This window comes from Carya illinoinensis, chromosome 1 (assembly GCF_018687715.1).
Source record: "Carya illinoinensis cultivar Pawnee chromosome 1, C.illinoinensisPawnee_v1, whole genome shotgun sequence".
Classification (NCBI taxonomy): Eukaryota; Viridiplantae; Streptophyta; class Magnoliopsida; order Fagales; family Juglandaceae; genus Carya; species Carya illinoinensis.
This window is the reverse complement of record NC_056752.1, coordinates 43,158,157-43,230,245: the sequence shown is the minus strand read 5'-3', so window position 1 is coordinate 43,230,245 and position 72,089 is coordinate 43,158,157. Positions and strand designations below refer to the sequence as shown.

Below are 72,089 nucleotides of genomic sequence, written 5' to 3'. Positions count from 1 at the left end.
ATATTGAATTTACAAAATAAAAAATATTGTCCATACTTAAAACAAAAACTAAATAAAAAAAACAACAATAGAAGGTACTAATTAAGACCCAAGTCTTTGCACACTTCCTCGATTGCAGCTATACGTTCCTCTATTTGTGTCAGTCGAGTACAGATGGTGATCTGAGTCGCAGACATGGCATCAATCTGTGTACAAAGCACAGACACAGTAGAATGGATCTCCATACGCACTGCATCAATCACCGCTGATGTCTGTTCGCTGATCGCTGCACGCACAATCTCGTCCATCTCCTCACAAGTAACATTGTTTATTGATGCCTCGGCCTGTGTGGATGTCTCAGTAGCTGATACTCCATGATCTCCTGGCTCTGTATCTCTCTGACGATCAACCTGATCTGAAACATTTCCACGAAGACGTAGTCTCGAGTGTCCCGTGCTGCGTGAGAGGGTGGTGCTGTTTATCGGTCCCATCGGCTCCCATTTACGCTCAGCAACATCAGGCACAACACCAGCAAACAGTAGAAATTAGGTGATCAGGATCCCAAACGGTAGTATATCCATCGAAATGTACTGAGACTCTGATCGAATCCTATCAAATATATACCCCACCAAGTCGATAAGAATGCCATAAGCGACTCGTATCATAAATTTTGTCCGATCAATGCCAACCTCTGTCTTATGCTGCCGAGGGTCAATGTTGTTGGCAATTATCAAATTCAAAATCTTGGAGAAAGAGGATAAATCTGTCTGTTTGATGCTCTTCATCCCGTCATACGGTGGAGCATCTGGACCAACAACCAAATCCCTCACCTCATGATCAGCAAGGGTATCGACCTCATTAATATAAACTGATGCCTCCTCCTCAGTTGTCTCCGCCTCAGCTGAAGGATCAGACTCTCTAGGCACCACATTCGGATATGCATCTGGCAACATAGGAATACTGAGATGCTCAGCAAGTAGTACCCATGAAAATACAACAGGTACTCCTCGGACGGAGATCCTATAGGCCCCTCCATCATCGGGGCTGGCACTACTGAGCTCTCTATAGAACTCAACAACAATATCAATATAGGAAACTGGCTCCCGTGCTTCCTCTCGTGCGTCTAGGATAGGTCCCCAACCACGATCGTTGAAGACTGCTGGCAGTGAATGATCCTCCTAGACAAGACTCTAGAAATCAGAAATCTTCACTTTTTGCTCCAGTGAAATAGTCCTCTCCCTAACTGGACCACTACTAGTCTCACCAAGATTGTGTCGCTTACGTTCCGCCCTAGAAGAAAACATTATAATCAACCTGAAATTTACAATTAAAAATTAGATACACAATATTAACAATAAAAATACATTAAATAACTATTCACAGTATACATCAAGGAATAACAATTTAATAAAGTGAGACATTGTGAACAAAATAACTTTTAATAAATAATATCACTTTATTTAATATTAATGTGATTAATATTAATAGAAATATTAATATTAAATTATATATTTTTAAATTATGACATTAATTGTATTATAATATAGAAATTATTTTTAATTAAAATTGATTGGAACTATAATATGGAAAAAAAACAATTAACAAATATTACTAAAATGAGTTTATACCGTTCGAACTTCTGGAATAGTGATCGAACGGTAAAACTGTACCTTTGAACGTGTAAAACAACGTTCGAATGTTTAACGTTTACCGTTCGAACACCCAACGTATAGGTTGAACGGCCCATCTAATGTTAGAACGTCTAAATGAACGGTCAAACGGGTTACTACTTGGCCCAAACGTTTGAACGTCTCAAACAACGTTCAAACGGTTTGGATTAATGGTCGAACGGTTGGATGAACGTTTGAACGCCCAACCAAACGTTCAACCGGTTAGTAAATATCGTTCGAACGCTTTCTGTAGCGTTCGAATGATATTCGAATCGATTTGGCTTCCAGACCGAGTCGACTCAGCCATTGAAATTCATAGAATCCTTCGATTCCATGGATTTTTCACCCAAATAAATCAAATCTAAAGCTAAATAAGCATTCATACAAAGGATTAAAGCAAATCTACGGTTAGTATTGATGGAAAAATGAGTTTATCCTAATTCAAACAAATAATCTATCAAAACCTAAATCTAAACGGTAAAATGCTTTGAAAAAGAAGAATATCGGTGCCTAGATCGATTGGCTTCGAGTGGGTACTGTTTACGTTGGAGAAGACGACGTTGAACGGCAGAGATCGACGGTTAATGGCGGAGAACCATGTAATGCACACGTTTGGCTTCTGTGAAAATGATGTCTGGGGTAATTTATATATGCAATACCGTTCGAATGGTAAGTTAATACCGTTCGAACGCATTAACTGTAATTTATTGTCAATTACGGTTATTATTAAAAGATTTGTTTATTATAGTAATAATTTTTCATTATTTCTATATTTATTATTTATAATATAGTATATAGTATATTTTCATTTAGTTAATAATATTATATTATATTATATTAACTTATATATAGTATTGGAAATATGATGTAGTATAATATAGTGTACTATATAGAGTTCTCTATATAATAATATTAGGTAATATATAATAGTGTTATATGTTATATGCATGTTATGAGTTGTTTAGTATATTAAGCTAATTATATTTTAGTTATAAGCTAATTAACTAACACTCTCTATTCTAGCACTATAAATGACATTATATTATATGATAGTATATATGTTATATATATTAGGATATATTAACATATTAACATATATAATTATATTTGATTATAATATATAATCAAGCATATATATTATAGCTATTGATGTCAAGTTGTTCATTAAATTAAACTAAACAATCATATGTCAATTGTTCTTTAAATCAAACTAAATAATCGTATAGCAAAAAGACTCTGCAGTGAATAAGATATGTATTTTTTAAAAATAATTCTTAATCGTTGTCTCCGAGATCAGAAGCTTATAAGCATTTTCTCCGTCTTATTTAGCAATTTAACTTCATTATTTTACTTGACATATCGAATTTGTAAACCTAATCAGATAAAAAACAGTTCATTTCGATTACATAGAATGTCTTAAGTTTTGTACTCTCGGAAAGAAATACACTTTAATTTGATTCAGTTTGGCTTGGAACTTTTATAGGACATCAGTAGCTATAATCTAGTGTAAATCCAATTTTTAATCGAATAAAAATTTACACTGAATCTGAGTTTGAGTATCGTTCGAACGCGTACTATTATGCGTTCAAATGTTTTTTACCCGGGATATTAACGTTCGAATGAAATATTTCATGTTCGAACGTTAAAATCACGGGGGAAAACTTTCCCGCAAAATAATTTCATGTTCGAACGGTTAGTAAGTTACTGTTCGAACGCAAATGTTCTAAATTTAGACCACATAACCTCACAATCTCGTGCTCGTCTCACCGCTCCCAAAATCACTCCCAGTTCATTTCCCATATAACCAGCGCCATTATCTCTCAATCCAGCCCCCAAATATTTTTTGCATTCATCTATCTTGTATATTTTCGGATTAAGGGGTTATTTGTACTGTTTTTTGAAGAGTTTTTCAAGGTTTTGGGCATTACATATACTCTTGCAATTTCATCTATCAAAACTAGGTATTTATGCTATCTTTGACTCATTTTGGTTTGAATATAAGTGTTTTCGTTTGCTGCACTGAGTTTGTGATATTGTGTACTTTCATTTGATGTAATGAGTTTAATATATGTTGGGGTTTTCGAAGGTTGAAGACGACTGGAATCTGTTCCAGACCTGTTAGAATAGTACACGTTTACTATTCGAACGTGCGTCATATGTTCGAACGGTCAAGTTAACCATTTGAACGTTATGTTGGTCAGTGTTAAAATGTTAAGTATATGAATTTAGTTTAATTGTCAAATAATTAAGAGTTTATAATTGAACATATACTTAAAATTTAAATTAATCAACTGAATTTTAAAAAATACAAATAATTAAGATTTAATATTACTTAAATACTTAATATTCTCCATTAATGAATTGAAGGTTAATTAAAATACAAATAGTTAAGAATTAATAATACTTAAATACAAATATTCTAGATTTAATAATACTTAAATACTTTAAATTTAAATTAATAAATTTAAAGTTTAGAAATAAAATACAAGTAGTTAATTCCAATATTACTTAAATAGTGACTATTTAAATTAATAAAATTAAAGTCATGAATTAAAATACAAATAGTTAAGATTTAATAATATTTAAATAGTAACTATTTAAATTAGTAAAATTAAAGTTTGGAATTTACTTAAAGTTAGAATATTATAAATGATAATATGTTTGTCTAATTTTTTTTTTTTTTATAGGATGATTTTGAATTAAATTTTGGTCGGAGAGAGGAGCGTAAGACTGTGGAAGAGTTTATGAGTAATGCATTTTGCAAATATAAGACGAGGTGTCATGAGCACTATAATAAGTTCGAGAATATGGAAGATGCACGCCAACATCCTTTTCAAGATGTCAAACCTTCTGATTAGGAAAAACTTTGTGACATGTTTGAGGATCCATCATATAAGGTATAATTATATTAATTATTTTAGTCATCCTGTTTTTAATTTCGCTTTCTAATATTTTCAATTCCTATGTAGGAGCGAAGTTCTATAAACAAAACAAATAAATCGAAACTGAAGATTACTCATCATGCAGGCTCAAGATCTTTCCACCGCCTCTCCAAGAAATTGGTATTGCTATTTTTTTATTTGTATATAGTTAACTGAATATATGAATCCTAATGACTTTATATCTTAACAAATATTTATTATAGCAAGATTCAGATGCCAATTATGATCTGACAAAATTATATGCTGCATCACATACTAATCGTAATGGAGAGTGGAGTCATCCTGATGCCCGTGAGAATTATGGAAGTATTATAAATTATTCTAAATAAATATATTAGAATATTTATGATGATATTAACTATTTATCTTATGTGTAGGATAAAATGGTTGTCATACGTGCTGAATCTGCATCAGATCAAAACTCCTCAACAAATGAAGTTGAGATTTTCACACAAGTTCTGGGTCAACGTTCAGGATATTTGAGGGGTTTAGGTCGCTGTGTCAAACCTTCCCCCTCTTCCTCTTCTTCCGGGTCTGCTTCTGCGGTCTTTATAGCGCAAGAGAATTTGAATCGCAGAATCGAAGAATTGGTTGCAAAGCAGTATGAGTTAGAGACTCAATTGGCAAAATAAGGAGAGATGGAGGCGCGCCTCAAACAACAAGAAGAACAACAAGAACAGTTCAGGAGAGAAATGCAACTCTAAATGCAGCAGCTTATACAACAGTTCAGGCCTCCAAGCAACTGATTGTGTTTTACGTATAGATTATGACATTATCTAATTATGTATGAACAATGTCAGTCTCGTGGTTATTTATTAGTTCGCACTTATTATAAAACTTTCGTGAGTACTAAATTGTTTCTAATGTATGTTTTTCAAATCTTATGAATATCAAATTGGTTTTTTATTATTACTGGATTTTAATAAAATAGCTTTCGTTCGAACGACCATGTAACGTTCGAACATTATTGATATAGTCGTTCGAATGAAACCAGATTGGTCAAAAAACGTTCGAACGCAATTCATTAGCGTACCGTTCGAACATAACTCAACACCGTTCGATCCATTTACCATTCGATCTCTTCTTTTAACGTTCGAACATAAATCTTTTTTGTACCGTTTGAACGTTAAAAAAATTTGGGATCGTTTGAACGTGTTTTCATAACCGTTCAACCAATGTAATTTTGTTTGAACGCCCAATGTATTGCCATTCGAACGTCATTCAGGAATGAAATTGAACTGTGACAAATAACTAGCCCATTCGAACGGTATGGAACGGCCAATTTCAAAATCGTCCTTAAAGATATTTTCTGGGACGAAATGGTGATTTTCATCCCAAAATACCTTCTGGGACAGTGATGTTGGGATGACCTTGGGATGATTTTTTTCGTCCCAAAATATTTTTTGGGACAAAAAAGCTACAATTTGGGATGAAATTTTTCATCCCAAAATAACGTTTCTGTTGTAGTGACAGTATGGGTTATTGGCTTCCAACGGTTGCCATCCGGACCTAGTCCTAGCGGCCCAAGCCACTAGACATTTGTCGATCGACTCACTCATGAAATCATGCATTCTACAAGTATTATATATGCATTATTGATTGGCTAAGAATTAAGCACAAGCAATATATATATATATATATAGTAATTAAGTTATAGAACAGCCAGCGGAGACAAATTAATATTGTAAATGAAAATAGATTTCTTTGGTTAATTTAATCGAATTTCATCAATATTGTATGTACTCCTTTTGTAGTGCTTTCTCCTACTGGTTGAATAATTATATATATGATGATCATATTGGGTTGGAATGATTTGTTGTTTATGATCAATCCATCTTCTTTATAGCTAGCTTATTAATTTGTTGTTATGATCCATGCATGGTGTATGTTTGAGCTTAAACTCTCATGTAAAAAAATTGTAAAAGATTTAATTAGTCATTAAGAGGGTTATGATTTACATGACCTATTAGTTTTTGGTTTTTTTAGAGTACAAAACTGTAGGAGGTAGCACTTAACTAGAGGTGGGGTTTCCCTACAGCCTAGACGTGCCCATAATATATAGCACCTTAGAAGCTGGAGCTTAGACTACGGGTGCAACCTGCTCTACACAGTCGAGTAGCCACCCTTCCCGCATTCCGACCCTGTTTGGATGGGAGCCATTTTTGACCCCCTGCACCTCGTCCCCACCTCTGCATATTCCCTAGCCCCATTTGTTTGATAGGCAGATGGGTGGCTGATCAGTCCACTGGCTGTAGCCCGCCCCGCCCCTACACATCACCATTAATCTAAATCACGCATGGAGAGCTACAATGTATGCTGGGGCGAACTGAAGCCTAAGAAAAATTTTTATTTATTTTTGGATTTTAAAGTAATAATAAGATGCATATTGTATTAAATATATAGTTTGAAGCTTCTTTAAATATTATGATTTTTGGGATGTAAAAAGGTTGTAACAGAAATAAAAATTTGCTAAAGAATGAAAAAGATGAGATAAATTAATTTTATGACGTGAGAGAATGGGGGTGGAGATATATGAAAAGAATAATGATAAATATACATAACTTTTCACAATATTTTATACAACTATATTTTAAAATAAGGGTACGTATTTTATAAAAATACCCCATATTAAAATATATGTTGTGAAATATTTTATCAAATGTGTTATGAATGTATCATTACTCACATGAAAACCTCAAAATTAAAAACAAGGCTACTATAACTAAAAAGTTAAAAGAAATGAAAAAAAAAAAGATAATGAAAGAAATAAATGAAAATGGTTGAGCCAAAGGAAGAAATAAGTTGAATAATGCTTGAGCTGTTGGTAGTGAGAGAGGCAAAATGACTAGAGAGTCGTGATAATTTTTGTTATTGTTTCCACGGTTCTTTCTTTTTTATTTTATTGCTTCCAATATCACTTCTTTTTTTAGAAATACAGTTTGGGTCATTTACTAATTTTTCTTTTCTTTTTATGTAAAGTTTGCACACTTTTCTTTAGTGTCAAATGTAGGCTTTACTGTTTTTCTATCATGTTGCCATTTCTTTCTCTAAAGCAAAAAATATAAAAGACAACCAATTTTTGGGGGGGGGGGGGGGGGGGGGGGGCTTAGGTAATTGTCGAAGTTGCCTACCTCTTGAGCCACTCTTGTGCGCTGGACCTCCATTTGCGGAAACCACCAGATCCATGGCTAGGTCGCTCACAAATTCAAATAAACCAAAATTCAACCAAATCAAAATGAACCAACGAACCAACCTAAATCCATATAGATTAACCAACAGAGATCTAACCAAGCCTAGCCAATTGTGTGGCCATGGTTCTCTAAACTAACCCATGGTTACACCATGACCTGTGGCTCGGAGCAAAGAATCACAGTTGGTCATGGCCATGGGTCTAAGTAGAGAACCACGACCAATTGTGGTTGTAGGTCTATGTAAAGATCTGTGGCCTGGAGGAAGAAGAGGCGATGTGTTCAGTGTTGCATTGATGTGGGGTTGGGGCCAACAATAATTTGCTTTCTCGTACTATCTTTAGTCTTTCTCCATCATTTTTAAGAGAATCGATTTTAGTTTCCTTTTTAAAAAGTGACATACTCGATGCTAACATACGAGCTTTCATTTAAAATAAAATATTAGGGATCTCAAAATCTTATGAAGACTCATCAACTAAAACAAGTTAGTAACTATGGAGCTTTTACCCAATTGGAAGAATGAATTAGAACTAATGAACTAATTACCCAAGAATGGAAAAGAATTGTCTGTGAAGGCCCTTTTTATATCCATTAACATTGCCATCAAACTTCATTGTTGAGTTAATAAAGACAGAAAAACCTTCCATGAAATTGCAACTTGATCAGATAGCATTCTGTTCTCTGGGTCATGATATGAGAGCTTTGCAATTTAATTTTTCATTCTTCTAGCATAGGAGAATTGATTGTACCAATTATTTTTATCTTTTCCTCTTTGATGGAATGATTCTTGATTAATGTTTATTTCTTAGTTGGGACTAGAAATACTAGAATTGAGTCATGTAAGGTCTTTGATCTCGATGAGTGAGACAATGTGATTAAGAATAAGCTTTGGAAAGCTGCTAAAATTGTCATTAATACAACAGCAGTTCCATGTCAGTAAATTGATACCCGGAATGAGAAAAACTAGAAATTGATATTAATCAATCGAGCAACACCAAGTCCTTCAAGTAGGATATTTTCGTCAAAAAGAATATGCAATAGCAAAAGGAATGTTCTTCTACAAGGAGTTCTCAAAGCGGGAATTATTCTCAAGGCGCGAATGATCCTTGATCTTGCTCTATTCTTGGCTTGATCGATCAATTTATATTTTTTGCACTTGGGGGAGGTGTCTTGGTTGCTGTGTGCCTTAATTATGGTTAATAGCTATCATTGCATCTGATGAATGGGGACCTCACAGACTGACAATCAGGAACATTAGGTGGCAAGAGCACTTACCCTCTTTGGTGATGGCATTGAGCTTAATTCCTCCAAGATCAAATATTACTGCCTATTACAACCACGTCTCAATCCAATATTCTTCTTCTTTGAAAATTTCTTGCAAAGACCGACAAAGATCAAAGCTTCTCATATTCACCCTATTCATGTTGTTCTAAAGTATGACCCAGTAAGTAAAGTGGTTGAAGTAGAATCGATGTGATGGGCCGTTTTTCAAGTTTTTGTAACTCTACCTCAAGCAAGATTTGCATAATTTTTGACATCTTCTTAATGTAAGCTCAGTCAAGCAATGTCCTTGATCTCAAGGAGTGAAACAATGTAATCAAGATTAAGCTCTGTAAGGCTGCTGAATCTTTCATCAGTATTGTGCTCAGAGTTCTGCATGTTGCTTGCCAAATACAATGGCGGTTCCATATTAGTAAATTTACACTCGAAATGTTAAATGCTAAAAATTGGTATTCATCAATGATGAGAAACACCAAATATTTCCAAGAAGCTCGTGTTATTAAGAAAAATATCCAATGTCAAAAGGGAAACGTTCTTCTACAATGAGTTCTCAAGGCATGAAGTATTATTGATGTTACTTTGTTCTTGGCTTTCCCTCTTCATATAAGTGCGTACTTGTTAGAGAACTTTCTACTTTTTGTGCTCCTTGATTGTGTTTAATAGCAATCATGATATCTGATGAAGAGAGACCTTAGAGATCTACAATCAAGAACATAAGATGGAAGGGAAAAGAGTTTACCCCTTTGGTGATGATGCTGAGCTCAAGTCCTTCCAGATCGGATTCTATTGCCTGTTGTTGCTGCCACATCTTGATCCAATATTCTTCCTTTTCGACTATTCCTTGCATTAATTCGATAGAGGTCAATGTTGTGTTGAAGCATGAGCTTGTCAACAAAGTTGTTGAACCAAAGTCGATGTGACACACCTTTTTTCAAGTCCTTGTTGCAACCACTCATTCTTCTTATAAATCATTGAAAATCTCTGCTCCGAATCTCTAAGACTTTTCATGGATGGGACATGATGTGGATTATTATTACTGTATGGAGTATTTTTTGAGTCACGAGTTGCTGGTCTCAATTAGTCTTATGCTATCCACTCAATATCAAAAGAATAAAGCTCACAACTTCAAAAGGGCTCTTTGTAGAAATTGAAGTGCCTTATCGCTCAAGCTACGTATTGAGTTCATTGAGGTACAAAATTAAACTAATTCTCTCATTTCCCATATTAATACTTGAAAGTTAGTTAAGATTTAGAATTTTGAGACTCATATTATAATAATTCAACACTATTGAAAGATAAGATAGGAGTCAAATTCTGGATAATCAAGTATTAACCCTCGGACTTGAACATCTTAAATGGAATGTTATACCCTAGGGCAACCCCTCCACACCCTAGGAGGCCCTTTCTCAGAGATTTTCTTAAATGAACGGTCAACTATTATTCCTTGCCTAAATTCATGCATACGACAATTCAATCTTTTGTTTTCCTTTAGAGTTACATTTGCATGTCAAGTTCTTAATATAACACTCTATACTATATCTTCATAATATTTTCTTTCTTCTTGTCTAAACTATCTCAAAATTTTAGTGGACATTTGGTATACATATACTTTTCACAAGGAATTGTCCTGTAAATTTTGCGGGTTTTGCTAAAGCATGGTTGCTTGCCTTTTTTTTTATTTGACAACTTAGAGTACTTAACAAGACTTCTTTAAATGGAAATCAAATCCAAGCATTATCCTCCCATCTCAAGGAACAACTAACCTGAAGTACATCGTCACACTTCGACATCGGGTCATTCCCTTCATTGGTGTAAGTAAAACAACAATTTACTTTTTCAGACTATCTTTAGTACTTCTCCATCAGTTTTAATAGGATTGATTTCAGGCACAGCCTTGTTTCCCCATTAAAATCTGACATACTCAATGCCTTCATACGAGCTTCCATTTAAGACAATATTGGGGATCTCAAAACCTTGTGTGGACTCATCAACTGAAACAAGTAACTATGGAGCTCTTTCCAATTGGTAGAATGAATTAAAAATAATGAAGTAATTACTCAAGAATGAAAAATAATTGCACGTGATAGCCCTTTTATATCCATCAACATTGTCATCAAACTTCGTTGCCAAGTTAATAGAGCACAAAAAAACCTTTCACAAAATTGCGGTGGTTTGATAGCATTCACTACTCTAGGTTATGATTTGAGAGCTTTGCAATGTGATTTTTCATTCTTCTAGCATAGGACAATTGATTGTACCAATTCTTTCTCTCTTGGCCTTTGATGGAATGATTCTTGATTAATGTTTATTTCTTAGTTAGGATGAGAAAGTCTAGAATTGATTCTTGTAAGGTCTACGATTTCGATTAGCGAAACAATGTGATTACGAACAGATTCTGGAAAGCTGCTAAATTTGTCATCAGCAACCTACTCAAAGTTCTGCATAGTGCTTTCCAAATACAATGGCGGTTCCATGTGAGTAAATTGATACTTGGAATGAGAAAAACTAGAAATTGGTATAAATTAATGGAGCAACACCAAGTCCTTCAAGTAGGGTATTGTCTTCAGGAAGAATATCTAACAGTAAAAATGAACGTTCTTCTACAAGAAGTTCTCAAGGCACAAAGGATTCTTCTTGCTATATTCTTGGCTTGACCTATTTATATTTTTTGAACTTGTGGGAGGAGTCTTTGCTTGGTGTGCACCTTAATTGTGGTTAATAGTTATCGTTGCATCTGACGAATTGGGACCCGAGACCTCACAGATTCGCAATCAGGAACATGAGGTAGCAAGGAAAAGCTTTTACCCTATTTGTTGATGACGTTGACCTCAAGTTCTCCAAGATCGAATTTTACTGCCTTTTACAACCACATCTCGATCCAGTATTCTACTTCTTCGACGGTTCCTTACACTGATCGATAGAGATAAAGGCTTCTCGTCTTCACCGCATTCATGTTGTTCTGAAGTATGACCTAGTAAACAAAGTTGTTGAAGCAGAATCGATGTGACAGGCTGTTTCTCAAGTTTTTGTTGCACAAACTCTACCTCAATCAAGATCTGTATAATTCTCAGCATCTTCTTGATGTAAGCTCAGTCAAGCAAAGTCCTTGATCTCCAGGAGTGAAACAATCTGATCAAAATTAGGCTCTGGAAGGTTGCTAAATCTTTCATTGGTATTGTGATTAGAGTTTTGCATATTGCTTGCCAAATACAATGGCGGTTTCATATCAGTAAATTTACACTTAGAATGATAAATACTAAAAATTGGTAATCATCAATGATGAGAAACACCAAGTCCTTCCAAGAGGGTCGTGTCATCAAGAAGAATATCCAGTGGGAAAAGGGAAACGTTCTTCTACAAGGAGTTCTCAAGGCGTGAAGTATTCTTGATGTAACTCTGATCTTTATTTTCCCTATTCACATACATGTGCACTTGTTGGAGGACTCTCTACGTCTTGTGCCCTTGATTGTGTTTAGTAGCTATCGTGATATTTGACGAAGAGGTACCTCAGGGATCCATAATCAAGAATAGAAGGTGGCAAGGTAAAGGGTTTACCCTTTAGTGATGATGTGGAGCTCAAGTCCTTCAAGAATGGATTTCATTGCTTGTTGTTGCAACCACGTCTCGATCCAGTATTCTTCCTTTTCGACTGTTCCTTGCATTGATCGACAGATGTCAATGTTGTGCTGAAGCATGAGCTTGTCAATAAAGTTATTGAAACAAAGTCATTGTGGCAAACCTTTTTTTATGTCTTTGTTGCAACCACTCATTCTTCTTCTAAATCATTGAAAATCTCTACACCTAATCTCTAAGGCTTTCCTGGACGAGACATGATGTGGATTATTATCACTGTATGGAGGATTTCTTGAGTCACAAGTTTTGGGTCTCTATTAGTCTTATGCTATCCACTCAATACAGGAAGAATAAAGCTAACAACATTGATAAGGTTTGTTGCAGCAATTGAAGTGCCTTATCGCTCAAGCTACGTATGGAGTTTGTTGAGGTACAAAGTTATACTAATTCTCTCCTTTCCCATATTGATTCTTGAAAGTTGGTTAGGATTTAGAATTTTGAGCCTCATATTATAAAAATCTGACACTATTGAAAGATAAAATGGACTCAAATTCTAGATAACCAAGTATTAACCCTAACTTCAATATTTATTAAGTTGGATTTAAACATCTTAAATGGAATGTTATACCCTAGGGTATCCCGTCCACCCTAGATGCCCTTCCTCGGAGAGTTTGTTAAATGAATGGTCAACCATTATTCCCTATCAAAATTCATGCATATGACAATTCAATCTTTTGTTTTCCTTCAGACTTAAATATTTACATGTCAAGTTTTTAATATAACACTCTATACTATTTCTTTAAAATATTGTCTTTCTTCTTCTCTAAATAATCTCAAAATTTTAGTTGGCATTTGGGATGAATGTACTTTTCACAAGGACTTGACATGTAAATGTTGCAGGTTTTGCTAAAGCATGGTTGCTTGCCTTTTTTTATTTGATAGCTTAGAGTACTTAATAGGATTGCTTTAAGTGGAAACGAGGTCCAAGCATTATCCTCCCTCCCAAAGAAACAACTAACCTGAAGTACATCGTCATACTTAGACCCTGGGCCATTCCCTTCACTGGTGTAAGTAAAATAACAATTGCTTTCTCATACTATTTTTAGCACTTCTCCATCATTTTTAGCAGGATCAATTTTAGGCACAACTTTGTTTCCTCTTTAAAAGGTGACATACTCCATGCCATCATACGAGCTTCCATTTAAATAGAATATTAGGGATCTCAAAATCTTGTGTAGACTAATCAACTAAAACAAGTAACTATGGAGTTTTTATCTAATTGGGAGAATGAATTAGAACTAATGGAGTAATTACCCAAGAATGGAAAAGAATTGTGTGTGAAGGCTCTTTTATATCCATCAACATTGCCATCAAACTTCATTGTTGAGTTAATACAGACAAAAAACCTTCAAAAATTGTGGCATGGTTAGATAGCATTCAGTTCTCTAGGTTATGATCTGAGAGCTTTGCAATTTTATTTTTCATTGCGGAATGATTCTTGATTATTGTTTATTTCTTAGCCGAGACGAGAAAGACTAGAACTAAGTCGTGAAAAGTCTTTGATCTCGATGAGTGAAACAATGTGATTAAGAACAAGCTTTGGAAATCTGCTAAATTTGTCATCAGTAACTTGCTTAGAGTTCTGCATGATACTTTTCTAATACAACAACGGTTTCATGTCAATAAATTGATACCTAGAATAAGAAAGTCTAGAAATTGGTATTAATCAATGGAGCAACACCATGTCCTTCAAGTGGGGTATTGTCGTCAATAAGAATATCCAATATAAAAAAGAACGTTCTTCTACAAAGAGTTCTCAAGGCATGGAGGATTCTTGATCTTGTTCTATTTTTGGTTTGATCTATTTATATTTTTTGCACTTGTGGGAGGAGTCTCTACTTGGTGTGCGCCTTGATTGTAGTTAATAGTTATTGTTGCATCTGACGAATGGAAACCTCATGGATTCACAATCAGAAACAAGAGGTAGCATGGAAAAATGCTTTCCTTCTTTGGTGATGGTGTTGAGCACATGTCCTCCAATACATAATTTTACTGCCTGTTACAACCACGCCTTGATTTAGTATTCTTTTTCTTTGACGGATCCTTACAATGAATGTGACGCCCCCAAATCCCCACGCCCGAACACGGGGAAATCGAGACGTCCGGATGGAGACAACCCGGGTCACCATCCTATCGATGGGTGCCAAGTGTGTGTAAGGCAACATATGTGCACAAAGAAACACGCAGCGGATAACGAAAGTCATAACTAAGTACCAGAATTTTTCTTAACTTAATACAAGCTGTTTAAAACATACATACATAAAACATTACAAAAACCCAAATATAGTTTTAAACCAAACATAAAGCATAGCATCAGCAACCCGGCGGAGCCGCATCCTCGGGCTCAGCCTCCTCCTCTTCGTCCTCCAACTCTGCACCAAAAGCTACGGAACCAAAAATGGTACCGCAGGTAAGTAAAACCCAAACACTACCAGATAAAAACATATAGAACTCAAACAAAATGCATGAAGCATACCCGATGCACAAAACCCAAAAACATAATTTTCCACACACGCCAAAAACCCATTTGGCCCAAAAAACACATCCTTTCCGAAAAACACGCCAAAAGTCACATTTGGCCTTTATCCGACTCAAACCATTATCCATATTAACTGTATGCACCATGACCTCCCCTAGGGGTCATCCGCACATCCTGGCTCCAGTGCCACATCGTAGAGTACCACCACGCATGTGACACCTAACGAGCGATGCCCAGTTCCGTGCCCCGCACGTTCGTAGCCAAGCATCCTCTAACCCTCACCAGCGAAGGGCCACGGAGTCGGTGCGTAGAGCGATGCTCGGTTCCGCGCCCGGCGCGTTCGTAGCCAAGCAACCCCTAGCCCCCGCTCCCGTCGTCTAGCGACAACTCAGGGGACATCACTCAGTTTATTCCACTCCCAAGTGACCAGAGGAGCTCCACCGGGATAATACCCCATCCCGGCTTGGGGTCGTGATACACACGCACCCGTAAGACCACTCACGCCAATACACAGGCTTTTCACACTTAAACAAAAACACACGTGCATGCACCATGTAATGCCATAACAATGCACAAAAATAACCAACCAACGTAAATTAATAAAACAAGTAACTCCGTCCTCCATCCATCCGACCCCCGAACTCCTCGGACTCAGTCCGGAATCAACTAACCAACAGCAGATAAAATAAATTGAATGAGCAATATATATTTAAATCTGAAAATGGGGTTTGGAAAATACTTACGGCGCTATATGGTATTTTTAGAAAACTTGCGGCGTTGCAAACGGCGGAAGAAAAGCAACGTAACAGTGTAATTTACACTGTTGTCGTGGGTAATAAATTACCCATTTTCGAACGGGGACAAACCAAGGCACGGAATTGATAGGGAATGGTCTTGAGATATTTAAGAAGCTATAGGAAATGAGTTTTGGCCATGGGTGGTGGTGGAAATGGCGGTCGAAGGCCAAAAAGGGGCTGAACGGAGTTGAGCTCGTGGGAGCTGCTCCGGCAACGGATCGAGGCCGGAAATGAGTGGTTTAGGTCGGCAAGAGGTAGGGAAAGAAGCTGTGAAAAGATGGTGGCCGGAGGTGGTGCGACGGCGCCGGAATCGGTGAAAAACCGTATGGCTTGGAGGAGCTCGTGGTGGCTAACGGTGGCTCGGATGGAGGTGAAACTTGGTGGAGATGTTCACCGGTGAGAGGGGAAGAAAACTGGGTGGGTGGTGTAGGCCACGCCGCCGGCGAGCGGCGGTTCTGGGCTGCGAAAGCAACCGGCGGCAAGGGCAAAAACAGAGCAGGTGCAGCGACTTCCGGCGGCTCTCGAAAGCTAACGGCTGGTCCGATGGCTCTGAAAATTGGTGGGGATGATCTCTGGTGGAAGGGGAAGAGAATGGTGGTGACGGCGCACCAAACGGTGGCCGAACGGCGGAGAACTGGCCGGTCAAAGTGGTGGCGACGGGAATGAGAAAAAGGGGCAGCTGGGCGAACGTGGGAGAGAAAGGAGAAGAAAGAAGAAGAAAAGAAAGAAAAAGAAAGAAAAAGAAGGAAAAAGAAAAGGAAAAAGGGAAAAAGAAAAAGAGGAAAGAAAAGAAATGAGGTCCAATCCTCACTCCGAAGACCAAAAACCGATCCGCCGAAAACGATATTAAAAACCGTAAAACGACTAAAATAAATTAAACACATCAAATAAATTAAAACCAATTTAAAATACATTAATTTAAAATAAATAAACCAATATATTAATTAAATTAAAAATCACCCTTCAGTGAAAATACACGTAAAAACGGGTCATCACATCCTCCCCCCCTTAAAAAACAAATTTCGTCCTCGAAATTTGCAAGATCAACCACCAGCGCCAAAAAGATACAGGATACAACTCTGAATATAACTGAGAGATACATATCATCGACAACTCCCAATAAATCCAATGGTTATTATCTTCACACCATAAATTACTAATATCCACGACGTCTCTGCTTTACCTTCCAAACTTTATCCCATTCCAACTTTGGTAACTTAATAGCTACTTCCAAAGTTAACCATCCATAAACCATATTGCACAATTAAAAGATTAATCTCCCATTAAAACTTCGAATCACTACTAATCCTTCAAAATCAACACAAAATATTGAACTTCTAAGAATCTCCAAAAATCATGCTTTCGCGCGCACTCTGATAACTCACCAACATACATAAAGACTATATCCTCAAAAATTAATATCATGAAGTACAAGCTCAATCCACACCTAAACACAAGAAAACGTTTACCACATTTTAATAGAAAATCATATACTTCCAAAAACCACAAATCTCCACTCATTCCTCAGTTGGCCATCGCTGCCCTAAACGAAAACCAACATTCTGCAAAAATACATCCATTGATTGATGATGGAAACCAGTACTAATCAACCTCCAGGCCCCAATTTGCAAACACATAACATCATCCCAAAATACACCTGTCTCTTCTAAAGATAAGGAACATCTCCAAAAAGCCTAAATCCTTCCCAGCCAACCAACGAGAGCGCCTATAACCTCTATCCGATATCCCACACTTCAAGTTCATTTCCTATATTTTGAATAACATCTAATCTTGCAATAACTAACTCACCATAAACTACCATTGACTTCACCTAGACATAATCGAAACGCTCTTGGTAACTCACCCACCTACTTGTACTCTCAAAAACTCTAGTTTTAGCACAACTAATTTCTTCATAGCACTTCACAAATAAATCTCAAGACAGGCCATACTGTTTAAATCTTCAATCCATCAAAAACTATTAAACAACACTCATGGATCCTACTGCTTTATTACTTCATACACCACACATGGTGACCTAACGATCTCTTTCAAGTTAAATAACCATATCCCCAATTCTCCCAATTGAATACTTGATCTCCAAAGAAAAGTATAGCCTCACCAATTTAAATTCCTATGACTTCAAGTCGCAATTAATTCTCAAGATGAATACAACAGTCGTTTCAAACCATCATTCCAATGGGTAACCCGATTCGACTGTACATTCCGTTCAACTTACCAAACGACTCAGAGCCAAAATCTCTTGAATTTAATATTATCACACAGATTCCTCTTCAACTCCTACCAAGCCAAAAATTGCTGAAACTAGGACCAGCACTCCCCGAAATCCATACGCACTTACCATTACTACTCATCGATCTCATGCACTCTTAGCCAACACCAAAAATCATTCAAACGTACAAGTGATCCATTATCACATTTCCATCACCTAGACTTATATCCTCAACTCAACAAGAATCATTCCTGAATCTACTCAACTTATATCCTTAAATCAGCAACTAGCCATTGCTTAAAGTTTGGTACCGAGAATGACCTTAAACTTGTTAAGAATCCATTCCCAAAAGTCTACGGATCGTATAGCCTCAAATTCAATCGTATTCAATACCAACACAAAATCTACTATTTCCAACACCCTGATGGACCTATATCTTTCGAATCAATAGAATCATTTCCTAAAATCTGCCACTACAACCTCGAGTTAACAATAATTATTTTCTAAACTAGCTCGATATCTTCAATCCTCAAAGAAATACACGAAATAGATCATTACCGCTAATCCTCAAAGAAATCTACTCTAGAAAAATTTTCATATCAATAACTCAACTCTAATCAACCCCATTTTAATGGTTACAAACTAATCACTCACTAGAGTAGATCAAGCTACAGCACTAAGTCTGTAAAACTAAGAACTCAATTCCAATTATAAATCAGTCCTTCAATTCTGCAATTCTAAAACCTTAAATCAAACAAGAATTATCTTTCCGGAACCTCTAAGATCAAAGAACTTACATCCCATAAAAGACAAATCGACTCTCAAATCCTTCAAATTCTAAAACATTAATAGATAATAAATCATTTTTTTGAAATTCTCAAGATTGGTAGCTTTAATAAAAAACATTCGCCTTAAAAGCTTGTAAAATCTAACGCCCCAATTGTCACCAAATTATTCATCCGAATCACGAAATCTAAAACTCGAAATTTAATTATTTCCCCCCCAAAGCTTGTCGAACCTAACACCTTAACTACCATAAACTTATTTTCCTAAAATCTATAAGGCCCCAAACTTTAAAACTTTAATGAAATTTCATAAAATCTATCATTGAAATTTGTTGAACTTTCAAACTACTACGCTATAGACCATTTCATAAACTCCTCGGAACTAAAGAACTCAATTATTCTACTTCCCTAAAAGATCACCCAGATCATGCCATGACTCTAGCATTCTGAGTCTCCGTAACCTCGCCTCCAACAGTACCAAGAGTCACTGCATACATTCGAGCCCGAGCTAAATGCCTCTGGTTAGTTCTACCACTGCGACGAGCTCCACGGCTTTCTTGAACTCGACTAGGGCACTCACAAGCAAAATGCCCCATCTGACCGCATTCAAAACATTGGTTACTACCCAGACGACACTCACTTCCATGAGCTCTATTACATCTTCCACAAACTTGCACTCGTCCTCCCATACGCACTCCCGAGGCTGCTAATGGTCGAATCCCAGTCTGCTGAACAAACTTCTGAGGCAAACCCGAACTACTTCCTTCACCGAAAAAAAAAAAAAAAAACTTCGCCTCTTATGTCCTGGAGAGGAGCCCATTCTCAAGTTATTCTCTCGCTCCACAAGAGTGGCCACATCCACTAAATCCTGAAAAGTGGATATCCGGTGGCTGACCACCATACGGCGTATATCAGGACGTAGACCCTCCTAGAAACGCTCGGCTCACATGTCTTCTGTGGCGATGGGGTGGGGAGCAAATTGCCCAAGTTCTATAAATTTTCGGGCGTACTGTTTCACGGTCATGCTCCCTTGGACTAAGTTTGAGAACTCTCTTGCTTTTTGCTTCCTTACCGATGCGGGAAAGAAGCGGTCATTAAACTCTTTCTTGAAGCGCTTCCAAGTTACAGCGGCAAAAGACCCCAATCCTTAAACAAAATTCCCTTAACACATCCTTAAAGTTCGCTGAACCTACACTCTCCTATCCTATAGCCTTGTTACATAAATTCTACAAAACCTTGACCTCAATCATCTTAAGCGACTTACAGCTAATCCCTCTCCTCATTGCTACGTAAGTTCCTGCCTTACAAAGATCGCCTAAACCATGACATTCCCTTCAGACCTCAACATCATACAAGCAAACCACATCGCTAAAAATTTAAGCCTACTTCACTAAATGTTCTTGCCTAATAATAGTATCCTCGATTATACCGTCTTCCTGCCACAACACAACATTTGACCCCCTTTAAGAAAAACAAATAAAACCAACAACATAAAACCAAAAACCTAAACCAAACCACATAACAAGAAAACATAAAAAAAGAAACCAGCATGCAATAACACAACTAAATAAATACATACAAGCAAACGAGCCCAAACAAATAAAACAATTAAAACATATCAAACAGCAACTTTACTTAAAATAAATTTTAAAACACAACTTTAAAAATATTCTGGTACTACTTACGGGACATGTAGTTTTACCCAGAGCCAAACTGCTCTAATACCACCTGTGACGCCCCCGAATCCCCACGCCCGAACACGGGGAAATCGAGACGTCTGGATGGTGACAACCCGGGTCACCATCCTATCGACGGGTGCCAAGTGTGTGCAAGGCAACATATGTGCACAAAGAAACACACAGCGGATAACGAAAGTCATAACTAAGTACCAGAATTTTTCTTAACTTAATACAAGCTGTTTAAAACATACATACATAAAACATTACAAAAACCCAAATACAGTTTTAAACCAAACATAAAGCATAGCATCAGCAACCCGACGGAGCCGCATCCTCGGGCTCAGCCTCCTCCTCTTCGTCCTCCAACTCTGCACCAAAAGCTACGGAACCAAAAATGGTACCGCAGGTAAGTAAAACCCAAACACTACGAGATAAAAACATATAGAACTCAAACAAAATGCATGAAGCATGCCCGATGCACAAAACCCAAAAACATAATTTTCCACACACGCCAAAAACCCATTTGGCCCAAAAAACACATCCTTTCCGAAAAACACGTCAAAAGTCACATTTGGCCTTTATCCGACTCAAACCATTATCCATATTAACCGTATGCACCATGACCTCCCCTAGGGGTCATCCGCACACCCTGGCTCCAGTGCCACACCGCAGAGTACCACCACGCATGTGACACCTAACGAGCGATGCCCAGTTCCGTGCCCCGCACGTTCGTAGCCAAGCATCCTCTAGCCCTCACCAGCGAAGGGCCACGGAGTCGGTGCGTAGAGCGATGCTCGGTTCCGCGCCCGGCGCGTTCGTAGCCAAGCAACCCCTAGCCCCCGCTCCCGTCGTCTAGCGACAACTCAGGGGACATCACTCAGTTTATTCCGCTCCCGAGTGACCAGAGGAGCTCCACCGGGATAATACCTCATCCTGGCTTGGGGTCGTGATACACACGCACCCGTAAGACCACATAAAGGAATTCACCATAATTGTTCTGAGAAGATGGGAAGAAGAAAATAAACACTGAAAAATCCTCCTTGCAGCCTCAACTCGTCGTCAAAAGCTCAAGGGAACGATTCAACGCTTTTCTCCCGTCTGTGCTCGTGTATGAATCCAACGTACGTGCAATAAATTGGAATTCCGTCTCCAAAACAAATGATTTGAATCCCTCTAGCTATGTTTTTCTCTCCCAAAGAGTGTTCTCCAGTCAAAACTCGCTGCTCTAGAGTGAAAAATGGCTTTTATATGGTCCCACGGCGGAAAACCTAAAATCTGTCAAAATACGATGTTCGCTCGAGCGGGGTGTCGAGCGCGCTCGAGCGTTCGACTCTGCCTGATTTCGCTCGAGCGTCCTATCGAGCGCACATCGAGCGTTCGACTCTGCCTGATTTCGCTCGAGCGGCCAATGTCTCTGCTCGAGCGATCTTCGTTTTTCAGCAACCCGCTTGAGCTCCCTGTCGAGCGGCAGTCGAGCGTTTGAATCTGCCTGAATTCGCTCGAGTGGCCAAAAGCCTCCGCTCAAGCGAACTTGTAAAATCTACAATATGAAATTTTGCAAGCCATCAAATACCCCCAAACTTACAACTTTGTTTGTCCTCAAACAAAAAGAAAAACAAATGATAGTTTAGGCAATATCAACTCGACCCCAAAGGGAAGTATCATCACTCACCAAGCTTTTATAAATTTAGATTTCATCTCTAGTATCTTACTCTTTTAACATCAAAGATAGCAAGAAAATCAATAAAAAATTTTGCAATTTGTCAAGCAAGAGTTAAGCGTTTACTTCAACCTAAAGCTAAGACCTTGAGTGTGTGTGTGATATAGTCAATTTAACCTCAAACCACCTTCAAACTCAGATAAAAGTAGAACAACCAAAATCAAAAGAATTCTCTTAAAACTTAACCCCATAAGTCCAATTTTCAGAAATCCTCTCCACTAATGTAGTCAACACCAAAATCAAAGATCAAAAGGTCTTTATTAAGGTTGTAATGATAGGCCACAGGGTGAGGGTTAAGAAAGAACTGGATATGGGAAATTAAATCAAACTGGGAAAATACTTAGTGAAAAGAACATTAAAAGAGAAACTCACATGATTCAAATCATAGCTCTTTCTTGGCAATTTGCTCATACTTGTGGCATTATTGTTGCTGTAATCACTGATGTAATACCAACACTTCCCTTAACAAAATTTGAGGTAATTCACTTTCCGCTTGGCGACTTCTTTTTCTTTTATTTTCTTTTTTCTTTTTCTTTTTCTCTTTTTCTCTTTTTTTTTTTTTTTTTTTTTTTTAAACACTTCCTTTCTTCTTCTTCTTTTTCTTTGATCAAATAGAGCAAACATAATACGTTTCATCATGAAACCAATTTTCTCTTTTAAATGTAACTCTCCACCAAAGTATTTTCTCAAACTATCAACGGTAGATTCATTGTTTTTCAGGCTTAGAACGGGCATGGTTTATGTAGTTTAAAGAATCAATAAAGGCTCATGAAGGCTCAAGGGGGTTGACTATGGAAACACACCATGTAATGATGGCATGACATTTAGGACGGCTGGGAAAGCTTTTTGGTTATGCCAAAGAAATGCCTAGATCATTTCTCTAATATTTGGTCTCAACTAGGATTTCGCCTCAAGGACCCATCAACGGATTCTAGAGCAAAGCAAAATCGAACCTCCCTCTTTCAATTAATTCAACTTCTTCTCTTCATAAGCAAAATGGAATAAGAGAAAAATGACTATGTGCTCAATTGTGTTCAAGGTCAAAGATTTAAACTAAAGTACCCACAAAACTTCACTTGACATAAAAGAAATTTTTGAAAATTTTTCTCAAAACCATCTTCAATCACAAATTTCAGAGTCATAGAGAATTCAATCTTACTCCAATGCATGCTTGGTAAGAGACTCAAACAACCCATCAACAACCCAAGACTTAGAAAACAAGAGGATCAAATGATTATAGGAGTTTACACCCCCAAACTTAAACTAAACAATGTCCTCATTGTGATGCAAAAGTAAAAAGGATTGAAGAAATAAAGGAACTTCCCTGGTTTCATGGTGAACCTTCCGAGGTTTTAAAATTTTCCAGCTCTTTATTCTTGCTAAATAAACCTGCATCAAAAACCAATTTATTAAAACTTAAATAAATAAAGATAATAAAATAAATGAAAGAAATAAAGATAGATCTATGGGTTGCCTCCCATAAGCGCTTGTTTTAAAGTCTACAGCCAGACTTTTCAATCCTCATCACTTAGGATCTCCAAGAGGAATATATGCATAGTTCCTCTCCATTTGCTCTCCATAGTAGTGCTTCAATCTTTGACCATTAACTCTGAAAATATTCCCAGTCTTGTCCTTCAAATCTACTGCTCCAAAAGAGGAAACTTCATGAATTGTATAAGGACCCGTCCATCTTGATTTCAACTTTCCCGGAAAGAGTTTGAGTCGTGAATTGAAGAGTAAAACTTGTTGTCCTGGAGCAAACTCTCGCCTAAGAATCTGTTTGTCATGCCACTTCTTCGTCCTTTCTTTATAGATCTTTGCATTTTCATATGCATCATTCCGGAACTCTTCCATCTCATTCAATTGAAGAAGTCGCTTTTCACCTGCTGCCTTCAAATCAAAGTTAAACTTTTTCACAGCCCAATAAGCTCTATGCTCCAACTCTACAGGAAGATGACATGCCTTTCCAAACACTAATCGGTATGGAGACATCCCGATAGGTGTTTTAAAGGCTGTACGGTATGCCCACAAAGCATCATCAAGCTTCTTCGCCCAATCCTTTCTATTGATTTTGACCGTCTTCTCAAGGATGTTCTTGATCTCTCTATTTGAAATTTCAGCTTGACCATTAGTTTGAGGATGGTAAGCAAGTGCTATCTTGTGCTTCACACCATATTTAGAAAGAAGATTCTCAAATAACTTGTTGCAAAAGTGAGTCCCTTCATCACTAATAATAGCTCGTGGAGTGCCAAATCTTGTGAATATGTTCTTGTGCAGAAATTTGAGCACTACCTTTGCATCATTTGTTGTTGTAGCAATTGCTTCCACCCATTTTGACACATAGTCAACTGCTAGCAAGATATAAGCAAAACCAAAAGAAGGAGGAAAAGGCCCCATAAAATCTATTCCCCAAACATCAAACAACTCAACTTCTAAGATACCTTTCAATGGTAACTCATGACGCCTTGAAATATTTCCCATACGTTGGCACCGGTCACAAGTTTTCACCAAAGTGTAACTATCACGAAAAATGGAAGGCCAAAAGAACCCACTTTGAAGTACCTTAGCTGCTGTACGGGTGGCTCCAAAGTGTCCTCCATATGATGAGGAATGGCAATGATGGAGGATGTCTTGCATCTCTTCTTCCGGCACACATCTTCTAATGATTTGATCAGGGCATCTTTTGAACAACAAAGGCTCATCCCAAAGATAGTGATTCACATCATGCAAAAATTTCTTACGTTGATGGTAAGTAAGATCAGGTGGTAAAACTTTACAAGCTAGATAATTAACAATATCAGCATACCACGGAAGCTTGATCTCACATGCAAACAACTGCTCATCAGGGAATGCCTCTTGGACCACTGAATCTAGTCTTTCTTCCTCTTGCTCTAACCGAGAGAGATGGTCAGCCACTAAATTTTCACTTCCCTTCTTGTCTCGAATCTCCAAATCAAATTCTTGAAGAAGGAGGATCCAACGAATTAGCTTAGGCTTAGCATCCTTCTTGCCAAACAAATAGCGAAGTGCTGCATGATCAGTGAACACTATCACCTTTGTCCCAATGAGGTAGGACCGAAATTTGTCACAAGCAAACACCACAGCAAGCATCTCCTTCTCAGTTGTTGTATAATTTAACTGAGCTTCATTCAATGTCCGGCTTGCATAATAGATGGCTCTAAATTGCTTGTCTCGCCTTTGCCCCAACACTGCTCCAATTGCAAAGTCACTTTCATCGCACATAACTTCAAAAGGTTGACTCCAATCAGGCACAATCACAATTGGTGCTGAAATTAGCTTCTCCTTGAGTGCATTAAAGGCCTGCAAACAAACAACATCAAAGTCAAATACAGAATTTTTCTCAAGAAGATTACATAAAGGTTTAGAGAGTTTAGAAAAATCCTTGATAAATCTTCTATAAAATCCCGCATGTCCCAGAAAACTTCTGATTCCCTTCACATTCTTTGGAGGTGGTAGTTTCTCTATGGTTGCAATTTTGGCTCGATCCACCTCAATTCCTTTGGATGACACTCTATGGCCAGCACGATCCCTTCTTGAACCATGAAATGACACTTCTCCCAGTTCAGGACCAGATTCTTATCTTCACATCTCTGCAAAACAAGAGCTAAGTTATGCAAACAATGATCAAAAGATGTACCAAAAACTGAAAAGTCATCCATAAATACTTCCATTATATCTTCCACCATGTCAGAAAAGATAGCCATCATGCAACGTTGAAATGTCGCAGGGGCGTTGCACAATCCAAATGGCATCCTCCTAAAAGCAAACGTCCCATAGGGGCATGTGAATGTAGTCTTCTCTTGATCTTCAGGAGCTATAGCAATCTGATTATACCCCGAATAACCATCCAAAAAACAATAGTAGGAGTACCCAGCCAATCGATCCAACATCTGATCAATGAATGGAAGTGGAAAATGATCCTTCCTTGTTGCTTTATTCAACTTGCGGTAATCCATGCATACACGCCATCCCGTGACCGTTCTTGTAGGAATGAATTCATTATTTTCATTTTTCACTACCGTCATTCCGCCCTTCTTTGGTACAACTTGCACTGGACTTACCCATGAACTGTCTGAAATAGCATATATAATTCCAGCATTAAGGAGTTTCAGAATTTCAGCTCTCACTACTTCCTTCATTGCTGGATTTAATCTTCTTTGGTGCTCAATTGTTGGCTTGTAAAGCTCCTCCATTAAAATCTTGTGCATGCAAATGGAGGGACTTATTCCTTTTATGTCAGAAATAGTCCATCCCAAGGCTGTTCTATGCTCCCTCAATACACGCAGCAACTTTTCCTCTTCTTCAGGTGTGAGTGATGTAGCAACAATCACTGGAAATGTATCACTATCACCCAAGAATGCATAGCGAAGATGCTTAGGTAATTGCTTCAACTCCTGAGTATTTTTCTGCATCTTTTCTTTATCAACTCCAGATTCACTCTTTGGTACCACCGGCTCTAGCTTCCCCACTTCATTACTAAGTGATGTAACCTGCTGCAATGCTCCCAAAGCAAAAACATAGTGGAGAAATTCTTCACTAACAAAAGGCAAGTCAGATTCACAAACAACAGAATTTTTAAAATCAAGAGCATGAGATGAAGAGGTGATACAGCGCTCTAGGTGGTCGGATGGCATATCTTCTTGAAAGGCCTCTTCTACACATTGCTTAATGACATCTACCCGAAAGCAAGTACTTGGATCTTCTGGAAATTTCATGGCTTGGTAGATGTTGAACATAACTTCTTCCTTATTAACCCGCAATGTCAATTCACCCTTTTGAACATCAATTAAAGCTCTTCCCGTGGCCAGGAATGGTCGCCCAAGAATTAGTGGGACATCTTCATCTTCTTCCATGTCCAACACCACAAAATCAGCAGGAAAAATGAACTTATCCACCTTTACCAATACATCTTCTATGATCCCATGTGGATACTTGATGGACCGATCCGCTAGTTGCAAGGAAATTGTTGTATGCTTCATCTCTCCAAGTCCCAATTTCCTGCAAACAGAAAATGGCATAAGATTAATGCTAGCACCAAGATCACATAAGACTCTATCAAAAAATGAATCTCCAATAGTGCAAGGCAAAGTGAAACTCCCCGGATCTTTCAATTTTTGAGGCAATTTCTTTTGAAGAATGGCACTGCATTCTTCAGAAAGCTTCACTGTTTCAAACTCCTCCAACCTTCTCTTCTTGGAAATGATGTCTTTCAGGAATTTGACATAGTTTGGCATTTGTTCCAAGGCATCTGCAAAAGGAATATTAATGTGAATTTTCTTAAAAATATCCAAAAACTTAGAAAATTGCTTATCTAGTTTTTGCTTTTGAAAACGCTGAGGGTAAGGAAGTGGAGGAGCAAGAATAGGAGGATTGTCAGGAAATGAAATTGTAGGAGGCAAGTCGGTCTCCTCTAGTGTATCATTGACAATCTCCTCTTCTTCCACTTGATCTTTGCTTTGGCCATTGTTCGCAGCGGTAGGAGTGGACTTGCTCTCCTTTAATGGTGCCCTCTCAATTTCTTTTCCACTCCTAAGTGTGATGGCCTTGCATTGTTCCTTTGGATTCACTTCAGTGTTGCTAGGAAAAGCTCCTCTTTGTTGGGCATTGATGGTAGTGGCTAGTTGCCCAATTTGCACTTCAAGATTCTTCATAGTGGCTCCCATATTGCTACAATGAGTCTCAATGTTGTCCAACCTTGAATCAGTCTTTTTAAACCTTGCATTAGTCTCTTGAACAAAGGAAACCATGGCATCCTCAAGTGACATCTTCTTCTCGCTTGGTTGGCTATCAAATCCGGAAGGATGTTGAGGTTGCAACACATTCTTGGTATTTCCATATGACAAATTCTCATGATTTCTAAGCCCTGGATGATAGTAATTTGGCATAGGATTACTACGATAATTGTAGTTCCGATTGTTGACATATTGAACTTGTTCTTGACTCGCCTCATTGCTTGGAACTATCATGCTTGTGGATGCAACATATTCTGTACTTTGTGGTATCCTTTGTGTTGTCAAGGCTGAAATCTGATGAGATAGAGTAGCTACTTGAGCAGAAAGAGCTGCTATCGGCTCCAAGTCATGAATTCCAGCAACCTTTTTAGCCAAAGTCCTCTCAGTTGGCCATTGATAGTTGTTTGAGGCCATTTCCTCCAAAAGTGCAGTAGCACCTTCAGCTGTCTTCGACATCAGAGTTCCACCAGAAGCAGCATCAACTATAGTTCGAGTTTGCCCATTTAACCCATTATAGAACATCTGACCTTGCAACCAATCTGGCAATCCATGTTGTGGGCAACGTCGAACCAAGTCTTTATACCTCTCCCAAGCTTCATAGAGTGACTCAAAATCATTTTGCTTGAACTGGCCAATCTCACTCCTGAGTTGGGCTGTTTTTGTAGGAGGAAAGAATTTAACAAGAAACCTCTCAGCCATGTCTTGCCAACTAACGATGCTTCCCGGTTGTAGAGATTGTAGCCAACCTCTAGCCTTGTCCCTCAAAGAGAAAGGAAACAATCTCAGTCTAATGGTGTCTTCAGTAACACCATTGATCTTCACAGTGTCACAAATCTCCAAAAACATAGCCAAATGAATATTGGGATCATCCAGTGGCGATCCGCTGAATTGAGCCTGCTGCACCATGCTAATCAAAGCTGGTTTGAGCTCAAAGTTGTTGGCATTGATTGGCTGGCGCATTATGCTCGAGTAATTTCCATTCACAACTGGCCGCACATAGTCCTTCAAGGTGCGTGGTAGTACCTCACGATCTTCTTCAGCCATAGCTAGTATCTTATTTCTTCTTAGTGATCTAAGAGTTCTTTCAATCTCCGGATCAACAGGAATAATGTCACGAGATCTAGTACAGCGCATCCAATGTCAAAAACACACCTGTAGAACAAATTAAAACAAAATTCTAAATTAAAACCAAGATTACTTTGTATCGATATTGACAAAAAGAATAAGAATAAATCAATCCCCGGCAACGGCGCCAAAAACTTGACCGGTGCAAAACTGCAAGTGCACAGTATCGTAATTTTATAGTAAAGTAATAAGTAGAGTATCGTCCTCAGGGATTGGTACCTTACTCTTGCCAAATACCAAAATTATACTAATCTCAATTTTATCTAGAGGAATCGCTAAGGTTTTTGTAGTTGCAAATAAACTTAGATCAACTCAAAGAGAAATAAGCAAAGAAAATAAAACTGACTTTCAAAGATCAAATTCAATAGGGAAGAAAACTTCTAGGAAATCAATTTCACCATAATTCTTCACTATGCTTTTCTCATCCAGCTAATTTAACTTAAACCTCTTTTGTCTATTAGCAAATCTCTAATTCATCCAAAAGCCTCTTTCGATAGTCAATTGGAAGTGATTCTAGTTTATCAATTCACACAAGAGTATGCAAATTAAATAATCAAGAACGCAATAAGACCAATGATTTAATTACTACACAGGTTCATACAAGTCTTTCGATCTCTATACTTACCTATGCTGAAATATCCAAGATCTACCCTATGATTCCCTCTTTCGATAGCAAATCACAAGATTAATAATCATCTAATCAATGGCCAGTTAATTAGAAGCATTAAACTCAGAATAAATCAGATAAACAAAGAGAGAATTGCATTAAATTAGCATGGACAAACAAGCATAGTTCGGAAATAGGTTACATCGTTTTCCTAGAATAAAGAAAATTTAGCTCATGCTAGAAATGGAATTCAACATAAATGAATTCACCATAATTGTTCTGAGAAGATGGGAAGAAGAAAATAAACACTGAAAAATCCTCCTTGCAGCCTCAACTCGTCGTCAAAAGCTCAAGGGAACGATTCAACGCTTTTCTCCCGTCCGTGCTCGTGTATGAATCCAACGTACGTGCAATAAATTGGAATTCCGTCTCCAAAACAAATGATTTGAATCCCTCTAGCTATGTTTTTCTCTCCCAAAGAGTGTTCTCTAGTCAAAACTCGCGGCTCTAGAGTGAAAAATGGCTTTTATATGGTCCCACGGCGGAAAACCTAAAATCTGTCAAAATACGATGTTCGCTCGAGCGGGGTGTCGAGCGCGCGTCGAGCGTTCGACTCTGCCTGATTTCGCTCGAGCGTCCTATCGAGCGCACATCGAGCGTTCGACTCTGCCTGATTTCGCTCGAGCGGCCAATGTCTTTGCTCGAGCGATCTTCGTTTTTCAGCAACCCGCTCAAGCTCCCTGTCGAGCGGCAGTCGAGCGTTTGAATCTGCCTGAATTCGCTCGAGTGGCCAAAAGCCTCCACTCGAGCGAACTTGTAAAATCTGCAATATGAAATTTTGCAAGCCATCACTTGCCAAATACAACGGCGGTTCCATGTCAGAAATTGACACTTATAATGATAAATGCTAAAAATTGGTATTCATCAATGATGAGCAACACCAAGTCCCTCCAAGAGGGTAGTTTGATCAAGAAGAATATTCAGTGGCAAAAGGAAAACGTTCTTATACAAGGAGTTCTCAAGGCGTGAAGTATTCTTTATGTTACTCTGTTTTTGGTTTGCCATCTTAATATATGCGCGCACTTGTGGGAGGACGCTCTGCTTGCTGTACTCCTTGATTGTGTTTAATATCTATCGTGATATCTAATGAAGAGGGACCTCAGGGATCCACAATCAAGACACAAGGTGACAAGGTGTAATGCCTCGGTCCCGGAGGTCCAGAGAGTTAGCTCTTATTACTAAGTATCAACTCCAATATCACAAACTAAATAATCCAAAAAACTTCATAAAATATTAATTCATTTGCTCAATCCAAATATCCATATTCCTCTACAGAAATGGTAACCAAAATCTGCAATAAAATATAATAACAACCTCACAAAGACTCCAATTTCCCATAACTCGGCGTACCAAAATAACCACCAAAGGTAAACAATCCTACAAATTATGATCTTCTAAAAATAAAAATAAAAATAAAAATACTTGTACCCTTAGCCTTATCATATATGATCATCGAACTTTTTCAAAACTTTCTACTAGTGTTTTCGAGCTGAACCATCAAAATATCTGAAAAATGTTATGGAGATAAGGGGTGAGTTATCAACAACTTAGTAAGCAGGGGACATATAAGAGTACAAACATGAGCATTTACAGAGTACAATATATAGAACAAAATATTTTCAAGGATTATCATGTAGAACAAAACATATTTTCAAACATAATAGAGCGTTGATTTTAAGACTCATAAAACCCATAAGTACTTTGGTATAAGATAACCTGAGCATCATCATCATATCAAAATAGAACACCTCACAAAGTAGAAACCATGTTTAACCCCCGTGGTAAGGTTGTGCTATCTCTGGTGGCCAAACCGGGTAGAGACAGAGATGAATATTCCTCTTATTACTCTCGGAGCCCTAAGTGTGCATACAGGAAAGACCATATAAAAACCACTTTGTTTCCAAAGTGGGTGCACTCAAAGACAGGGAAGTTGGTACCAACCCAAACAAGGCAGAGCAGAGACAGAGTCAGATACAAAATCAGTACACCATGCCAAAGGTTTTCTAGATGCCATATCAAAGAAAATAGAGTACCGAAACATATTAAGATAATTCCCACATTCTGAAAATAAAAGTTAGAGAATCTTTCTAAATCAATACACAATTTTTCAGATTTTCAACATCGCTCTTTTTCACATTTCAGAGACATCATAACAAAAATATAGCTTATATATACACAATGCATGTCAGAAAATATTTTTCCTTTTTTCATATAGATTTCATGAGTAATGAAAATAAATGACCGATGTTGTATTTTTTTCAATTCTTACTTCATAACAAAAACATGCAAAATTTTCATAAAGTCAACCTTAGTCTTAATAATTCGTATAAAATCTAGCATAGGAAACCTGCTTACCAGGACTTTTTTGGCTTCTCTAAATTTTTCACAACAGTAATGAACGAAGAATCAATCGTTACCCATAAAATAGTCACGTACTCTAATAAATTTCCAATTGAACACGTATATCAAAGCTTAAACCTGAAATACTAAGTAATTTATTTAAAAAATAATAATAATTTACAACTCTCGTAACCCTAAAATATCATCACTTCACAAAATTCTTGATGTTCACTTATTATTCACTTAACCTAATTCTCAAGTATTCACAAGGTTTATTTAAAAAAAAAAATCAAAATATAACCCATTTAAAAAAATGAAAAATCGTTAAAGTAAAAATATTACCTGACCCAAAAATAATTACGGTCCAAGCCCAAAATAAAAGAGTTAACTCAAACCAATAGAAAATAATAATAATAATAATAATAATAATAATAATAATAATAATAATAATAATAATAATAATAATAATAATAATAATTAAGCCCAAAAGAAAATAATCAGAAACTCTAAATTTGCCAAGTTCACTAACTAGGGGTAATAAGGGAAAAGATCCCACTAGGCTTACGAAGGCTTTTAGAACAAAAAAAATATTATAACATGCAGAAGCACCAAGAGAGAAAAAGCTGGGCGGCAGTAGTTTGAAGAGGCTTACACTAAGGCAGCAAATGTGACCAAGCGAGACACTGGGTGATCAAGTCAGAACCCCAGTGGCTAGAACTCTAGGTGCTTGAGCATGAAAGAGAGAGAGAGAGAAAGAAAGATATGGTTAACGAGAGAAAAACATGAGAATGTAAGAGGAAGAGACAAAGGCTTACGATGAGTGGTTGGGAACTTACGGAGGGGGAAGGCCATGCTCTGCTTTGGGAAGCAAATATAGAGGGTATTCTGCATGGCTAAGTGGTGGCTTCTGATATGATGGACTCACGGTAGTGGTGGTTTGTAATGCCTAGGGTGAGGGAATAAATGCCCTATTTTGAGAAGCCAAAAACAGGGGCCTTTCGGTGATGGCTAACGGTGGTTCCACGGGGTATACGGTTGGGTTACGGTGATTAGGGGCTAGCGACCATGGGGTGGCTTTCCTAAGATGGAGTGGTGGCACGGGAGGAGACGTGCATGGTGTGGAGTCTGGAAGTTGCTTCTCATGGGGTTGGGTTTTGGTGCAAGGTTTGGGCTTTTAGGGTGATCGGGCAGGGACCATTTCAAATATTTGGGCTTACACTTTGGGTAGCCTAAAAAATTAATAAATGAGTTTTTTTTGAAGTTTGAGCCTTGACTCGACCTCTAAAAAAATAAACGAACTTGTTCAAAAAAAATATCTCGACCTATAAAAGATTTTTAACTTAAATAATAAAGCTAAAGGAAATCTTAATTTACCAAAAGAGATATTTTAGGCCTGTAGTCTATATTTTAAAAAGATATTTGAAAACTGAAATGGCCCTTTCGCACACATAAATAATAATAATAATAAATTTTGAAAACAACTTGGTACTAGACCTAAGTGCTACACAAGGAAAAGAGTTTACCCCTTTGGTGATGATGCCAAGCTCAAGTTCTTTAAGCCTGGATTTCATTGCAAGTTATTGCAGCCACGTCTTGATCCAGTATTTTTCCTTTCTGACTGTTTCTTGCGTTGATCGACAGATGTCAATGTTGTGCTGAAACATGAGCTTGTCAACAAAGTTGTTGAAGCAAAGTCAATGTGACAAACCGTTTTTCAAGTCTTTGTTGCAACCACTCATTCTTCTTGTAAACCATTGAAAATCTCTGCTCCTAATCTCTAAGACATTTCCTAGATGGGACATGATGTGAATTATTATCATTGTAAGGAGGATTTTTTTGGTCACGAGTTGCGGGTCTCAATTAATCTTATGCTATCCACTCAATACATGAAGAATAAAACTCACAACATCGATAAGGTTCTTTGCAGCAACCGAAGTGCCTTATCGCTCAAGTTATGTATGGGGTTTGTTAAGGTACAAAGTTACATTGATTCTCTCTTTTCCCATATTGATTCTTGAAAGTTAGTTAAGATTCAGAATTTCGAGGCTCATATTATAACAATTCAACACTATTGAAAGATAAGATGTGAGTCAAATTTTGGATCATCAAGTATTAACCCTAACTTCAATATTTATTAAGTCAGACTTGAACATCTTAAATAGAATGTTATACCTTAGGGCATCCCGTCCACATCCTAGGATGCCCTTCCTCAAAGAGTTTGTTAAATGAATGGTCAACCATTATTCCTTGCCAAAATTCATACATATAACAGTTCAATCTTTTGTTTTCCTTCAGAGTTAAACCTTTACAAGTCAAGTTCTTAATATAAAACTCTATACTATTTATTCAAAACATTTTCTTTCTTGTTATCTAAGACATCTCAAAATTTTTGTTGGCATTTGGGATGAATATTCTTTTTATTAGGACTTGCCATGTAAATGTTACAGGTTTCACTAAAGTATGGTTGCTTACCTTTTTTGTTTGACACCTTTTTAATTTTACACCAAGATATGCGGGGTGGGTTGGTGGCCCCTCGCACTCAGCTTCTTATTTGCTTAAAAAGCTTGCCCAACTACTTGGGCCGGGCAGATGTGATGGGTGGTCCAGATGCGGGGCCTTGCCCAACAGACCTAGCCTAGATAGTGGAAAACCATAGGTGTTCCTCAAGTCATGTTTGAGCCGGAATTTAGACCCCATCTCCACTATAGAACTCAATGAATCCTTAAGCTCTTTCATGTTCAGATTCAAACCCAATATCTATTGCCAAACCACTTAAGAGTAATCCAAGGACCATTGAGCCACTACCTTTAAGCGGCTCCATATACGTATATTAAAAGTTTGCTGTAGAAACTTTGTAGGTGTTCATTCATATATACATATATACACGGAGCTATGATTGATATGTTAAATCAAATTGATACGTACTATATATAAAATAGAGCAGTGATCGATATATATATGGATACAGACCCATACAAGGATGGTATCATAGTGTGCACGTCACCCAATCAAAAGTGGAATTTTAAGCTAATAAACTACTCAGTGCCAACGTGGCATGCCACATCAATATTATTGTTGATATGGCAGTACCACGTACGTCAGCTAGCTATATATGTGTCTGTTGGATTTACCCACACATATATTTGTTTGTGCATGCATGCCGTGTCGTGGTTGTATGGTCTTTAACACGAGGGCATAATTAGTTACTTACGCGTACGTAGCATTTTTTCGTTTAATAGGCACTTTCGTACGCGTAGCACTAAATCGTGAATTACGTAGATCAAATATATATTATATAGACATGATATTATTGATCCGGGGCAAAACTTAAATTATAACTTATTAAATATTAAACTACGTATACGTACTCTATTTTTTCGTTCGACCAAGCTTGTCACATTAAAAACATATCATAATTATGTACATGATACATGATATATAGCCCGCGCGTTGGCCATGTTGACATTCATGTGTTCCCGATTACAAGATCACTATATAGTCATTCAATCAATCATGAAAACCTTGAGATAATTAACGTGTGACACGGCCATTGACATAATGTGACACCCAAATTCAAAATTATATATATTGGGCTTGCCCCATTTAACTACTCTGTTGAGTCTAATTGAGACGAGTAATTAACAAAGATATATGTATTTCCCTTTGACATGAACTTCAAACTTTAAATTATATATTGCGGTAAACACGGACATGCATCAATTCAAACGTGGAACACCATGTATATATCCCCGGCCCTTTGCTCGGAAAAAAACACTTTAGTCAACACGTAAGCCTCTAAAGCCCACAAAACATGCATCACGTACTGCACAAGGAGACTACTAGTACAACTCTGTCACTATATAAGAATAATATCATACCTCCTAGCTTTCACAATTCTCATAAACGTCCGTCCTCAAGCACCCAAAGGCCAGCTAGCTCCTCCTAGCTTTCACAATTCTCATACACATCTATCCACAAGCACCCAAAAGCTAGCTATCTTGTTCATGTACTAATTAGATCAAGTACCTTTCATAAACTAAGCTGCAAATCTTTCTTCGAAATTACTTATAAAGTTCATAAACCTTCACTCTCTCAATCGAAGATGAACTTCCGCACTACTATTTTGATCATTTTTGTCATCTCCGTAGCCATCTTGAGGTGCAACGTGGAGGCAACTAGGATATTGAGTGAGGATTTGGGTAGCTCTAATTATCAAGCTGTACAGACATACGAGAAGGCAAAGTACACCATGTCATGGTGGCTGCAAAGATTGCCAGCTGGCCCTAGTAATAAAGGCGAAGGTAACTAGTAACTTTCATTAATGGATCAAGTTCCTATATGAACTTTAAGAGTCTCAAGTTCGAACAGCAATATGAGAAAATCTTCTTCCATTTCATTCTGTTTAGATGTACGTACGAGCAGCTTATACTATTGCCAAGTACTACAAGCTTTAGTTACGCCAATAAAAGATTGAGGAATGATTTATATTATATATATATACACTCTCGTTTAGACTTATAAATATTTTTTGGATTTGCAATATTTTTTTTGTTGTACGTAGGTTTAGTCCTTGATTAATTGGCTTGTAATTTTCAATATGAAGATAATAGACTTATTCAAGTTTATCATTGAAGATTTGTTATATCCCTACCTACATTAGCTTGTAATTCTCTTATGCAATTTTTTTTGCACATACTTGTATAGAGATTATCCTTTCTCTCGCGTGCACATATACACACATATACACATTTAAGCAATGGTATATATACACTACACTCTCATCCCGCTATATAAAATATGACATTTTTATTATCCTTGGATAATTTTTTAATTTTTTAAAGAAAAAATATAAAAATTGATAGGCAATGCCACCTTATTATAATATGATGAAAGAAAAATGTGAGTAAAGTATATAGAATTTTCTTACATTTTATATCACTTTTTTTCTTTTTGACAAGAGATTATCCCAATAAAATCGTGCAACAATGGGCCGAGTAACCCGATAACGTTCCTGCTAGCTGAACCCAATATTTGGAGGATGGGCTGAGGGTTTTAGCTGACAAAAATTATTGGGCTCGGCTACGGTTAAATTTAAGGGCCATGATGTTTAATTTCAAACGGGACTTTTAATTAGGTTCATTGAAATGCAAATACCCGAACGTGCACTCGAAGGACTTGCTATTTACTATTTGGTACCCAACGACCACTCAGTCACCAATCTTGATGGTATGACTAGTTAACTAAAGTTCTAATTAATTAAGAAAAATGCTATTTGCACACGGCGTGGTGTACCCTTCACGTACACGCGTCCACGTGGCTTAGTTAATAAAATGGTGCGTTGCATTTTATTAAACCCTTTCTGTGCAAATAGTATTTTTGAACTGCATCGAGGATTACCCCTTCTTCGTTCTGTCTCCCCTCTTCCTTCACATACAAAAGTCGGATGAAATTAGGACTAGACGACGGCTGACTCAGGTAAACGATTGTTCAACGACGGCTGCCTCCATACTTCTCTCGTCGTCGATTCCAGAAGCTTTGCGAAACCCATTTGAAAACCAGAATTTTCCTGCACCTTCACGCTGCAGAAAACACCCATTTGAAGAGCGATTGCGCGAAACCGATTGTTTAGCGATGGAAGAAATTTCCTGCACCTTCGCACTTCCTCCATGGAACCCTCAATCACTTCAACCACATCTTCGAAGTTATTTGCTTTTATAAGTACACGTGCGTGTTCCGACATTTTAGTTGTTTCAACTGCATAGACCTTCCTTGCACCTGCTTGTGCCGACCAAATAGCAAGAATACCATTGCCAGTTCCCACATCCAACATAGTCTTCTCCACAAATTCACCAAATTAATCAGAAATATATCCCAAAGGCAACGACATGCTACAATTAAAAGAAGTAATACTTCAAAAAAAAAAAAAAAGGACCATTACTCCCGAGAAAAGCCAAGAACCCAAACTTCTTTTTTATCCTTTTAAAGGTATGATTCCCATGGGTTTTGTTATAAAACAATAAGAGGGCGCGCACACATTTACAAATGAAGACCATCCTAATTAAGGGTTGAGCTTTATGCAGAGTGAAATTGCAGTTCCATATGATTGCATTCAACTAGAGAACGGAATTGAAGTAAGCGTCCATGAGGACTCGGTTAGAGAGCATCTCCTTCTGGTGGTAGAGAAAGGCGTAGGTGCAGAAATACTGGGCAAAATCCATGCCCTTGTCCACCGCAGTGGCGCTATGATCCCCGCCCACGACGCTGTTTTGAAAGCTACCTATGTCCGATACTCACACTACCTTCTTATTCACAGAGAGAGAGAGAGAGAGAGAGAGAGAGAGAGAGAGAGAGAGAGAGAGAGAGAGAGAGAGAGAGAGAGAGAGAGAGAGAGAGAGAGAGAGAGAGAGAGTGTGTTTTTTTTTCTTTTTTTATAATATATTGGCTGACGTGGCATTAAACCACGTCAGCGGTTCCGCAGCGGGTACCTATAGCAGAACTGATTAATTAATGCCTTATACTTTCTTATTAGTTCGGTGGTAGGTAGTATGCGTGTATCAAAAGCTTGCACGAGAATCCTCAAGTAGTGTGTAAGATTTGAATTTTAAAATTTATATTCTAAATTAAATTATACTATGTAAGTAGTGTGTAAGATAAAAATTTTAAAATAGAAATACTTATCATTTATATATTAAATCAAATTAGTATATGTATACTAGAGAGTGATACAGGTAGGTACGGACGCACAAACAATATACACGTCACGCAATCAAAAGTGAGACTTTAACCTTGACTAGTAAATGCCATCGTGGTATACAACATCAGTTATGATTTAAATATATATGCCAAAACCATAGTGCGCCAGCTCAAGCTCGTGCTTACTTCAATTTTGTTTAATATATATAAATGATGTTTATTCTTCCTACACTACACATCGATCAATATATAATTTTTTATTTTTATTATTCCATTTAAATGTATATATTTAAATATTAATCATGTGTATATTTAATAAAAAATAATACAAATGATAAATCATACGGCGAGGTGTGGTGTAAGGGATTTACCCACACATATATATTTGTTAGCTCATGTCGTACGTGTCATGGTTGTTTGGCCTTTAATTAACACGAGTGCATAATTACTTACGCGTAGGAACTTTTCTCTTGGGAGGCACTTACGCGTAGCATTAATAAATCGTGTATTAAGTAGATGAAATATATATAGACATATTCAGGGCCAAAACTTAAATAAATTATATATTAAACATTCAATTACGTACTCTCTTTAATTTTTCGTTTCAACAATATCACATTAAAATCAAAGTACTCTCTTTTTTTGGTTCCAACAAAATGATCATCACATTAAAAAGATCACCGCATTTGCATGATACCACGTAATGTAGCCCATCGGCCATATTGACATATATTGTGATTAGGGATGTAAATTGGTTTGGTCTGGTTTGGTAGTGATGGACCGAAATTAGATGATAATAAATTAGATAAAAATTACATCATTAACTTATATAATTATTATATAAAAATAATATATTAAATTATTGAAAATATTTTAAAAATATATATAAGAGTTTGGTCTGGTCTAGTCCAAAATTTATAAATCCTGATATTGGATTGAGTTTTTTTAATCCATAATTTATGAGACCGAGACAGGCCAGTTTGGAATTTGGTCCGATCCGATTTCGACCAAATGGTTTGGTCCAGTCGATTTTTCTGGTCTGAACCAAACTTCTTATGCGCATTTACACCCCTAATTGTGATCCTAATTACAAGACTATATATATATATAATGAGTCAATCATGCAAACTTTGAGATAATTATAATTAACGTGCTACACGGCCAAAGCCAAATTATATATGGGACTTGCCCTAATAATATTAATAGGAGTATAGAATATAGCAAGCCCAGTCAATGCAGCCGTTGACATAGTTAACCACCGAGACTCGTGACACCCAAAATCAAAATTATATATAAAGATTCGGTATCATATATATACGTGTCGCTAATCATGATGCATGATGATCTTCATCAATCTTGAATGTCAAACTTGACGATCAAAAAGAGGTCAGACACCATAAATACGCTACCATTCGTCCAAGTAAATAAAATGAAAAACAATAACACAGATCAATATAGTTGATCTTCAATACTAATCGATCATGTTTGTAATTTTATAGTTTTATATATATTGTCAATTAAGCTTAGTTTTGTATCGATTTCTATATATGCTTGCATAATCGCGCCAATTCATATATATGTTTTAAGAGTTTTGTTACATACAATTAAAGTAGTTTATTAATCTGAATATTAATACTGATTTCTTTATATTCAAAATTTAAATTAGTACTATTTTCAATAAAAATTACTTTTTGACCAATCACATTAGATTAATGTACATATTAGTACGCAGTTATATTTACAACTAGCTAAATTTTTTCATGTTTTAATAGTATAACTAGATATATAAGTTTATTTTCAATAAATCAAGACAATAATCATGGACGTCAATGACATCAAAGCTCATTACAATAGGGAAGAGATCATGTAATTACTGTCTATTTACGACAAAAACCATTAAATATATATATATATATATATATATATATATATATATATATATTCTATATATATAACCTTGATCAGTACTATCTCGTGATTGTAAGTATGAGATCATCGAGATCAGAACACTCACTTTTACAAAATTAACCCATTGAACGAGCAATTTATAATAAGTAATATGATTAATATTCAATATGCAGTAATCTGCAAGATGCAAAAGCTAGCCTTTAATTATTTCGGAAAGGGTGATAAGTACTTAATTTACATCTTGGAAAAAGAAAAAAGCCAAAAAAAAGATCTAGCTTATTAATTAGTTGTTTGTTCAAGTTTTCAACGGGTTGTTGTAAAAGGGAGTTTTCTGATCTCAATGTCTCATGCTTAATTACTATTAGAGAGTTAATTGAAGTAATTTTCAATTAATTCTCTAATACTTACAATCACGAGATAGTACCACTGAAGGTTATATATATATATATATATATATATATAATGAACATATATTTATTAAGAAAAATTCTATACACCATACTACCATCTTACTTTCATTTCATTAAGTAAAATATGATATATTTATCATATATTTATTAATGGTTTTTGTCGTAAATATATAGTATTATGATCTCTTCCCTATTGTAATGAGCTTTGATGTCATTGACGTCCATGATTATTGTCTTGACTTATTGAAAATAAATGTATATATCTATATAAACGATTAAAACATATATATGAATCGGCATGGATCGATTATATATGCGAGCATATATAGAAATCGATACAACCTAATTAAGCTTAATTGACAATATATATATTTAACGATAAAACAAAGATCGATTAGTATTAAAGATCAACTATATATATTGATCTGTGCGTTAGTGTTTTTTTTCATTTTAATTACTTGGACGAATCGTACGTATTTATCGTGTTCGATCTCAGCTTTTTGATCGTCAAGTTCGGCATGTTGCGCCTAAAGCTGCCCAGAAATGACACCCACAATAGATAGAGACAATATTTAAGTGGTTCGGCAATTTGCCTACATCTACTGAGCGGAAACACTATATTCAAAACAACTCTATCTCAAATGGCACACTACACACACTTCTCTTGCTTCTCTCTCTCAATGGGATGAATTTCCCTTCATATGACCTCTCCTATTTATAGGAGAAGCTCAACCCTTCTCCCTCCACATATGTGCTGGAATGCACAAGCTAGACACTCAATTAAAGCACTTAGTGAGGAATATCATCATGTGAATTGGACACCACCAACACATGGGCACACATAGTGGATGGCACACATGGGGTGGGTGGATGGCACACATGGGGTGGTCCCTCAACAATCACCCCCTCCACCCAAGTGTGCCACATTAGGATACTGCATTTTGTATCCTTCCAATGATTTCATCCCTTTATCGAAATGTTCGCTTGCCATGAGAGATCTCCGCTACCAAATGCGCCCTAAGGCGCCAATGCACCCGTGGGTGCTCAGCAGTATGAGATATTAATCAAGTCCAAACAGTGTTGGAACTTGATCCCGGTGACGACTTTTGTCAACATATCTGCTGGATTATCTTCAGTGCCAATCTTCTGAAGTAGAATGTCCCCTTCTTCCAATATCTCACGTACGAAGTGGAAACGGACATCTATATGCTTTGTTCGAGAGTGATATACTTGATTCTTGGCCAGATGAATTGCACTCTGACTGTCACAGTAAACGGTAACCTCTTGCTGCTTAAAGCCCAAGTCTGTTACCAATCCCTGTAACCAAATGGCTTCTTTCACGGCTTCTGTTACAGCCATGTATTCAGCCTCAGTTGATGATAGTGCAATTGTTGACTGCAAAGTTGATCGCCAACTAACTGGTCCTCCAGCCATAGTGAACACATATCCAGTTGTCGATCGGCGTTTATCAAGATCACCTGCATAGTCTGAGTCAACATACCCAGTTACTAGACTATCTTCACTCTTCTCGAACTTCAAACCAACATCTACGGTTCCTAAAATGTACCGTAGAATCCACTTAGCCGCATGCCAATGAGTCTTTCCAGGATTATGCATATAGCGGCTAATTAAGCTAACGGCCTGGGAGATATCAGGTCGTGTACACACCATGGCATACATTAAGCTTCCTACAACACTTGCATATGGGACATTTCTCATGTAGTCCCGCTCTTCATCAGTTTTAGGAGACTGCAATGCACTGAGCTTGAAATATGGGGCCATTGGAGTACTCACCGGCTTCGTCTTTGAGTCGATGTTGAAGCGTTGCAGTATTCTCTTCAGATACTGCTTCTGAGTAAGGTGAACTATACCTTTCACCCTATCTCTGCTGATCTCCATCCCCAGTATTCTTCGAGCTTCTCCCAGATCTTTCATGTCAAACTCACGACTTAATTGAGTTTTTAAGCGATCTATCTCCCCATTGCTTTTACATGCAATTAACATATCATCTACATATAAAAGCAAATAAATGAAAGATCCATCTGCAAGTTTTCTGAAATATACACAATGATCGTATTGGCAACGAGTGTATTTCAGATCCATCATAAAGCGGTCAAACCGCTTATACCATTGCCGAGGTGACTGCTTCAAGCCATAGAGAGACTTCTTCAGACTGCATACCCAGTTTTCTTTGCCAGCTTCTTTGAATCCTTCTGGTTGAGACAGATAAATCTCCTCTTCCAGATCACCATGCAAGAAAGCTGTCTTTACATCAAGCTGTGCTAACTCAAGATCATATTGTGCTACCAAAGCTAGCAATATCCGAATGGATGAATGCTTCACAACAGGAGAGAATACTTCACTGTAGTCAATTCCCTCTGTCTGAGCGTAGCCCTTGGCTACCAACCTAGCTTTGTATCGCACTCCATTCTTAGCAGCTTGATCATCTTTCTGATTGAAGATCCACTTACAGCCAATTGTCTTCTTTCCTTTTGGAAGCGACACAAGCTCCCAAGTCTGGTTCTGGTGAAGAGACTGCATCTCTTCATTCATTGCTTTTGTCCATTCAACTTGTTCACTGGACTGTATGGCTTCTCTGTAAGTGGTTGGGATCTCACCCCCTTCAGCTGGTAATGCATATGTCACATAGTCTGCATAACGTGACGGTACACGTTTCTCTCTTCTCTGTCTGTTGGTTGCTATTGATTCAGGTTGTATTGGAGGTACTGTGACTGGACTATCAACCTCATCTTGTCCGTGCTCTCCATTTGTTTCTCCTGAATCCTTTCGAGTGAAAAACTCCACCTTTTGCGAATCACCAGGTGTTTCGCTATCATGGCTGCATTCACTGGAATCTCTATGCTTATGTGACTTAAGCATCTCAGATTCGTTGAAGGTAACATCTCTACTGATGATCACCTTTTTAGACTCTATGCACCAGAGTCTATACCCTTTTACACCAGTACTAAAGCCCAAGAATTTTGCTTTCTTGGCTCTAGGATCAAGCTTACTCTCTTTAGCGTGATAGTAAGCAGGACATCCGAAAACGTGTAAAGAGTTATAATCAGTAGCATGTGTACCTCTCCACATTTCAGTGGGTGTCTTCCCGTCATTGGCAGATGCGGGTAGTCGGTTGATGAGGTGGCAGGCATATGTCACAGCTTCAGCCCAAAATTGTTTACTGAATCCAGCATCCAGCAACATACATCGTACTTTCTCTAGTAAAGTACGATTCATTCGTTCTGCCACACCATTCTGCTGCGGTGTACCTCGTACTGTGAAGTGTCTTACAATTCCCTCTCTCCGGCATACTTCCATGAAGGGATCTGAAGTGTATTCACCTCCATTATCAGATCTGAGCCGCTTGATCTTTCTGCCGGTCTGAGTCTCAACCATTTTCTTCCAATCAAGGAAGATTTGCAGCACTTCATCTTTATTCTTCATCGTATATACCCACACACGACGAGAATAATCATCTACAAAAGTTACAAACCAATGTTTACCTCCCAAAGATGCATTTTGGGTAGGTCCCCAAACATCAGAGTGCACATAGTCAAGTATTCCCTGTGTATTGTGTACTGCGGTTCCAAACTTGATCCGCCTCTGCTTCCCCAATACACAGTGCTCACAGAAAGACAGTTTACCAGTCTTGGCACCTTTGAGTAAGCCTTGCTTCACCAGTGTTTGCAAAGCTTTTTCTCCTGCGTGTCCCATACGCATATGCCATAGACTGGAGGTGTCATCATCAGTCTCATCTAGCTTCTCACAGCCTGTGGAAGCTCTTCCAGCAACAGTACTTCCTTGCAAGAAGTACAAGTTTCCTCGCCTCAAACCCTTCATAGCTACCTGAACTCCCATTAATACTTTGAGAGTTCCGTCTTCAATGGTGATTCTGAATCCCTTTGAATCCAGAGCTCCCAGTGAGATGAGATTCTTCCGCAAGTCCGGAATGTACCGAACTTCTGTCAGAGTCTTGACGCTACCATCGTGCAGCTTTAGCCGAATGCTACCTATTCCCTGAGTCTTACAGGCACTGTCATTGCCCATAAGTACTGTTCTACCTTCAATCTTTTTGAAGTCAGTAAACCAGTCCCGATTGGGACACATGTGATAGGTACATCCGGAATCCATAATCCATTCATCGGAATGACAAATGGATGATGAACTTATCAAGGAAAAATCTGAATCATCATCTCTGTCCACGACATTGGCTGTGGTGGGTTGATTCTGCTGTTGTCCCTTCAGCTTGGGACAATCCTTCTTCCAGTGTCCTTTGTTGTGACAAAAGGAACACTCGTCTCTGGCGAGATTTCTTCCAACTGATGGACCACGTGATGTGGCTCGGGTTTTCGATTGAAAACCTTTCTTCTTTCCGGGATACCTTGACTGTGGTCTCCCTTTTGCTATTAGCGCTTCACTTGATGTATCTTGTTGTACCTGTTTATCTTTTCTCCGGTACTCATTGCTAATTAAAGAGCTAGATACATCTTCAAAACTAATCTTTTCCTTCCCATACAATAGAGTAGTAATCAAATGCTCATATGTATCAGGCAAGGAATTTAGCAAAAGTAAAGCTTTATCTTCATCTTCGATTTTAACATCTAAATTTAACAAATCAGCAAGAATTTGGTTGTAACTATTTAGATGTTCAGTCATTGAAATACCTTCACGAAATTGGAATCTGAATAGCTTCTTCTTCAAGTGCAAACGGCTCTCAATGCTCTTCTTCATGAACTTATCCTCCAATTTCTGCCAAAGTACCCTAGCATTTGTCTCTCTCATGACAAAATACTTTTGTTCTTTGGTAAGGCATAACCGGATTGTACTACAAGCTTGAGTATTAAGCTTCTTCCAACCCTGATCAGTCATGTCGTCTGGCTTTCCTTCCAACGCAATATCCAACTCTTGTTGGATCAAAACGTCCATGACTTCACACTGCCACATTCCGAAGTTGCTTGTTCCATCGAACTTCTCAACTTCAAACTTAGCATTTGACACGGTGGACCTACGTCCAGAGCTACTGGCATTTTCAGAGCCCCTATCTGTTCCAGATCTTTCCATTTGAATTTAGAAAATTTAGACACAAAATTTCAAAATTCTAACCGTACGGATGAGTCCGGAATGATCCAAATAGTCGGAAAGTACTATTTGATCGTTGAAATCGGACTCCAAATGGCTTAGATCAAGCCCAAAATAGATCTGAAAAACGGACGGTTCTGATCTGTCTGGCGCGTGAGATGCACGCTCCAACTTCTAGAGGCGCGTGCGGGCTCCTCCGATGTTCGTTTTCGATGCCGTTTGCGGCAACAGATCCGTCTTGACGAGAGGAACGTTGTGGTGTGATAAAAAGTTGATTCCGATCAACTGCAATTTTCTGGGTAGCACGAACCGAAGCTCTGATGAATTTTTACGGTAGAAATGAATAGTACCTCACTAAGTCAGTTCCCAGGAAAGATTGGAGGGTCACAATGGACACGCCTAAAATTTCCAATCTCCTAGACAGAACCTCCTTAGACTGTACGTATCCACACTACCACAAAAATCCACCCCACAAAAAGAGCCTAATTGTCTCTGATACCAATTGTTGCGCCTAAAGCCGCCCAGAAATCACACCCACAATAGATAGAGACAATATTTAAGTGGTTCGGCAATTTGCCTACATCTACTGAGCGGAAACACTATATTCAAAACAACTCTATCTCAAATGGCACACTACACACACTTCTCTTGCTTCTCTCTCTCAATGGGATGAATTTCCCTTCATATGACCTCTCCTATTTATAGGAGAAGCTCAACCCTTCTCCCTCCACATATGTGCTGGAATGCACAAGCTAGACACTCAATTAAAGCACTTAGTGAGGAATATCATCATGTGAATTGGACACCACCAACACATGGGCACACATAGTGGATGGCACACATGGGGTGGGTGGATGGCACACATGGGGTGGTCCCTCAACACGGCGTACGTTCAAGATTGATGATGATGATGATCAGCGTCTATAATATGATATCGATTAATCTATAGCTTGATAATAATGCAAATTCATTGCAAACGTCCATGCATGCACGCATGCATACAGAACAAATTAGAATGGGAAATAATCGATTAGAAATAGCATTCACTGGACCACAATACATATAATAGATCAAAAATATTTAGCAGCTAATTTCATTTTTCCTAATTTGTTTCGTAAAATTATGTGGTAACAGGTACAGTCCATCGATCCTTCAACGAGGAACAAACAAACAAAAAAAACAAAAAATTATAAATAAAAGAAAGACGGGAACCTGGCCCGTTTATGCTAGCTAGCTAGCTTGTTTTCTAGTAATTGGGGCACTGTCTGATGACCCGCTTGTATAAATAAATGTGTAAGTACCTACAAATTAAGACCTTTTTCACGAATTAACTGGAATATTTGACTAATGGCCGGGACCACTGGGGCTAGGTCCGGACGGCAGCCGTTCGAGCCAGTACGCCATGCTGTGCTTCGCCTTCTCGTAGAGAGACGTCGAATAGGTCATGTCGAGGTGATTAGCACTGGCGAAATCCTTCGATAACACTCTGGTTGCTTCTACCCTGACGGAGCCATGGCTCAAGATCACGGCCACAAAGATGACAAAAATGATCAGAACATGAGTACTAATGCTTCTGGAATTCATATTCAGAATCGACCTAAGTTGCTGGCTGGATTTATGAAGTTTTTGGCTTGAAAGAGACGAGAGGTTTTGTGATATATACCCAATATTAGAGAGCTTTCTTGTGTGCTTGTGGCTGTGGATGTGACGAACTACTTCTGGGGGTGCTGGTATTTATATAGACTGTTGTTAGAGTTTTGATCAACCCGTCTTTTTGGACTTTTTGGTGGGAGGGGGTATTGGTGGGCTAGCTTTTACTTTTAGGAGGAGTACTTACGTGTTGACCAAGGAGTTTGAATTTGCTTGGGCATGAGATGGCCGGTATAGGTGCGAAGGGTAACTCCTGCATAAGTTGGTCTGAAATGTCAACTGCATGCGCGCGCGCGCGCGCTTTGAATTTTTTTTTTTTTTTGTTCTTTTTATGTGATGAATTGTCTTTCTTCAAAATGACTAGTGAAAAACCAAAAAGGATGTATATGACTCATGATGATCTGTCCACCAAACCAGCTTCCCAAACTAAAGGAGTCGGTTAATTCGGTCCTGATGAGTGATGATCATTTTGCGCATGCGGTCTCGCGACCGAACTGCGTACATATATGCATGGCCGGTCATTCTATACGTATGATGAGAAATGTGTTAGCCGGCCGGCCGTTATCATATAATATATATACTATTTGACAATTAATAAACAATAAAATTTATTTTTTACTTTTATTTTCAATTTCTATATTTTCTTAACTAAAAAATTGCTTATCAAACCAGCTAACCTTTTATATGAAAATTGGAGAATCTAATAAAATAAATCATTTTTATTGATTCGGTTAGTTTGAGTTTTCAATTAAAGGAATATATATATGTGCCCTTGAAAAATCCATAATCAGAAAATTAAATTGCCATTAAACCGAGCCGATGCATATATATCAGAATATACATATACACACACAAACACACACATACATACATACATTATATGAATGCAGTACTACTTCATACTTCCTTAATTTAGAACTCGATCAATGCGGGATCGTTCTTGAAAATCTATATATATCGCGAAAATTATGAATTTGAAATTATCTTGCGCGCGCGCACGTCCATGCATGCATGCATATAACAAAACAAAGGATATATAATAGATTAAAAAAGATCGAATTAATTAATAAGCTGTAATATATGACAACGCCTTTGATCAACTTAATCAAATAAATGAATTTTATGTTTCATTTTCCTTTGTTTGGTATAATAGTGCTACTTACATAAAGCAAGACCTACGTACGTACGTATATCTCGACCTTCAAAAACAAAATACAAATCTATATATGTTTGTTTTCTTGTACGTACGCGTAACATGCAGTACTGTATTTGTATAAAAACAGCTTTCACAACTCCAACGAACTAGTTAGTGGCCAGCGCCTCTATCGCTGGGTCCAGAGGGCAACCGTTCAAGCCAAGACGCCATGGTGTGCTTTGCCTTCTCATAGAATAATTGTGTCTCGAGGTGATTAACACTGGCAAAGTCCTCAAATAACACTCTGGTTGCTTCAACCCTTGCATGGCTCATCATGATGGCCACAGTTATGACAAAGATGACGATCAAAAGGGTGCTTGTCCTTCTGAAATTCATTTTCAGAGCGCCCAAGTTATAAATTACTGCAATGTATGAAGTTTCTGCGCAAATGAAAAGGTATTTGCTGGTATATATGAACAGCTAGCTTTCAGCTCAAAATAAAGCTTTTGCTGCTCCTTGTGGATGTGTATGACAAAGTATGCGTGGGTGGTCTCGGTATTTATAAGGCTGGAGATTTGTATATATGCCGTTCTGAACTGGGAGTTTAATTTGGTGGGCTTTTAGGGTTTACGTGTTGACTAAGTAGTTTGGGTGGAAAGAGTCGTCGTGCACATGTGAGCTGAAACATATTGGGGGGCCTTGGACCCTGAGTTTTGCTGGGTAAAGGGGATACCACCTGGGCTCCAACCAGGAAGGAGCGCAAAAAAACGCACTTGCATGCTCGTAATTAAAATAGCCTTGTTCTTGACTCTATGTCATCAAATACGTATGTACATGCAGGGTACTGTTGGTAGTTTTTACATAGAGCAATATAGTTACAAATATTAAATGGAAAAATTTTGTATAGACCCTTTATAAAAAAAAAAAAAAAAAAAAAAGGGTCTCACCTAAAAAGAATATTTGTTTTACACTTTTTTACAAAAGCTTGTGCGGCCAGGGATTGTCTATTTTATTTTATTTTTGATCTTGTACAAATAATCAATAATATTAACTGTTGTTCTTAAGTTTTATCATTTTTTACCATTTAAATCGATTGTTTACTTAAAATGTATCACAACAACAAGTATAACTAGATGCAGTTTAGATAGTAAGATAAGATGAGATAATTTTAGAAGAAAGTTAAAAGTTGAATAAAATATTATTTTTTTAATATTATTATTATTTTGATATTTAAAACAATTTAATTGTTTATTATATTTTGTATGAGAATTTAAGAAAATTATAATAATGAGATGAGATAAAATAAGATACTTTCACTATCTAATCAGGGAGTCTAAGATGAAAAATGCATTTCTTATATAAACTGAAATTTGATTTCGGTTGAAATCCTAATTAATTTAGTCCAATGTTTGGAAAATTTGAATGGACTAGATTGCTGGTCTTATTCTTGTTTTTGAATGAAGTCCGCCAGAAAATCAGTACATAAGTAGATAATAATATGAGAAATATTACACATCATTCCACACCACACACTTTATATATTAAAATATTATTTTTTATTATTTTTTATTATTTATTTTATTTTATTCTTATTAAACTAATTAAATTATTTTATTTATCATCCACACACTACATATTTATTATAAAAAAATAAAAAAAAATTAAAATAAGTGTAATGTGTGAAGTGTGAGAATGACAAAAAAATTTTTTCTAATAATATTGCATGTGTTTTGAAAAACCACCAAATATGGCTGTCGGACTTTTAAACGTTTTGGTTTGTTGAGTCTACATTCTACAACGATCGATCGTATTAATTAAGGTCCTCGATACAATAAAATAGCTAGCTAATTGGTAGGGAGGAGCCGATTAGGAAATAGTCAAATGCGTGCGTCAGATGATCTCCACGTGTGTTTCTATATAACTTTTTCTTCATATTTACTATTTTTAATTCCCTTACAACTAAGATTAAAAATAATTAAATTTAAAATACGTTTCTAACCCCTTTTAATTTCAAGTACGAGTTCTTATTAACCATTGTGCGATAATCTAACTATTTTTTTTTTATTTTAAAAAGAAATTAGAGCTGAGGGTGACCAGCGCTGCTGCATAGCAACCCTTTCTAAGCGTGATCACGTGAACTCATTTTCGCTACAGAATGTCCTATTTGATCTATAAATATCTAACCAAATTTATTATTTATATATAGGCCAGGAAAGAATTTAGGTGCAAAAAAGAAAAGAAAAAAGTGTCACAAAGAGTGAAAATAAAATTCAATTCAATGTGATATATATAATAATCAAATCCAAATCTTGAAAATTTTGAATTGACTCGATCTTGTTCTTGTTCTTGCTTTTGAATATTGGACTGCCGAAAACTGAGAAAATTGTATTTTAAAAGGACCCAACCCAGATGATACCGGACTACACTTGTTTATCGTCTTCATGCTCCCAATATGGATAAAAATTCTGTTCAACCATGACTAATTAAATAGATTATTCAAATAGATTATCATGTCAATTTCAAATAGGTTGTGTCAATTTAATAGTGAGATGAGATAAAATAGTTTTAAATGAAAGTTAAATAAAATATTGTTAAAATATTATTTTTTAATATTATTATTTTTTAAAATTTAAAAAAGTTGAATTGGAATTTAAAAAAATTAAATTTTTTTATTATATTTTGTGTAAAAATTTAAAAAAATTATAATAATGAAAAGAGATAAAAATGTTTCTTAATCCAAATGATCTCTTAATATTATTACATGACTTGATTAAAATGTTAGATTTACTTTATAATAAAAATGATTTTACAATCTTATAGCTCGAGATCACGTCAAGTCTTTTAAGTTTGACTTTTGTAAAATCTTAAACACACCAGACTCCATTTCTCGATCACTGCAAAACTATAGAAAGATGATGCAGGGGGATCCGAGACAGATGATGCTGAGCTGTCAGATTACACCTTGATGGCGCTGAAATACTATGAGTTGGCAGATCAGCACAAAGGCGGGAATTGATTGTGATATGTTCCTAATTGGGGTTGTTTTGAGTGCGTTTCAGTTTTTTGGCCATAACTTTGGCTACGGGAGTCGGAACCGCGCATAAGACCCCAATTTGGAAAGCTCTTTTTAGCGCGCATGCTGTCCACATCGAGCATAACTCCATATGCCATTTTTTCGATCTCAAATTCTACTGTTTTCCCTCCGAATAATTAGTTTTAGTTATTTTTTACTATTTATGGTAATATTTCGTTTGTCAGTTAGGGAGTCATTTTAAACCCGATTTGGGCCATATTTTTTACAGATTACTTATTTTATTTTGAATTTCAATTTGAAGTGATTTTTGAGATTTTACTATTTTTAGCAAAATTCGGATAAACATGATTTTTGGCTATAACAGTCTGGCTTGTGGGCTGATTTTCGATATTTCTTGATTTGATAATATTCAGTTAAACCCTAGAAACTTTTCTCTCTGTGTTTTTGGGCAATTTTCTCATGTTCTTGCCCGTGAATCATCTATTGAAACTAGCCTGCAGGATAATCTCTATTCTGTCCGATGTCAAAAGATTTAGTTGCAAGCATAATCGTGCACTAACATGTGCAACAATCTAATGTGATTGATCAAAAAATAGAGTTTATTGAAAACAGTGCTAATTTAAATTTTGAATATGAAGTAATCAGTATTGGTACACAGATTAGTACGTAACTTTGCTTGTATGTAGCAAAACTCTACAACTATTGACTCTAAGCTAAATTAGGTCCAAGTGCTCATCGTAAACACGTTTTCTAATTAATCAACGTCCCTATGCCCATAAAAATAATATATATATATATATAATGAGTTTTGCTACGTACAAACAAAGTTATGTATTAATCTGTGTACCAATACTAATTACTTCAAATTCAAAATTTAAATTAGCATTATTTTTAATAAAATTTACTTTTTGACCAATCACACTAGAATAGTACACATATTAGTGCGCAATTGTGCTTGCAACTAGATTTTTTCATATATAATTATCCACCCCCCAACAACTCATTAACTTCCCAAGCGGCCCTAGCAATCTGTTTGTGGAAAAAGTCCTTAGGATTTACAAAGAGCATAGGCAAGCCTGGGATAGGAAAGAAAGTGAAAACAATCTTCATTGGAGTCCCCCATCTATAGACCATATTTCTATTTCTTTTGATGTTGCTATGCATCAATCTGGAAGTACAGCCTCAGCAGTGATCTGTCGAGATCATCAAGGTCACCTTGTAGGATGCAGAACCCAATTCACTAGCAGCTGTAACCCGAACTGTGGTGAGGCCTTAGCAGCCCTTATAGGTATCAGAATGGCATCAGAAAAAAATTGGAAGAATATTGTCATTGAAGGGGACTCTCTGGTAATAATCTCAGCCTTGAACAACCATGCAAAAAATACAGACTGGATTATTGAAGCCATGACAAATGATGCAAGAGTAATGCTTGACAAATTCGACAGCTGGAAAGCAATTAAAATACATTGGTCGTAGAATCGATGCGCGCATTCCATTGCGCAATCACTACAAGAAATTGCTCCATTTCCGGCGGGTCAAGTTGCCGGAAAAAATACATAATTTAGCCGTTATTAGTCATTACCCGCTATTTCTAGTCACCACCAAATAGCCGCTATTAAAGAGCAAAGTAAAATTTTTTCCGGCTACTTTGAGAGTTGCCAGAAATACCAATTATTTCCGGCAATAATAATAGCCGCAAATGAATAAAATTTTGTCGCAATAATTTTTGCCCATATCCATATCCATTGCCAAAAATAATTTTCGGCTATATTTTTTAGCTAGAAATATCTATTTGCGGCTACATGTTCAAAGTCGAAAATAGGTACTGACTAGTTGTAAGTCGCCAATTTCCTTTTCGGCTATATATTTTCGCCGAATATACGTATTTGCTGCTACGTTTGTAGCTGGAAATAGTGCTGGCTTGTTGTATTTGACAATTTTATTTTTCGGCTACATATTTGTCGTTGGAAATAGTTGCAGGCATTGTTAGCTGACCAAATTTAAAGGTAATAAAACTTAAAGGTACTTGCTTGTTAATAAACAAAACAAGTTAATAAACCAAAAAATACTATATTTGGAGAAATTTAGTTTTTGCTTGAAACATCATTCATATAACCTCAAAGTACATATTTGAAGCTTAACCACTGCACTACCATTGTTTTAAATTTTACATAAAACCATCCAATATATCACAATGGAATATAAATTTACAAGTGAAAGTTTTTCTATATGGGTTTAGCTAGCTTTTCCATCAATCTTTGACAGCTTCTGAAATGCTTTTGCTCTATTTCTTGATATTTTGGTTCAATCCTGTGAGAAACAAGAATAAAAAATAGGTTATGAGGTTTTAGAGATGTCATCAAACACAAGCTAGCTAGCATGCACAACCAACCAAATAGAATGAAAAATGCAATAAATCTTGAGGCCAGCTATCATCAGTAAGAATTACATCATATGCAGTCCTGGAAAACAGAGAAAAATACAAAACTACTTGTAGCCGAAGAAGATCATATGAAGACAACAAGACAATTCAAGAGGTTCACAAAACAATTTCAATTTGATTCTACCAGTTAACACGAAACTAATAACCTATTATAAGTTATCAAGACTCGAAGTGGAGGGATATGAATTAGAAAAAACCATGCAAGAATAAAGGGTGGTAACCCACTGACTCCATTCTTCTTGGGTAATTCAAACCAAACCCACTGCTCATATATAAATGAGTATTCCACCCAACCCTCTCAATTTTGACCACAACGACCATATATTTAACTTTCTATAAGTCCATAGAAACAGAAAGGGCATGCAGAAAATCAACCTACAAATCATAACTAGCAGGAGGAAGTAAAAATATGGCTCCCATACCTCATAAGAGGAACCCTTGGCCCCTATTCCCTAGTCTCCAAGGCTAAGGAACCGACATATCACTTTTTTTGTTTGTTTGTTTAATTTTTTTTTTAAACTTCCAGTATGGTTCCCTGCATTATCATTATTTTAACTTTCCATTAAAGTAATATCCCATTGCCCAACCATCTCTCTATCAAATTGTACAATTCTCAGGGAATTTCATCACTATGATGTAACATTGCCTTACAATAAACTACAATTTCATCCCTTGACAACCATTCTCAAACCAACCAATTAAGACAGGCTACAATACGATCATCAAACACTAACTTTAAAAGATCCTTAATTTTCGTTACTTTACTGCATCTCACTAAGATGTCAAGGTGGCAAAACTGGGAATTTGAACTAAAACAATTGTTGTAAAAAATGGAGTTGGGGGACAGAAGAGAGAACTGCCGAGAGAAGAAAAGATGAAGTGAAAATGAAAGATATTATTGCATTGTATATGATTCCTACACGAGAGAGATATTTATATACAACACTTGAGCTTAAATCCTTTGTTTGAGAAACTCACCGACCGTGCTGTGGTGTTGTCGATCCTCTTTATCTGAATTTTCTTTCTCGTCATTTTCCTAGAAAGGGATAAGCCAACCATACACATGTCTTTTTCATTCACAGGGATCGAATCATATAGAGTGAGTCAATAAACTTATTTTAACTACTTGATCACATTTAGGAAAGGGATAAGGGGTGTCTCTCATGTGGTTGAAATAGAGAAAACCAAACCAGTGATTTGCAAAAAGAAAGGGAAATCTGTCATTTATTGAAAGCCATTAGATGAGGCATCAATATCACTGATACTACCAATCAAATAAATTCCGATTGATTAAAAAAATAAATATGTCACAGTAACATATGAAAGAATTTTCTCTTTCCTCTCAATTATAAAAGGAAAAAATGTGTGATGTATCAAGCTTAACAATGTCATTTTTCATGAGATTGTAACATATGAAAGAATTTTCCGTTTCCTCTAAATTAGAAAAGGAAAAAAATGTGTGATGTATCAAGCTCAACAAGGTCATTTTTCATGGGATCACATATTATTAAAAAATGTCTTGCCTAGGAATACCAACATTCCTAGGCAAGACCAACATTTCTAGATTACATCAATTTTTATTCTCAATAAAGTACTTATAACTCAGAGGATTTGAGCAAGCACCACAATCACATCTATTGCAGATGTAGATGTAGGTGCAGATTGCAGATGCAGATTACAGGTGCAGATTGCAGGTGCAATGCAGATGCAGATTGCAGATGCAGGTGCAGATTACAGATGAAGGTGCAGATTGCAGATGCAGATTGTCTATTGCAGATGCATGTGCAGATTGCCTATTGTAGATGCAGATTCCATGCAAGGAAGAATATGTATAGAATTTTAAACCCAAGAAACAAGAATGAAGAAGTCCTATACAATTTTGACATTTTCTTTCTACTCTCTAGTAGATGTATACTTTACAACATGTAAATCAACAAGCAGGAGTAAATTGTTCTACCAAAAAGATATCAATCAGTTGAATGCAAGAAATATTCTCTATTGTCCTAAACAGTTTATCAATATTCTCCCAAACAATTTATTTTCTATTTTATTTTCCTTCTATTGTCCCAAACAGTTGAATGCAAGAAATATTCTCTTCAAAACATCATTATTGTCCAAAAATTGGCTCATGTGCAGCCATGCACCTGCAACTCAAACAAAACTGTCCCAGGCATGCTATTAACAAACCGCTAAGTAAAGATTGCAAGAACAATAAAAATTGAGAAAAATAAGTCCATCAAAAATGTCCCAGGCAACACCAAGATGAACAAAAAATAATTAACCTGGTGCATTTTCACAAACACAAAATGAACAAATTCGTTTTGCACCAGCTGAAGACAACCAACAGTAGAAAATAAAACTAATGTTCAAAAATAGCCTTCACAATCCAGTAATTACCCCAAAACAGTTCATAAATTACTCTTATAGTTCATTTTCTAGTACAAAATAATATGCTGATAATTATACAACAGTCCATAAATTTAGTTGCTATCCAGTATCTCAGCATCAAAATGCAGTATCTCAACAGAATATTGCAGTTTCATAAAGTGGGGCAGCACCTCAACACCACCCAATATAGATTGTTGCATAGAGTTACTCAACATTGCAGTATAAAAAAAAAATAGATTCAACAAAAAATAGAGATTCAGCAAAGCAGAGATTCAGCAAACAACAGAGAGAATATAATTGATTTGCATTCATCTTCAATCCCATGTATAAGAGAATACATGCATTCTTACATCATTTTTTTTTAATTCTAAAAAATGATAAATATTAGCTGTAAACTCAAGGGTATCCCTAACCATCATCCAAAAACAGTAAAAATATATGTGAGAGAGAGAGAGAGAGAGAGAGAGAGAGAGAGAGAGAGAGAGAGAGAGAGAGAGAGAGAGAGAGAGAGAGAGAGAGAGAGAGAGAGTAAATAAAAGGGAGTCAAAATGAGAAAAGAAAAGTGAAAGATGTTAGCACAGATATTGTAAACAAGTGTCAATGCTTGGGACTGTTAGCATAGATAAATTTTCTCATATTACCTTTACTGCACTCATGCTTGATTTTTCCATCATATACAGCACAAAAAACTAAATTAGCTAGACTTACTTTAACATTAAGGTATTTGTTTGGAAGAATCATATATAAAAAAGTTAACAGAAATTCAACTTTGACATATACAGAATTCTGGTTCATACATTTTAAGTATTTTGATTTTGTTTTTCCCCTTGACACCAAACAACAACAAATGACAGGCAGTATATACCACAGTCCTCTGCAACAATAGGCAGTACATACATCTAAAATAAAAGTGCATTGCTGAAATTACAAGTACCCAATGTTTTAGATTTACAGCAGCTTGTTGCTGCAAAAGAACAGATTTAGTTAATTGCCTTTTTCTGTCTCTCTAATCTGATCTATTCTTTCATTCGTTCCTAGTACTACCTTAGAAGATGGCCTTATACAAGAGCAAACTTTATACTAGTGCCCATTTGCCGAGATCACTCATCATTCAACCAGAGCAGAATTTTTATTTTCAATTTTTTTCTTTTATTGAGCTACTCAAGAAAATATATTGTTGCTTTGATTTAAAGAACCATTCAAAGTTAGATAGAATTTTTTGTTATATGTTAAGAACTTGGCATAGAACATAGCAAGTAATAATTTTTATCCTTATCACTCAATTTCATGCTACCCTCTATTATAAATCTCCTAAACTGCCCATCCCGGTGAGAACCAAGCAAAGATGACCAAAACTTTTTAAAATCAAAAAACAAGCAAACAAGTAGAGATAAAAGAGGATGAAATTGAGGAATCGAACCTTGGAAGACGCCGTATTGGACAAAACACCACCTTCCCACTGTTGTACCCAGTCTTGTGCAGAGTTCTCCAACGTGAAGTAAACGTCATCACCGCACAATCTCAAATCTGCAACAAGAACTTCAATTACAAACCACAACTCGAATCCACAGCCAAAAAAACATGCTGAGAATCTAATTGAAGACTCACAACTCGGATTGAGCTTTGAAACTGCAATAGAAGAAGATGCTAGAGACGAAGAAGACAACGGATTGGAGCGGAGGAAGAGAGAGATGCTGGCCTTGTCGAAGAGGAGCGCTCGAACCCGGAGTTGGAGATGGATATGAGCCCTAGAATTGGACTCGTCGATCCGCATGAAGGCTTTCCATGAGGAAGGCGAGTTGAGGAAATCGGAGAAACCGGCATATTTGAAGTCGCCCAGCCACGAGCGCCACACCCCGCAGGCCTCGAGCTTTCTGGCCAGTTCGTAGCTCCGACCCTCCTCCCCCATTAGAGACATTGTTCTGTATGCGGCAAAGAACGACGACGACGTGCTTCCTGCTTGATGATGCTTCGCGTTTTGCCGTTTTCGATATTAAGGGGCAAGAATTCTTTGCGGGAAGGTAAAACAAAGAGAGAGAGCGAGAAAGCGAGAAAGAGAGGGAAAATCTAAATCGCGTGCGAAAATGAGACGCGGGAGTTTAAGTGAATAAAACTATTAAGGCGACCTAAAAGTCGCCTTAATAACACAAAAGGTCGCCATAATAAAAAACTTATAACAACGAAAAAACTATTATGATAATTTAGAACAACCAACCAGGTTATTTGCAACTATATTTTTTCCGGTGGTAAAAATAGCCGGAAATATATGCTTTTTGCGGCTCTCTTTTACAATTGACAGAAACATTTTACTGGAGTTTAAAAATTGACTTTTTGCGACTATAAATCTATCGCTGGAAATAAAAATAGCCGCAATAACCCTTTTTCTTGTAGTGAATGGGCATCTACAAATCAAGTATTTAGAGATATACCCAAGATCAAGATTCCACAATGTCTTCTAGAGTTCCACAGTGGCAAGGATCCACCTTTTTGAACCAGATGTTGTTTTTTATGCTTTCAAGTTTATTTTGTTTCTTTTCTATATGTACGAACAGTTATGGTTAAGTAATGCAAGTATTCTAATTTGAAGAAAAAAAACAAAAAAAAAAACTTCCCAAGCGGCCAATGCACATGACGACATTAATGCAAATATATGAAATATCCAAATCTCTCTCTCTCTCTCTCTCTCTCTCTTAAAATACATCAATATATTGCACGTGACCAATTCACTTTATTTGATATACACAGACCACCCTACTTTTAATTAGCACAAAACTTCTACAATAAATAGATACAGATTTCGTCAAGTGTCTATCTCCATTTTGTAAACTGTTCCTAAAACAAGAAGTACTCCCAATAAATCATGAAACAGAAACAAGTTAAAAAAAGTGTTTTACCATAACCAAATTTCTAAGAAGCTACCCACATGAAGATGACCCAATAGAAATCACCTGTGCCAATGAATGTCGTAGTGGTCGTCAAAATCACTACAAAGATTTGCCTTCGAAATCAGGACAAAGATCTTGCTTTTTCATCTACCAAAACACAAGTCGATGAGTGTTCCACACGAAGAAGAAGACCACTTGAAGATCCAGTTCAATGGCTGCTTACGAACTCAACCACTTGAAGAGAGAGCACAAATCTGCTTGAAAACCAATTAATACGAGCTTGAGAAGAAGACCACCAACGCCAAACCCAGTTCCACATGAAGAGAAAAACATGGCACTGGTCTTTCTATTTTTGCTAGTTTTTTTTTTTTTTTAATATATAGAGGTTAATGTGGCACAACCGACTCCCCTACAGTTACCATCCAGCTATTGTGCGTAGAATAACTGCTCTAGAAATATAATACACAATTCAGCCCTATCATAAGTATCACTCCGTAGCTGGAGGGAAAAGTTCCCACTAAAAATAGGCTAACCATGGTCTTTTCTTTTTGTGCATTTTCTAGGGCAAGAATATAAGAGTTGTAGATTCATGTTCTTCATCTAACATGTCATAAATGTTTTTGAAAGTTTTATGAAAAGATGGAGATTCATGATCATCAACTCTGGTAGTTCGATCCACATAGGAAAGTCATCGAAAGTGAATTGGTCACGTGCAATAATAATGAAACGAATTGATATTGCGATAAACAATGTGATGCAGTGAAAGTACCACCTCGTTTATATTGAGAGTGTTTAATAATTACTCACGATATAATAGTGATAGAAAGATCATATATAAAAGGTTCCTCCCTAGTATGAAACATGTCACTAACGAATTTTCAGTACAGATCGAACATATATACTCATTTCCTGGCCGGTAACTTGTCTTCTGAGAGAGAGAGAGAGAGAGAGAGAGAGAGAGAGAGAGAGAGAGAGAGAGAGAGAGAGAGAGAGATTATTATTTTTTCAGTCAAGTCTCATATGCAGACCGTCGCTAGTAATCTTTCTAGTTTATACGAAATATGTGTGGGAAAATATATACTCGCAAGAAATATTGGAAACAAAAGTGGAAAATATGGCATATCGCGAGTATCATAAAGTTCCACAAATTGAAACATATACTTTCTGTTTCATGAGTTGAGTTCATATACGTCATGATCATGATGTATACGTGTTAGGAGCTAATTAATTAAAAACTTAACTTAGAGAGATCATTTGATCATATAAATATTTATACTATTATATATATATATATATATATATATCTATATATATCCAGGTGTTCAAGATATTAATGTGCGAACATAAACTCCACTAGTTTCAGAATTACAAGTTTCAATCGGGGGGACAAGGTTTTAGATGATCTTCCACCTTATAATGTTTTTGACCGGCAGCTAGCTAGCAAGCAAGCTGGTACAAGCACCCGACAAAACCGATGCTGTCAAAGTCTCATTTGGATCATCAGTTTGGAATTTAATTAGGAGGAATTACATTAAATTAATACGATGGAATTCTTGTTGGCCTTCATTCTTAATTAGTTTCTGTACCTAATTTTGGTAACATGAAGCTGACACGCCAGTCAATTAAAATTTCTCAACCTCTGACTTAATTGCTTGTTGATGATCTCACGTGACATGAGTACCCATAATCAAACTTGTGGTTTCGCACACCATTCGTAACTCTTTCACGTCACACGTGGCTGACAAAAATCATGAGTACGTACCCTCCGCCCACTTGTATCTTGTAAATTCAAATGTTTAATAATATATTTAATTCCCAGCCTTTGACAAATTCAGCCGTTACGTGGAATATTTAAACCCACGAGTATCCGATAGGCCAGAAAATTAAGCCATGTATGAAGTCGTCATGTACAGCTAGCCTCTGATATTACATGATATCCATTAATGACTAATTCAAATTACTTGGTCAAAACGTTACCTCTTAAAAGTCCCTTAATTAAAAAAGAAAAGAAAAGAAAACCTTAAATATTCCAAGAAGAATCCTAGAAACTCTTCTACTTGTATATATACCTTACAGTACGTTCATATTTTCTTGTACACACAAAACAAGTAACGTCTCAATTCCTTTCAAAGAGGAATGGACCCAAAATATTGTGTCCTGAAAGATTTTTATTTTTTATTTTTTAATTTAGTGATTAAGAAAATATTTTTTTAGTGATATTGTAATTTTTTAAAAAAGAAATATTTAAAATATAAAAAAATGAATGGAAAAAAAAATTGCCTCTTCTTAGTAAGTATTCGGGCTACATCTCTCGGGAGATGTAGCAGTATCCTTTTTCAGATCACCTAACGTTTTTTTCCTTGAGAGAAAAGAAAAATATAGTCCATACGTTCTCAGATATATCAGCAACTTCGTACTTAATTGGCAGCACTTACAAATCAAGATGAGTTTCCGGAGGAGTACGGGCACCATTTTGATGATCGTTGTCATGATCTTGGTGGCCATTTTGTGCCACACTAATGGGGTCGAAGCAACCAGGGTACTGTTAAATGATCAGGAAGACGATATTATTGCCAGTAGTACTGCTTCAAATCACTTGTTGAAATACTCGACTCTTTACGAGAAGGTAAAGCACAACATGGGTTATTGGCTTCCAACGGTTGCCATCCGGACCTAGTCCTAGCAGCCCAGGCCACTAGACGTTTGTCGATCAACTCACTCATGAAATCATGCATTCTACAAGTACTATATATGCATTACTGCTTGGCTAAGAATTAAGCACAAGCAATATATATAGTAATTAAGTTATAGAACGGCCGGCGGAGACAAATTAATATTGTAAATGAAAATAGATTTCTTTGGTTAATTTAATCGAATTTCATCAATATTGTATGCACTCCTTTTGTAGTACTTTCTCCTACTGATTGAATAATTATATTTATGATGATCAAATTGGGTTGGAATGATTTGTTGTTTATGATCAATCTGTCTTCTTTATAGCTAGCTTATTAATTTGTTGTTATGATCCATGCATGGTGTACGTTTGAGCTTAAACTCTTGCGTAAAAAAAAAATTGTAAAACATTAATTAGTCATTAAGAGGGTTATGATTTACATGAGGAGGTAGCACTTAACTAGAGGTGGGGTTTCCCTATAGTTTGGACGTTACCATAATATATAGCACCTTAGAAGCTGGAACTTAGACTACGGGTGCAACCTGCTCTACACAGTCGGGTATCACCCTTCCCGCACTCCGACCCCGCTTGGATGTGAGTCATTTTTGCCCCCCTGCACCTCGTCCCCACCTCTGCATATTCCCTAGCCCCGTTTGTTTGATAGGAAGATGGGTGGCTGATCAGTCCACCAACTGTAGCCCACCCCGCCCCTATACACCACCATAAATCTAAATCACGCATGGAGAGCCACAACAATGTATACTGGGGCAAACTAAAGCCTAAGATAAACTTTTATTTATTTTTGGATTTTAATGTAATAATTATAAGATGCATATTGTATTAAATATATAGTTTTGAAGCTTTAAATATTATGATATTTTTTTAGATGTAAAAAGGTTGTAACAGAAATAAAAATTTGCTAAAGAATGAAAAAGAAAATGAGATAAATTAATTTTATAACGTGAGAGAATGGGGGTGGAGATATATGAAAAGAATAATGATAAACATACATAACTTTTCACAATATTTTATACAACTATATTTTAAAATAAGGGTATTTTATAAAAATGCCCCCATTTTAACATATATGTTGTGAAATAATTTATCAAATGTGTTATGAATGTATCATTACTCATATGAAAACCTAAAAATAAAAATGAGGCTACTATAACTAAAAAGTAAAAAAGTTAAAAGAAATGAAAAAAAAAAGATAATGAAAGAAATAAATGAAAATGGTTGAGCCAAAGGAAGAAATAAGTTGAATAATGCTTGAGCTCATGTTGGTAGTGAGAGAGGCAAAATGACTAGAGAGTTGTGATAATTTTTGTTATTGTTTTCACAGTTTTTTTTATTTTTATTTATTTTTATTGCTTCCAATGTCACTTCTTTTTTTAGAAATACAGTTTGGGTCATTTACTTTTGCTTTTCTTTTTATGTACAGTTTGCACACTTTTCTTTAATGTCAAATGTAGGCTTTACAGTTTTACTATTATGTTGCCATTTCTTTCTCTAAAGCAAAAAATATATAAGACAATCAATTTGAGGGGGCCTTATTAGGGGTGCGGCCTTAGGTAATTGTCGAAGTTGCCTACCCCTTGATGAGCCGCTCTTGTGCGCAGGACCTCCATATGCAGAAACCACCAGATCCGTGGCTCGGTCGCTCACAAATTTGAATAAACCAAAATCCAACCAAATCAAAATGAACCAACCAACCAACCAACCTAAATCCATATAGATTAACCAATAGAGATCTAACCAAACCTAGACAATCGTGTGGCTATGGGTCTAAGCAGAGAACCACGGCCAATTGTGGTCGTGGGTCTATGTAGAGATCTATGGCCTGGAGGAGGAGAATAAGAAGAGAGGGAGAAGGAGGCAATGTGTTCAGTGTTGCATTGATGTGGGGTTGGGGCCAACAACAATTTGCTTTCTCATACTATCTTTAGTCCTTCTGCATCATTTTTAAGAGGATCGATTGTAGGCACAACCTTGTTTCATTTTTAAAAAGTGACATACTCGATTCCAACATACGAGCTTTAATTTAAAACAGAATATTAGGGATCTCAAAACGCTGCGTAGACTCATCAACTAAAACAAGTAACTATGGAGCTTTTATCCAATTGGGAGAATGAATTAGAACTAATGAAATAATTACCCAAGAATGGAAAATAATTGTTTGTGAAGGCCCTTTTATATCCATTAACATTGCCATCAAACTTCATTGCTGAGTTAATAGAAACAAAAAAACCTTCCACGAAACTGCAACTTGATCAGATAGCATTCTGTTCTCTGGCTCATGATATGAGAGCTTTGCAATTTAATTTTTCATTCTTTTAGCATAGGAGAATTGATTGTACCAATTATTTCTATCTTTTGCTCTTTGATGGAATGATTATTGATTAATCTTTATTTCTTAGCCGGGACTAGAAAGACTAGAACTGAGTCATGTAAGGTCTTTGATCTCGATAAGCGAAACAATGTGAATAAGAACAAGCTTTGGAAAGCTGCTGCATTTGTCATCAACAACCTGCTCAAAGTTCTGCATGGTGTTTTTCTAATACAATAGCAGTTCTATGTCAGTAAATTGATACCAGGAATGAGAAAAACTAAAAATTGGCATTAATCAATCAAGCAACACCAAGTCCTTCAAGTAGGATATTTTCGTCAAGAAGAATATGCAATAGCAAAAGGAACGTTTTTCTACAAGGAGTTCTCAAGGCGTGAAGGATTCTTGATCTTGCTCTATTCTTGGCATGACTTATTTATATTTTTTGCACTTGTGAGAGGTGTCTTGGTTGCTGTGTGCCTTAATGGTGGTTAATAGATATCGTTGCATCTGATGAATGGGGACCTCACAGACTGACAATTAGGAACCTTAGGTGGCAAGAGCGCTTACCCTCTTTGGTGATGACGTTGAGCTTAATTCCTCCAATATCGAATTTTACTGCCTGTTACAACCACGTCTTAATCCAATATTCTTCTTCTTTGACAGTTCCTTGCAAAGACCGACAAAGATCAAGGCTTCTCGTATTCACCCTATTCATGTTGTTCTAAAGTATGACCTAGTAAACAAAGTGGTTGAAGCAAAATCAATGTGACGGGTTGTTTTTCAAGTTTTTGTTGCGCAAACTCTACCTCAAGCAAGATCTGCATAATTTTCGACATCTTCTTGATGTAAGCTCAGTCAGGCAATATCCTTGATCTCAAGGAGTGAAACAATGTAATCAATATTAAGCTCTGTAAGGCTGCTGAATCTTTCATCAGTATTGTGCTTAGAGTTCTGTATGTTGCTTGCCAAATACAATGGCGGTTCCATATCAGTAAATTTACACTCGAAATGTTAAATGCTAAAAATTGGTATTCATCAATGATGAGAAACACCAAATCCTTCCAAGAGGGTCGTGTCATTAAGAACAATATCCAATGTCAAAAGGGAAACGTTCTTCTACAAAGAGTTCTTAAGGCGTGAAGTATTCTTGATGTTACTTTGTTCTTGGCTTTCCCTCTTCATATAAGTGCACACTTGTTGGAGGACTCTCTACTTGTTATGCTCCTTGATTTTGTTTAATAGCTATCATGATATCTGACGAAGAGAGACTTCATGGATCCACAATCAAGAACATAAGGTGGCAGGGAAAAGAGTTTACCCCTTTGGTGATGATGCCGAGCTCAAGTCCTTCAAGACCGGATTTCATTGCCTGTTGTTGTTGCCTTGTCTTGATCCAATATTCTTCCTTTTCGACTGTTCATTGCATTAATTCGATAGAGGTCAATGTTGTGTTAAAGCATGAGCTTGTCAACAAAGTTGTTGAACCAAAGTCGATGTGACACACATTTTTTCAAGTCTTTGTTGCAACCACTCATTCTTCTTGTAAATCATTGAAAATCTTTGCTCCGAATCTCTAAGACTTTTCTTGGATGGGACATGATGTGGATTATTATCACTGTATGGAGTATTTTTTGAGTCACGAATTGTTGGTCTCAATTAGTCTTATTCTATCCACTCAATATCAAAAGACTAGAGCTCACAACTTCAAAAAGGATCTTTATAGAAACTGAAGTGCCTTATCGCTCAAGCTACATATGGAGTTCGTTGAGGTACAAAGTTAAACTAATTCTCTCATTTCCCATATTAATACTTGAAAGTTAGTTAAGATTTAGAATTGCGAGACTCATATTATAATAATTCGACACTATTGAAAGATAAGATATGAGCCAAATTCTGGATAATCAAATATTAACCCTCGTTGAGCATCTTAAATGGAATGTTATACCTAGGGTAACCCCTCCACACCCTAGGAGGCCCTTCCTCAGAGATTTTCTTAAATGAACAGTCAACTATTATTCCCTACCTAAATTCATGCATACAGCAGCTCAATCTTTTGTTTTCCTTTAGAGTTAAACATTTACATGTCAAGTTCTTAATATAACACTCTATGCTATTTCTTCATAATATTTTCTTTCTTCTTCTTTAAACTATCTCAAAATTTTAGTTGACATTTGGTATAGATATACTTTTCAAAAGGAATTGCCCTGTAAATGTTACGGGTTTCGCTAAATCATGGTTGCTTGCCTTTTTTTTATTTGACAACTTAAAGTACTTAACAAGACTTCTTTAAATGGAAATCAGCTCCAAGCATTATCCTCCCTTCTCAAGGAACAACTAACCTGAAGTACATCGTCATACTTCAACATCGGGTCATTCCCTTCACTGGTGTAAGTAAACACAACAATTTACTTTTTCAGACTATCTTTAGTACTTCTCGATCATTTTTCACAGGATCGATTTCAGGCACAACCTTGTTTCCCCTTTAAAAGGTGACATACTCAATGCCTTCATACGAACTTCCATTTAAGACAATATTGGGGATCTCAAAACCTTGTGTGGACTTATCAACTAAAACAAGTAACTATGAAGCTTTTTCTAATTGGGAGAATGAGCTAGAACTAATAAAGTAATTACCCAAGAATGAAAAAAAATTGCGTGTGATAGCCCTTTTATATCCATCAACATTGACATCAAACTTCGTTGCCAAGTTAATAGAGCACAAAGAAACCTTCCACAAAATTGCGGCATGGTCTGATAGCATTCATTTCTCTAGGTCATGATCTGAGAGCTTTGCAATATGATTTTTCATTCTTCTAGCATAGGACAATTGATTGTACCAATTCTTTTTGTCTTTTGGCCTTTGATGGAATGATTATTGATTAATGTTTATTTCTTAGTTGGGATGAGAAAGACTAGAATTGAGTCATGTAAGGTCTTCAATTTCAATTAGCGAAACAATGTGATTAAGAACAGGTTTTGGAAAGTTGCTAAATTTGTCATTAGCAACCTGCTCAGAGTTTTGCATAGTGCTTTCCAAATACAATGGCGGTTCCATGTGAGTAAATTGATATCCAGAATGAAAAAAACTAGAAATTGGTACTAATCAATAAAGCAACACCAAGTCCTTCAAGTAGGGTATTGTCGTCAGGAAGAATATCCAACATAAAAAAAGGAACGTTATTCTACAAGGAGTTCTCAAGGCGTGAAGGATTCTTCTTGCTATATTCTTGGCTTGACCTATTTATATTTTTTGAACTTGTGGGATGAGTCTTTGCTTGGTGTGCATCTTGATTGTGGTTAATAGCTATCGTTGCATCTGATGAATAGGGACCTCATAGATTCGCAATCAGGAACATGAGGTAGCAAGGAAAAGCACTTACCCTATTTGGTGATGGCGTTGAGCTCAAGTCCTCCAAGATCGAATTTTACTCCCCTTTACAACCATGTCTCGATCCAGTATTCTACTTCTTCGACGGTTCCTTGCAATGACTGACAGAGATCAAAGCTTCTCGTCTTCACCCCATTCATGTTGTTCTAAAAGTATGACCCAATAAACAAAGTTGTTAAAGCAGAATCGATGTGATAGGCTATTTTTCAAATTTTTGTTACACAAACTCTACCTCAAGCAAGATCTGCATAATTCTCAACATCTTCTTGATGTAATCTCAGTCAAGCAAAGTCCTTGATCTCCAGGAGCGAAACAATGTGATCAAAATTAGGCTCTGGAAGGTTGCTGAATCTTTCATCGGTATTGTGATTAGAGTTCTGCATGTTGCTTGCCAAATACAATGGTGGTTTCATATCAGTAAATTTACACTCGAAATGATAAATACTAAAAATTGGTAATCATCAATGATGAGAAACACTAATTCCTTCCAAAAGGGTCATGTCATCAAGAAGAATATCCAGTGGGAAAAGGGAAACGTTCTTCTACAAGGAGTTCTCAAGGTGTGAAGTATTCTTGATGTAACTCTGTTCTTTATTTTTGCTCTTCATATATGTGTGCACTTGTTGGATGATTCTTTAATTCTTGTGCCCTTGATTGTGTCTAAAGGGTTTATCCTTTAGTGATGATGTTGAGCTCAAGTCCTTCAAGAATGGATTTCATTGCTTGTTGTTGCAACCACGTCTCGATCCAGTATTCTTCCTTTTCGATTGTTCCTTGCATTGATCGAAAAATGTCAATGTTGTGCTGAAGCATGAGCTTGTCAACAAAGTTATTGAAACAAAGTTATTGTGGCAAACCTTTTATTATGTCTTTGTTGCAACCACTCATTCTTTTTATAAATAATTGAAAACCTTTACACCTAATCTCTAAGACTTTTCCTGGATGGGACATGATGTGGATTATTATCATTGTATGGAGGATTTCTTGATTCACAAGTTTTGGGTATCTATTAGTCTTATGCTATCCACTCAATACAGGAAGAATAAAGCTGACAACATTGATAAGGTTCGTTATAGCAACCGAAATGCCTTATCGCTCAAGCTATGTATGGAGTTCGTTGAGGCACAAAGTTATACTAATTCTCTCATTTTCCATATTGATTCTTGAAAGTTAGTTAGGATTTAGAATTTTGAATTTTGAGCCTCATATCATAACAATCCGACACTACTGAAAGATAAGATGGGAGCCAAATTCTAGATAACCAAGTATTAACCCTAACTTCAATATTTATTAAGTCAGACTTAAACATCTTAAATGGAATGTTATACTCTAGGGCATCCCATCTGCACCCTAGGATGCCCATCCTCGAAGAGTTTGTTAAATGAATGGTCAGCCATTATTCCCTACCAAAATTCATGCATATGACAATTCAATCTTTTGTTTTCCTTTAGAGTTAGACATTTAAATGTCAAGTTTTTAATATAACACTCTATACTATTTCTTCAAAATATTGTATTTCTTCTTCGCTAAACTATCTCAAAATTTTAGTTGCATTTGGGATGGATATACTTTTCACAAGAGTTTGACATGTAAATGTTGTAGGTTTCACTAAAGCATGGTTGCTTGCCTTTTTTTATTTGATAACTTAGAGTACTTAACAAGACCGATTTAAGTGGAAATGAGGTCCAAACATTATCCTCCCTCCCAAAGAAACAACTAACCTGAAGTATATCGTCATACTTAGACCCTGGGTCATTCCCTTCAATGGTGTAAGTAAAACAACAATTGCTTTCTCATACTATCTTTAGTACTTCTCGATCATTTTTAACAAGATCGATTTTAGGCACAACTTTGTTTCCTCTTTAAAAGGTGACATACTCCATGTCATCATATGAGCTTCCATTTAAATAGAATATTAGGGATCTCAAAACGTTGTGTAGACTCATTAACTAAAACAAGTAACTATGGAGTTTTTATCCAATTGGGAGAATGAATTAGAACTAATGGAGTAATTACCCAAGAATGGAAAAGAATTGCGTGTGAATGCTCTTTTATATCCATCAACATTACCATCAAACTTCATTGCTGAGTTAATACAGACAAAAAACCTTCCACAAAACTGGGCATGGTCAGATAGCATTCAGTTCTCTGAGTCATGATCTGAGAGCTTTGCAATTTGATTTTTCATTGCGGAATGACTCTTGATTATTGTTTATTTCTTAGCCGAGACGAGAAAGACTAGAACTGAGTCGTGAAAGGTCTTTGATTTCAATGAGCAAAACAATGTGATTAAGAACAAGCTTTGGAAAGCTGCTAAATTTGTCATCAGCAACTTGCTTAGAGTTCTGCATGATACTTTTCTAATACAACAATGGTTTCATGTCAGTAAATTGATACACAGAATGAGAAAATCTAGAAATTGGTATTAATCAATGGAGCAACATCATGTCCTTCAAGTAGGGTGTTTTCGTTAAGAAGAATATCCAATATAAAAAAGAACGTTCTTCTACAAGGAGTTCTCAAGGCATAAAGGATTCTTGATCTTGCTCTATTCTTGATTTGACCTATTTATATTTTTTGCACTTGTGAGAGGAGTCTCTGCTTGGTGTGCGCCTTGATTGTGGTTAATAGCTATTATTGCATCTGACGAATGGGAACCTCACGGATTCACAATGAGAAACAAGAGGTAGCAAGGAAAAGTGCTTTCCTTATTTGGTGATGGCATTGAGCACATGTCCTCCAAGACCGAATATTGCTACCTGTTATAACCATGTCTTGATTCAGTATTCTTCTTCTTCGACGGATCCTTGCAATGAATGACAGAGATCAAGGCTTCTCGTCTTCACCCCATTAATTTTGTTCTAAAGTATGACCCAGTAAACAAAGTTGTAGAAGCATAATTGATGTGATGGGTTATTTTTCAAGTTTTTGTTGCATAAAATCTAGCTCAAGGAAGATCTGCATAATTCTCGACATCTTCTTGATGTAAGATCTGTCAAGCAAAGTCCTTGATCTCGAGGAGCGAAACAATGTGATCAAGATTAGGCTCTAGAAGGCAGTTGAATCTTACATTAGTATTATGCTTAGAGTTCTACACGTTGCTTGCCAAATACAACGGCGGTTCCATGTCAGTAAATTGACACTCGGAATGATAAATGCTAAAAATTGGCATTCATCAATGATGAGCAACACTAAGTCCTTCCAAGAGGGTAGTTTCATCAAGAAGAATATCCAGTGGCAAAAGGAAAACGTTCTTCTACAAGAAGTTCTCAAGGCATGAAGTACTCTTTATGTTACTCTATTTTTGGTTTGCCCTCTTTACGTACGTGCGCACTTGTGAGAGGACGCCCTGCTTGCTGTATTCCTTGATTGTGTTTAATAGCTATTGTGATATCTAACGAAGAGAGACCTCAGGGATCCACAATCAAGAACACAAGGTGACAAGGTGTAAAGGCTAGGTCCTGGAGGTCCGGAGAGTTATCTCTTATTACTGAGTATCAACTCCAATATCACAAACTAAATAATTCGGAAAACTTCATAAAATATTAATTCATTTGCTCAACCCAAATATCCATATTCCTCCACAGAAATGGTAACCAAAATCCACAATAAAATATAATAACAACCCCACAAAGACTTGAATTTCCCATAACTCGACGTACCAAAATAACTATAAAAGGTAAACAAACCTACAAATTATGATCCTCTAAAAATAAAAATAAAAATAAAAATACTTGTACCCTTAGCCTTATTGATATATAATCATCGAACTTTTTCAAAACTTCCTACTTGCGTTCTCCAG

The 72,089-nt window shown here is 36.7% G+C and overlaps 1 protein-coding gene and 1 non-coding gene across 7 annotated transcripts; one reads left to right on the top strand and one right to left on the bottom strand.

The window, feature by feature from the left end:
* Positions 1 to 28,683: 28,683 nt before the first annotated feature.
* On the top strand, positions 28,684 to 28,790 carry LOC122293573. The gene has a single exon (XR_006237306.1). It is a non-coding gene; the product is annotated as a small nucleolar RNA R71 (small nucleolar RNA).
* A 25,158-nt stretch (positions 28,791 to 53,948) lies between these two features.
* LOC122275935 lies at positions 53,949 to 59,077 on the bottom strand. Of its 6 annotated transcripts, none has more exons than XM_043085299.1 (4): positions 58,574 to 59,077; positions 58,432 to 58,525; positions 55,602 to 55,659; positions 53,949 to 54,490 (listed from the first exon to the last, which is right to left on the bottom strand). In XM_043085299.1, exons 1-4 carry the CDS (start codon positions 58,927 to 58,929, stop codon positions 54,465 to 54,467), a joined length of 534 nt encoding a protein of 177 aa, XP_042941233.1. In that variant the 5' UTR covers positions 58,930 to 59,077; the 3' UTR covers positions 53,949 to 54,464. The 6 variants fall into 6 exon arrangements, with proteins under 6 accessions (XP_042941233.1, XP_042941238.1, XP_042941245.1 ...); XM_043085304.1 differs by having other exon boundaries at positions 58,432 to 58,538; positions 58,620 to 59,077; XM_043085311.1 differs by lacking the exon at positions 55,602 to 55,659.
* Positions 59,078 to 72,089: the final 13,012 nt, after the last annotated feature.

What these genes read in the sequence shown, in the direction of transcription:
- LOC122275935 (XM_043085286.1), bottom strand. Translation starts at nt 58,929, where the DNA reads ATGTCTCTAATGGGGGAGGAGGGTCGGAGCTACGAACTGGCCAGAAAG. An exon ending in TGTTTTTTTGGCTGTGGATT is followed by an intron (nt 58,526 to 58,573) that starts CGAGTTGTGGTT and finishes TTTGAGATTGTG; the next exon opens with CGGTGATGACGTTTACTTCA.